We start from the raw sequence: 72,089 nt of genomic DNA, 5'->3' as shown, positions 1-72,089 counted from the left end.
GGATTCAAGTCACTAATAACACTCAGCGTAGCCACATGTCAGGGCAGATTCTGTCCAGGTAACATCACAAACTTCTGTCCAGGCCTGTCTTCAGCCTCTGCTTTCCATTACTTAATTGTGTTCATTCAATCAGCAGACAGTATGAAATATAGGCAATGAGTAGGAACCTGGGGAAGATGATGAAGACTGTAAGAACAAAGAATCTTTCAGGGCAAGGGACAGAGAACACCTCAGATTGTTGATAAGATGGAGGAAGTTGGAGAGGAGAATGAAGGGCCGATTTCAGAGCTAGCATCTGGCCATTTAGGATGATGGCAGCTGCTCCAGACCTGGCTGCAGACCTAGGGGAGATATTTCCACACGCAATAAATTAATGTGGTCTCTGTACTCAATGAACTTTTACAACCTTAAAGCCTCAGCCTGTGATACTATACCAAGTACAAAGTCATAGCTTAGACATTCAAGAGATATTAATTTAGGGAGGGTGTGTGAGACTTGTAGGACATGTGTTCTATCAGACATATTTTGACACTTAGCATAATTACTAGGGCTCAAGCCAGGACTCACTTATATGCATGCAGACTGTTCTCTTAGGTATATTGCAATTATGAGATCATATAACCTCATACCTGGGGTTCCACTTTCTTGGTGAGTACTTCTCCACTTATTAAAAATAAAGATAGCTTAGAAGACTAATCTTTGTATTAGAACTGTTCTATCAATTCCCACTTTGACCAATTGTGCTAGGTAACTTCCTGCCACTACTAAATATGCCCAACTATATAGTATCCCCTTCTGCCATACCAGAGGCACTACAGGAAGTGTAAAGGCAGATAATATAGAGAAGCATATTTACAGCTCATGATTCTTTGCTAATTTTCCTTTCAGTTGATATATCCATAGGTTGAGTGGGGTGTTAAAATCCCCCTTTATAATTGTGGTACTGTTAATTTCCCCTTTCCTTCTTGCTTGCATTTCCCTTGCATCTTGATGTGCTCCAAAATGGCAGAATGGACTAGTTATACCTAATTATTATATATAGACATTACACTCATTAGTAATGGAATAGCCTTTTCTCCAGTGCACAAGGAATATCCTCCAGAATAGATCTAATCCTGTCCCATAAACCTACTTTAATAAATTAAAAAAAAAGAAAGAATTTCAAGCATCTTTTCCAATCAAAATTAAGTAAGATTAGGTGTCAACTGCAGAGGAAAACAAAAACAAAAACAAAAATCCAACATATGTAGGCTAAATCACAGACATCTGAATAACCAACAGATCATAAACGAAATCAAAATGGAAATCAAATTTAAATACAAACAAATGAAAATGAAAACATGGCATCCAAAGCTTTGGATTAAGTAACAAGCAGTGTTAAGAAGGAGAGGTAAAGCATATAAGCCTGGCTCAAGGAAGAAGAGGAACATCAAAGAAATAGCCTACCTTTACATTTAAAGCAAACACCAAAAGAAGAACCCCAAGGTTAGGAGAATGAAAAGAATAATAAAAATTGGAGCAGAAATAAGTGAAAAGAAACAAAGGTGGCTATTGCAAAGTTCAATAAAGGGAAAACTTGATTCTTAAAATCATAAATTAAACAAAAAGCATTACCCAGAGTAATCAAGGGGAAAAATAAAGAGGGGGGGGATGGAGAAGAATCAAAATAATAAAATTAGAAATGAAAATGGAGAAATCACAGGGGACAACAAAAAAAACAAATAAGATCATAAGAGATTACTGTGAGCAAATAGGTCACTAAAATGGATAACATTGAAGAAATTGGATAAATCTTAGAAAAGAATAACAGTCCACAACTGAGTGAGAAAGAAGTAAGAAATCTTAACAGATGCATGAGAATCATGAAAATTACAGCTCAAATCAAAAATCTTTCAACAATAAAAAAACCACAACCAGATGGTTTCACAGATGAATCCTGCAATTTTTTTTTCTTTTCTTTCTTTCTTTCTTTCTTTTTTTTTTTTTTTTAAGAATTTACCAAGGAAAGTTTTATGGAAGAACAAACAGTTAACCAACTCAAACTCTTCGAGAAAATTGCAGAGGATGGTAATCTCCCCAGTTCATTGTATGAGGCCACCATCACCCTAATACTGAAACCAGACAAAGATTCAATAAAGAAAGAAAACCATAGGCCAATATCAGTAAACATATTTATAAACATAGATATAGAAAATTTCCTGCAACTTCTAGCAAACAGAATCCAACAACATATTGAAAAAGTCATACATCATTACGTTATAAGCACATTGGCTTCATCCCATGATTGCAAAGATTCTTTAATATTTGCAAATCAATTAATCAATATGATACACCATATTAAACTGAAAGAATAAAAACCATATGGCCACCTCAATAGATGCAGAGAAAGTCTTTGACAAAATTTAACACTCACTTATGATAATTCTCCAGAAAGCAGTTATAAAAGGAGAATATTTCAACACAATAAAAGCCATATATGAGAAAACAAGGGCAAACAGTATCTTCAATGGTGAAAAATTGAAAGCATTTTCTCTAAAATCAGGAACAAAACAAGGGTGCCGACTATGACCACAGCCATTCAACATTGATGTGGAAGTCCTATCCAAAACCGTCAGAGAACAAAACGAAATAAAAAGGGATAGAGGTTGGTTAAGGAAAAAAAAAAAAGGGGGGGGGGGAGGGGGGAATCCTCCTGTTTGCACAATACATGATCCTCTACATAGGAAGCCATAAATACACCATGAGAATATTACTAGTGCTAATTGATTAATATGATAATGTTGTGGGTTATAATGTATTGCACAGAATCCCCTTGCATTACTGTACATGAACAATGAGAAAAGAGAAAGATAAATTAAGGAAACAACAATGAAAAGAATAGCATACTTCGGGGTATATTTACATAAAGAAGCAAGAAGACTTACATGTGTATATATATATACACATGTAAGAAAATATATATATAAAACAATGATGACAGAAAGAAAGAAGAGGCAAATAAATGGAGAATTATACCAGGTTGTTGGACTTGAAGAAATAATATAGTGAAAATGAGTATGCAAATCGAAACAAACTACAGGTTCAATGCAACCCTTATCAAGTTACCAATGGTTTATTCACAGAACTAGAATAAATACTTCCACAGTATGTATACTTTCACAGTAGGCATAGAAACACAAGGAAACTTCTAATCACAAAATCAATCTTGAGAAAGAAGAATGGAAACTGAAGAATCCACCTGCCTGATTTCAGAATATACAAAGACAGTAAGACATTAGCACAAGGACAGAAATCTAAATAAACGGAAGCTTTGGAGTTTCAGCTTTAGCATCAGTCCTTCCAATGAACACCCAGGACTGATCTTCTTTAGAATGGACTGGTTGGATCCCCTTGCAGTCCAACGAACTCTCAAGAGTCTTCTCCAACACCACAGTTCAGAAACATTAACTCCTTGGTGCTCAGGTTTCTTCACAGTCAAAATCTCACATCCATACATGACCACTGGGAAAACCAGTGGTGTGACTAGATGGTCCTTTGTTGGCAGTTATGTCTGTGCTTTTGAATATACTACTTTTCTTCCAAGAAGTAAACGTCTTTTATTTTCATGGCTGCAATCACCATATTCAGTGATTTTGAAGCCCCCCAAAATAAAGTCTGATTTGTTTCCACTGTTTCTCCTTCTATTTGCCATGAAGCGATGCTCCTGGAGGCCATGACCTTAGTTTTGTAAATGCTGGACTTTAAGCCAAAATTTTCACTCTCCTCATCACTTTACTCAAGAAGCTCTTAAGTTTTTCTTCACTTCCTGCCATATGGGTGATGTCATCTTCATATCTGAGGCTATTGATATTCCTTCCAGCAATCTTGTTTCCAGCTTGTGTTTCTTCCAGCCTAGCATTTCTCAAGATGCACTGTGTGTTTAAGTTAAATAAGCAGGGTGACAATATACAGCCTTGATATACTCCTTTTCCTAATTGGAACCAAACTGCTGTTCCATGTCCAGCTCTAACTGTTACTTCCTGATCTACATACAAGGTTCCCAGGATTCAGGTCAGGTTGTCTGGTATTCTCATTTCTTTCAGAATTTTCTGCAGTTTATGGTGATCCACACAGTCAAAAGCTTTGGCATAGTCAATAAAGCAGAAATATTTTTTCTGGAATTCGCTTGCTTTTTCATTGATAACAGCAGATGTTGGTAACTTGATCTCTGCTTTGTCTGTCTTTTCTAAAATCACTTTGAACATCTGGAAGTTCATGGTTCACACATTGTTCAACCCTGGCTTGGAGAATTTTGAGCATTATTTACAAGCATGTGAGGTGAGTTCAGTTGTGTGGTAGTTTGAACATTCTTTGGCATTGCCTTTCTTTGGGATTGGAATGAAACCTGACTGTTTCCTGTCCTGTAACCACCGCTGAGTTTACCAATTTTCTGCCATATTGAGAGCAACACTTTCACACCATCATGTTTTAGGATTTCGAATGGATCAACTGGAATTCCAGCACCTCCACTGGCATTGTTCATAGTGATGTTTCCTAAGGCCCACTTGACTTCCTATTCTGGATGTCTGACTCTAGGTGAGGCAAAGTGATAACACCATTGTGATTATCTAGGTCCTGAAGATGTTTTTGTATAGTTTTTCTTCATATTCTTGCCACCTCTTCTTAATATCTTCTGCTTCTGTTAGGTCCATAAAATTTCTGTTCGTTATTGAGCTCATCTTGACATGAAATATTCCCTTGGTATCTCTAAATTTTGAAGAGACTCTAGTCTTTCCCATTCTATCATTCTCCTCCATTTCTTTGCATTGATTGGTGAGGAAGATTTTCTTAACTCTCCTTGATATTCTCTGGAACTCTGCATTGAAATGGATAAATCTTTCCTTTTCTCCTTTGCTTTTGTCTTGTCTTCTTTTCACAGTTCATTGTAAGGCCTTCTCAGACATCTGTTTTGCTTTTTTTTGTTGTTGTTGTTAGTTTTCTTTTTCTTGAGGATGGTCTTGATTCCTGTTCCCTGTACAATGTCACAAACCTCCGTCCATAGTTCATATGTCATGTATAACTTGTTAAATGCCAGGCTTGAAGAAACACAAGCATGAATCAAGATTGAAGGGAGCAATATCAACAGTGTCAGATACTTTGATGAAATCACTCACGGCAAAAAGTAAAAAAAAGATGTAAAGAACCTCTTGATAAAAATGAAAGAGAAGTGTGAAAACTGTAGGTTAAAATTCAACATTCAGAAAAGATCATGACATCCAGCCCCACCACTGCTTAGCAAATGGATGGAGAAACAATGGAAAAATCAAAACACTTTATTTTGGGGGGCTCCAACAAAATAGCAGATTGTGACTACAGCCATGAAATTAAAAGGCACTTACTGCTTGGAAGGAATGTTATGACCAACCTAGATAGCATATTCAAAAGCAGAGACATTGGTTTGCCAGCAAAAGTCCACCTGGCCAAAGCTATGGTTTTCCCAGAGGTCATGTACACATGTGATATTTGGACTGTAAAGACAGCTGAGTATGCAAGAATTGACGCTTTTAAAATGTGGTGTTAGTGAAGACTTTTGAGAGTCTTTTGGACTGCAAGGACGCTAAAGGAAATCAGTCCTGAATATACGTTGGAAGCACTGATCCTAAAGCTGAAACTCCAATAATTGGGACCCTGATCTGAAGAATGGATTCATTGAACAAGACCCTGATGATGGGAATCATTGAAGCCAACAAGAGAAGAAGATGATTGAGGATGAGATGGTTAGATGGCATCACCAGCTCGATCGACATGAGTTTGTGGAGGTTTGGGTAATTGGTGATGGACAGGGAGCATGACATGCTGCAGAACATGAGGTCGCAAAAGTTAAACACGACTGAGAGACTGAACTGAATTGAACTCAAATGTAGAAGTACGTACATTTTTACATGCAAATAGAGTGATTCTTGTTTGCCTCCATGATCTATTACATTTTTTTCTTTCACTTTATGAAAATCTGGAAGCTGTTTTTCTTATGTGAAATTCGGACTCCTCTATACCTCATATATGAATCTAGGCCATGGTTGTCTACCAGTAATGTGAAGTTCTGGATATTTCATATAGGACAATCTTGGCACTGCTTTTTGAAGATATAGAAAACCTGTATGAAAACGGAATTATCTCTATTCCACAAATTAAAACCTGGGCACCCCTGTTTCTTAATGAAGTAAGGAGTTTGCTGTATTTCTAATAATATATACCGAAACAAAGATTGATTCCATGAAGTGGGGAGTGGTTTGTTTTTACTGTATCAAGACCTAGGTGCTAAGTCTCCATCATGGAATTTGGACTTTTCTATACTTCATATTTCAGTTCAGATTGGACATTATTCCATAAGAAAATGGATATCTCTATGTTTCATATGAAGCACTGGTTCTTCAGCTACAGAAAGATCTATGTTCCCTTTTTGCTTATGTTTTCATTTGCCTTGACCATTTGTGTGTCTAACCACATGAGCTTATTGCACACGTTTGTGTGTATTTCTGAGTGGTTGTATGTTCAACCACAGCTGGCAGAGATGAATGTTACAGACTATGAGATATGGAACAAGCAGAAGTCTCACCAGGCATCCACAGAGTATGGGAGACTGATCCATGCATCTCTGAGGTGGTCCTGTTCAAGACAGGAATGAGGAGAGGATGGCCAGTGACAACTCAGGACAGAGTGTTCACAAACTTGGATTTACATCAAGAAACATAAAGAAGCTCACAGTTTCTACTGTGTTGGTGTGTGTGTGTGTGTGTGTTTATCAGGAAGAGAATGTAGAAGGCCTGAGGACTCGTCCAGTGTAAATCCAGTGGGGTGGGGTTTTGAAGCATATCCTGTGGACCCCTCAGTCTATGAGAATTGGGCTGGCCTGTGGAAATGGTGGATATGGCTATAACTGTATCCAAGTCTGTGCAGAGGTGAATGTCCTTCAGAAAAGTGTAGAGACTGGAAGGAGGAGGAATGGAAAGATAAACTAGTGCACTGGAGAAGTTTTCCATATTAGAGGAAGGCTCTGGGATAGTGCTGCCTCGGGTCAACCCATCAGGAAGCACACTCTATCATCATGTGAAATAAATGACATGATAAGGTAGGGTCCTTCATTGTGAAAGCGCAGGCATCCTAGAAGAGAAGAGGTGACCTTGGTTGTGTCCATGGGCTTCCACCCTACCTGACAGTGCAGAAAGGTGAAGAAAGTGCAGAGGTGGGATGTAGTTATTTCCCCCTTTGTTGGTTTGTGCCTATGAGGAAGTGAAGATGGCAAAGTAGAAGGGTGTGAACTCATCTTTTCCTGTAATAGCTCCAAAATTACAGCTTGTTGCTAAATTATCATTGACAGGAGAATATTGGGTCCCACAAAAAAAAAAAAAAAAATGTCCAAACAAAGGTAAAGTCCCAACAAGACTGCAGCAGGGGTGAATTTGCATTTAGAATCAATACCTACCAGCCACACTGAGTGTTCAATAAAATATTTTGTGCACCTATACTCAGGGACTGCCCCTAAACAGAGTCAGAACTGTTTTTGAGTGATTGAGGGTCTCCTGCAGAGGCATGGGTCAGCAATGGTCTGACAAGGAAGAGATATCTGGCTGCTACAGCCCTTGTTCATGCAGTTTGTGACATAAGCCCTCTCAGAGAAGGTAACCTTTCAACTGACCAAAAAGTGGCCTAGTGCACAATCCACTAATTGCAGGATAATTTTTCTAAAGAAATTCTTGTATAGGTAAGGAAGTTTTAGAACAACTACAGCTTTTTCAACGTGGGATTGGGCAAAGGGACTGAGAACCCACAGGACTGAGAACCCACAGGAAATTTGACATTGGAGGCCAGCTGGATTTGATTATAGAGTTTCCACAGAACTGAAGCAGACTATTGGAAGGCACAAACAAAGCCTTGTGTTCAAAAGAAGCCAAAAGTAAGAGTAGTGTTCCCACAAGAAACTGAGCCAGTGTTGCTTGTGAGTGTCCAGGAGTGTCCGGTAGAGACATGGTCCGAGAATGGGAAGCATCAGGGTGATGGGCACTGAATACAAGAGTGCTTGCTCAAGTCCTTTTGAAGAAGGTCCCAATTACTTTCATTACCCATACCATAGTTAGGCCTCAGTTCAAACGACAGGGCTTGAATGCAGCCACACCCATCAAGAGTAAATTGGATTAAAGATTTACTGAATATGGCCCCATATATCAGAATAGGACTCAGATTCAGGAAGACTCTACACATGGACATCACCAGATGGTCAAGACTAAAATCAGATTGATTATATCCTTTGCAGCTAAAGAGGTAGAAGCTCTATACAGTCAACAAAACAAGACCAGGAGCTGACCGTGGCTCAGATCATGATCACCTTATTACGAAATTCAGACTCAAATTGAAGAAAGGAGGGAAAACTGCTAGATCATTCAAGTATGACCTGAATCAAATCCGTTATGACCATACAGTGGAAGTGAGAAATAGATTTATGGTCCTAGATTTGACAGATAGCATGCCTGATGAACTATGGAATGAGGTTCCTAACATTGTACAGGAGACAGGGCTCAAGATCATCCCCATAGAAAAGAAATGCAAAAAAGCAAAATGGCTTTCTGGGGAGGCCTTACAAATATCTGTGAAAAGAAGAGAGGTGAAAAGGAAAGGAAAAAGGAAAGATATAAACATCTGAATGCACAGATTCAGACAATAGCAAGAAGGGGAAAGAAAGCCTTCCTCTGTGATGAATGCAAAGAAATAGAGGAAGACAACAGAATGGGAAAGAGTAGAGATATCTTCAAGAAAATCAGAGATACCAAGGGAATATTTCATGCCACGATGGGCTTAAAGGATAGAAATGGTGTGGACCTAACAGAAGCAGAAGATATTGAGGAGGTGGCAAGAATACACAGAAGAACTGCACAAAAAAGATCATCAGGACCCAGATAAGCATGATGGTGTGATCACTCATCTAGAGCCAGACATCCTGGAACGTGTATTCAAGTGGGCTTTGGAAAGGGTCACTATGAACAAAGCCAGTGGAGGTGATGAAATTCCAGGTGAGCTGTTTCAAATCCAGAAAGATGATGCTGTGAAGGTGCTGCACTCAATATGACAGCAAATTTGGAAAACTCAGCAGTGGCCACAGGACTGGAAAAGATCAGTTTTCATTCCAATTCCAAAGAAAGGCAATGCCAAAGAATGCTCAAACTACCTCACAAATGCACTCATCTCACATGCTAGTAAAGTAATGCTCAAAATTCTCCAAGCCAGGCTTCAGCAATACGTGAACTGTGATCTTCCTGATGTTCATGTTAGTTTTAGAAAAGGCAGAGGAACCAGAGATCAAATTGCCAACATCCGCTGTATCATGGAAAAAGCAAGAGAGTTCCAGAATAAACATCTATTGATGCTTTATTGACTATGCCAAAGCCTTTCACTGTCTGGATCACAATAAACTGTGGAAAATTCTGAAAGAGATGGGAATAGCAGAGCACCTGACCTGCCTCCTGAGAAATCTATATGCAGGTCAGGAAGCAACAGATAGAACTGGACATGGAACAACAGACTGGTTGCAAATAGGAAAAGAAGTATGTCAAGGCTGTATATTGTCACCCTACTTATTTAACTTCTATGCAGAGTACATCATGAGAAAAGCTGAGCTGGAAGAAATACAACCTGGAATCAAGATTGCCGGGAGAAATATCAATAATCTCGTTTATGCAGATGACACCACCCTTATGCAGAAAGTGAAGAGGACCTAAAAAGCCTCTTGATGAAAATGAAAGTGGAGAGTGAAAAAGTTGGCCTAAAGGTCAATATTCAGAAAACGAAGACCATGGCATCCGGTCCTATCACTTCATGGGAAATAGATGGGGAAACAGTGGAAACAGTGTCATACTTCATTTTTCTGGGCTCCAAAATCATTGCAATGTTGACTGCAGCCATGAAATTAAAAGACACTTACTCCTTAGAAGAAAAGTTGTGACCAACCTAGATAGTATATTCAAAAGCAGAGACATTGCTTTGCCGACTAAGGTCCGTCTTGTCAAGGCTTTGGTTTTTCCTATGGTCATGTATAAATTGAGAGTTGGACTGTGAAGAAGGCCAAGTGCCAAAGAGTTGATGCTTTTGAAATGTGGTGTTGGAGAAGACTCTTGAGAGTCCCTTGGACTGCAAGGAGATCCAAAGAGTCCATTCTGAAGGAGATCAGTCCTGGGATTTCTTTGGAAGGAATGATGCTGAAGCTGAAACTCCTGTACTTTGGCCACTTCATGCAAAGAGTTGACTCATTAGAAAAGATCCTGATGCTGGGAGGGATTGGGGGCAGGAGAAGGAGACGACCGAGGATGAGATGGCTGGATGGCATCACTGACTCGATGGACATGAGTCTGAGTGATCACGAGTTGGTGATGGACAGGGAGGCCTGGCATGCTGCGATTCATGGGGTCGCAGAGTCGGGCACAATTGAGCTACTGAATTGAGCTGAACTGAACTGTCTATCCCATCAGGAAGTTTCCATAAGCCTCTTTTCCTTATCTGTTAGATAGCAGACCAAATGAAAACCACAATCACAGAAAACAAACCAAACTGATCAAATGATCACAGCCTTGTCTATCTCAATGAAACTATGAGACATGCCATGCAGGGCCATGCAGGATGGGTTGGAAATGGTGGAGAATTCTAACAGAATGTGGTGCATCGGAGAAGGGAAATGGAAAACCTCTTTATTATTCTTGCTAACTTCGTGAACAATGTGAAAAACCAAAAAAATAGGACACTGAAAGGTGAACTATCCAAGTCTGTTGACAGCCTATATTCTTCTGGAAATCACTATAAAGGAAAAGATGGAGCCAAAGGGAAAACAACACCTAATTGTGGATATATCTATGGATACACCTAAAATTTGATGCTGTAAAGAACGATATTTCATTTGAACCTAGAATGTTTGGTTCATGAATGAAAGTAAATTGGAAGTAGTCAAACAGAAGATGACAAGTTTGAACATCAGACTTTCAGGAATCAGTGAATTCAGATTCACTGGAATGGTCGAATTTAATTCAGAAGACCATTCAATGCACAATGAAACAGACAGACATTGAGATAAAGCCTCATGTTCCTCTTAATTATTTCAGAATAGAAAATGTGACTATGAAAGTGAACATGTAAATTTAATATTGAAATAAGAGAAATGTAGGATTAAGTTGGCAACAGCAACATAAATTTTAGTCTACATTATCCTGAATGATCTGATTCCTGCTTGATAGATCAGTTGTAAGTAGTAATTATATGAAAGTAATTAAATGTATTTATATAAAATATGGCTGATGAGTTGACCTTGGAAGAGAGATAGCAGATGCATTAGTGACTGTTTACACTGGGAACCATGCCTCCCACTTGCGGTGTAGGGAAAATATCCTCATGGGCTGACATATCGCTGTATCTAACTGTAAGGTACAAGGCTGATCATCAGTCAAAATTAGGTATCTGCAAAGGAGATGCGACATGGTACTGAGAAGTAGAAATAGTCTTAGTAACAAAATCCTCCCTGTGGTCGTTTGCTTGATTGCAGCTGCTCTGTGAATGATGATGTAAAAAGATCAACAGATTTTAAATATAAGCTTGATCTATCACACTTTGCTCTTTCAGTCTGACTGACATTGATGATGAAGAAAAAAATCACTTTGATTTGGGACACTTGTATTAGCAACTATGTGGCTGGAAGGAAGCTTTCATATGAAAGACACATTTAACATTGTAGAGGCTGAAAATACACACTCTCCTCTAGTTGCAGGAAGAATCTAGGAGAGATGATCAGTCACATTACTCCTTCCTGTAGCATGTGTCATCTTGTAATCACAAACTAGTGAAGGTACTGGAGAGACAATTTTAGTGCCAACTCTTCTATTCATTCTTATTAAAAGTTGGGGATAGCACCACTTAACATTTGAATTATGATAGAACTTCAACTAAAACCAAAGAAGAAAATTATTAGTGACTTTTCAAACCAAGGTAAAATAGAGAAACAAAGCCAGACTCGAAATAGTGATCCTTTTAAAACATACAAAGATAATAACTTCAAATAATACAACCCACTAATAGACTTAAATACTTACCTATTTAAATTTATTTCACTCCTCATGTAACAATATATTGTATATGTACACTAAATACCCCTTTAAGTGGCTTCAGGATTTCTCTCTGGTTCCAAGTTGGTAGCGAAACTTAAAACTTAAATTTATTATGCTTAAAATGTCTTAGTATACAGCCGTTCTCAACTTGAAAAGAATAGAAAAATATATCAGCAGCATATTATCTCAATTTTAAAGTCAGTTTTAGTTATCTGTGTTAACACAGTCAAATGGTCACTATATTTAAAAAAATATGTATTTCTTATAATAATGGAAATTTATGGAATGCCTTACTCAAAACAGAAACAGTGTTTTCTCCTGCCAGACGGTCAGCTAGTGAAGCAATCTTTGAAAAAGGTGTTGCATTTTAAAGGTGATTGGAGTGTTGGAACCCTGGTGGTGTCAGTGTTGCGGAGGAGCCAGCAATCACACGCAGAAAAGTTAAGGCCAACAGGATCATCTTCTAGCTTGTGGTTGCAGAAGCATGGTTGGTAGTTCCGGTTAGTCTTTTTCTATTACCTGATTTTAGGTCTTAACATGTGGCAAGAAGGGAAAATTCAATATTGTCCCCTCCTCACTGTGTGACTGAGCCCTAAGGTCCAGCTTCTTTGTCACTTTGGGATTTTTCAAAGACTTTCGTTTCTACAAACTTTGTCATCACAGATGCATCATTCAATCTCCACAGAGTAAAGAGCAGTTCCCTCCCAGGTTGGCTTTCTAACCCCATGTTTCATCTTCCAGGCCCTATGCAAACTAATTCACCTGCACTGCACTTTGGGGGATGCAGGACCACACCACAGATTCTCTGTTTGATTTTCACTCTAGACAAACTAGATGTTCGTAGCTTCTTCACCTTGCTTCCTTTCAGTCAAAAGTAATCTAAGTTTAGTGAGGTGACTTACCTGAATTCTCAATGTATTCCCAGCTTCCCCATCTCCCACCCCAGGACACAGGCTTGGTTCTCCTCCTCTCGTCCTCCTTCTCCCATCTTCCCTCCATTCTTCCCAATTATGTCTATTTTTCATATAGTCTTCTCTGTTGAGCAAGGTCTTCTGCTAATATTCATCTTATGCTCTGGAGGAATGTTGTCTTATAGAAGGATTATTTGTGATGCCTCCACGAGAGAGTTGCAGTCAACATGCTCTTTTATTTTCTGCCAAATCGGAAGTTCTGATTTTCTTTCTAGGCAAACTAAGTAATTCCTTTAGACATGGTGAAACAACAAATATTACTTGACATGAATTAATCTGTTTGATGGAAGGTTACATATGTACTCACACAATTGGTACATCATTGACTTGAACATGCGAATAAACACACTTAATTTTCCTGAAATTTCTGCTAATGAGGAATTGTCATCAGCTTGAAGAAACATATTTTTTTTTGCAGATAAGAGATGGCACAGGAATTGGGCTCAAAATCAGTTCCTGAAAATATCTAGCTATTTATCAAATTGTCCTGACATTTTCCCAGAGCACAGATTCCTTATTTCTGTTCTGGAACCTTAACTGTTTTAAGAGGGTGTCAAAGGTCAGAGACTGGCATGGGTATAATTTAATTCTTGTACAAGAAGATGGCAATTGCCCAGGGATGCAACACTATGTAGATGATAACTTGAAAAGGAGAGACTGAGGAAAAAAAAAATACAAAAAATATTTTAAAAAGTACAGGCAGGTATAGTTAGCTGTACTCATGTAATCTTAATAGGTAAACCTTATTTGGAGTTTGGATAATAGAAAAAGCAAGGGTGTTTCACCATGTCATCTACATCTACTTAATTGGCTTACACCTTGTGTGAAAATGAGGTCATTCAGTCGTGTCTGACTCTTTGTGTCCCCCATGGACTGTAGCCTACCATTTCCTTCTCCTGGGCATCTTCCAGACCCAGTACCAAACTGGTCTGCACCATTGCAGGCAGATGCTTTATCACCTGAGCCAGCAGGGAAGCCCTTTTACTGTGAAGATAACAACAAATTGTGGAAAAGTCTTAAAGAGATCAGAATACTAGACCACCATACCTGTTTCCAGGGAAGCATGCAGGCAGATCAAGAAATCACATTTGGAATTGGAAAAGGAACAATGAACTGATACAAAATAGGCAAGGAAATCCATCAAGGTGATATATTGTCATCCAGCTTATTTGACTTCTATGCAGAGTACTTCATGGAAAGTAACTTGCTGAAAGAAATTGAAGTTGGAAACAAAATCACTTTGAGAAGTAAGAATAGCCTTAGGTATAAGATGACAACACACAAATGGCTGAAAAACACTAGGAACTAAAGAGTCTTCTGAAGAAGGTGAAAGGGGAAATTTAAAAAGCTAGGTTAAAACTCAATACAAAAACAAACAAACACGAAAAATAAGCTCATGGAATGTTGTCCCATCATTTTGAGATATTTCCATGGGATAGAGTTGAATTAGTGATAGGTTTCACTTTCATGACCGCTGGTATGACTATGTGATGTGACTGCAGCCATGAAAATAAAAGGCATATGCCCCTTGGGTGAAAAGCTGTGACCAACCTAGAAACCATATTACAAAGCTGAGAGATTATGGAACAAGACATGAATAGTCAAAGTTGATTTTCAAGGGTAACATATGGAGGAGTGAGCAGGAACACAAGAACTGACTGCCTAAATATGGACGCTTTACAACAGTAGGGCTAGAGAAGACGTGTGAGAGTTCCGTGGTGAGCATGCGGTTAAAACTTGTAAACCGTGAAGGGAATCATTTCTGACTATTCTCAGAAGGACTGATGCTGCACATGAAGAGCCAATATATCGGTCTCCTGAAGCCAAGAGCAAAATCGCTGGGAGGAAACTGATACCTGGAAAGATTGGGTGCAGAAGAAGGGAACGACACAGGGCGAGATGGCTGCAAAGCATCACTGACTCAAAGGTCTTGGGTTTGAATAAAACTCTTGGGATATTTGAAGGGCAAGTGAGCCCAGGGTTCTTGATGTATATGGACTCACAAGAGTCTGACAAGCCTGAGTGACTGAGCAACATCAAAAAATTAGAACTGGCATGATTGGGAGATGGTTCAGATTGTATGTTAAGTCTGTCACTGGAATTGGAATGGTAAGTGAGAATCAGGATAATTAAAAGGACACAGCTCTTGCCAGTTTCCTTGTTTTCTTCTCTCATATTGTACTTCCCACAATGTATTTTTAAGGCTTCCAAGAGAAGGAGAACACCTGTGGTGTCATATGATATTCTGAGATAGTAACCTTATCCCACCTGCCACTTGGATCTACAATCTTAGCCTCAGGCAGAAGCAGGCATTGTCTGTAAACATCTGCTAGAGCTGCCCATCTTCTGATGTGTTAACAGGCATGGTATGTGACCTTAAGAAAAAGGTGAGAGTTAAACAATCTTATAGCTTCTCAATTAACTTCTCTAATCATGGGAGAAGTGTCTTTGAGTTGTTTCCCCTAGTTCCCCTTAGGAATGCTTACAAGGGGTTCCATTACTGAGCATGGAAGTATGTAGGTGACTGGATCCATTTTGATTTTTCCGCTTGCCTTCTTTGTGAATAGGCCATTCCTCTTCTCTTAATGTCAGCTTTTGACTTCAGATACAGGTTGAGGATTGTGGAAATGTGTGAGTGTGTGTGAAAGTCCCATAAAACTGAGGACATGGAGTAGGCAGTTTTCCTCTTTGAATCAGATCTCAAGACTTTTGGCTTTATAGATGCACTATGAGTGCATCTCAAATATTCATAAAATTATTATATGATGACTGCCACACAGAGTTGAAGCCAGAAGTCCTGTATTGTCATCATCTTAGCAGTGTGGTGGGACTTGGACATTTAAGGTATTATGTAAGAAATATGTGGGCCATGTTATAACTTCCTTCTGTTTTAACTGTCCGTCTGATATTCTTGGGAAAGGGGAAAATAAGGTCTACTATGTGGGAACAGAATTACAGATTTCATCCTTAGGTTCTTTGATTCCTAAGAGTGTTCTTTGTTATTGGTGAGTGTGCAGCCTCCCATAGGAAGGTAGTATCCTATTATAGGAAGGCCTGGTTGAAACTCCAGGGATCTACTTAGCCTTTTCTGGTGCTGCCATATTAGCAGGTGGGTGTTTTATAATTGCCAGACAAAATAGACATCTAAGGTCCCACTCAATTTTTGCTGGGTGATAGAGAAAGTTCCATTGTTTGCAACAAAGTTAGGGTGGAGAAGCTTGGTTATTATCAAAATGCTTTCAATCTGTTCATCTCACCCAGTTGTTTTGCACTTAGAAAAATGAAAGCAGAAATTTGAATGGGCATTTCAATTTGTGCCTCTTTATAATTTTAAATTAGCCAATTCTTCAGCCAAAATCTCTAACATAATGGTCCAAAGGAGAACCTAGACATACACTCACAAACACATTCTTAATCTAATGCATGCACACACACAAGGACAGCCTCAGTCTTATATGCTCAAAACACAATTATGAAAGGAAAATAAAGCCCAAGGACTCAGAGAAGAACACTCATGAACTGCACAGAGTTCTCTGTTATTTGTTCTTAGTCTTAAGGTTGGAAGATATTGTGTAGATGAATGATTTCACTCTAGTGACCTTTTAAATCAGAATGTTTTAAAATATATAACTGTGTTCTGCATTGCATTGGATCTTAGAATAATTTGCATGTAAGACTATTCCATGTGGATCACAGTAAACGGTGGAGAATTCTGAAAGAGATGGGAATACCAGATCACCTGACCTGCCTCTTGAGAAATCTCTATGTAGGTCAGGAAGCAACAGTTAGAAATGGACATGGGAAAACAGACTGGTTTCAAATGGGAAAAGGAGTATGTCAGGTTGTATACTGTCACCCTGCTTATTTAACTTCTATGCAGAGTACACCATGACAAACGTTGGACTGGAAGAAACACAAGTGGGAATCAAGATTGCCAGGAGAAATATCAATAACGTCAGACATGCAGATGACACCACTCTTATGGTAGAAAATGAAGAGGAAATAAAAAGTCTCTTGATGAAAGTGAAGGAGGAGAGTGTAGCAGTGGGCTTAAAGCTCAACATTCAGAAAACAAAGATCATGGCATCTAGTCTCATCACTTCATGGGAAATAGATGGGGAAACAGTGTCAGACTTTATTTTTTTGGACTCCAAAATCCCTGCAGATGGTGACTACAGCCATGAAATTAAAAGACACTTAGTCCTTGGAAGAAAGGTTATGATCAACCGAGTTACATATTCAAAAGCAGAGATATTACTTTGCCGACCAAGGTCTGTCTAGTCAAGGCTCTGGTTTTTCCTGTGGTCATGTATGGATGTGAGAGTTGGACTGTGAAAAAGGCTGAGTGCTGAAGAATCGATGCTTTTGAACTGTGGTTTTGGAGAAGACTCTTGAGTGTCCCTTGGACTGAAAGGAGATCCAACCAGTCCAACCGGAAAGAGATCAACCTTGGGATTTCTTTGGAAGGAATGATGCAGGAGCTGAAACTCCAGTACTTTGGCCACCTCATGCGAAGAGTTGACTCATTGGAAAAGACTTTGATGCTGGGAGGGATGAGGGCAAGGGGAGAAGGGGACGACCGAGGATGAGATGGCTGGATGGCATCATGGACTCGATGGACATGAGTCTGAGTGAACTCCGGAAGTTAGTGATGGACAGGAAGGCCTGGTGTGCTGCGATTCATGGGGTCTCAAATAGTCGGACACGACTGAGCGACTGAACTGAACTGACACTGTATTAATATTTGTTCATTTCCTCTTTCTTCTTGTGAAATTAGATTTTTTTTTTTTTCAGCTTTTGAAGAAGGCATTAACTTCTTCCCAGATCTGCATAGCTTTTTTGTGTGTACTTTAAGTATATATGGGCTCTTCTTCTGCTCTCTCTGATGACTTTCTACATTGTGTTTTCGTTTTGGATCACCTCAGAATATGTTCTCACTTCCCTGTGAGTTATTCTTTGCCTCATTGAGCCCTAGAGAAAGCGCTGTTTAATTTTCCACACATTTTGTTCAATTCAGTTGCTCAGTCTTGTCTGACTCTTTGGGACCCCATGAATTGCCGCACGCGAGGCCTCTCTGTCCATCACCAACTCCCGGAGATCACTCAAACTCACGTCCACAGGTCAGTGATGCCATCCAGACAACTCATCTTCTGTTGTCCCATTTTCCTCCTGCCCCCAATCCCTCCCAGCATCAGAGTCTTTTCCAATGAGTCAACTTTTCACATGAGGTGGCCATAGTACTGGAGTGTCAGCTTTAGCATCACTCCTTCCAAAGAACACCCAGGACTGATCTCCTTAGAATGGACTGGTTGGGTTTCCTTGCAGTGTATGGAACTCTCAAGGGTCTTCTCCAATACCACAGTTCAAAAGCATCAATTATTCAGCGCTCAGCTTTCTTCACAGTCAAACTCCCACATCCGCACATGACTACTTGAAAAACCATAGCCTTGACTAAACTGTCCTTTGTTGGCAAAGTAATGAGTCTGCTTTTGAATATGCTATCTAGGTTGGTCATAACGTTTCTTCCAAGAGGTAAGCGTGTTTTAATTTCATGACTGCAAACACCATCTGCAGTGATTTTGGAGACCCCCCCCCCCCCCCCCACGCCTCCAACAACAACAACAAAAATAAAATCTGACAAAGCTTCCACTGTTTTCCCTTCTATTTCCCATGGATGAAGTAATGGGAAAAGATGCCATGATCTAAGTTTTCTGAATGTTGCCCTTTAAGCCAACTTTTCAGGTATGACCTAAATCCAATCCTTTATGATTATACAGTGGAAGTAAGAAATGGACTTAAGGGACCAGATCTGATAAATAGAGTGAATGATGAACTGTGGACGGAGGTTTGTGACATTGTACATTAGACAGGGATCAAGACCATCCACATGGAAAAGAAATGCAAAATAGAAAAATAGTTGACTAGGGAGGCCTTAGAAATAGCTGTAAAAGAAGACAAGTGAAAAGGAAAGGAGAAAAGAGATGACACAAGTATCTGAATGCAGTGTTCCAAAGGTTAGCAAGAAGAAATAAGAAAGACTTCCTCCTAGATCAACGCAAAGAAATAGAGGGAAGAAAAGAATGGGAAAGAACAGAGATCCTCTCAAGAAAATTAGAGTTACTGAGGGAACACACTATGCACAGATGGGCTCAATAAATGACAGAAGTGTTACGACCTAAGAGACACAGGAGACATTAAGAAGAGGTGGCAATAATACACAGTAGAACTGTGCAGAAAAGATCTTCACAACCAAGATATTCACAATGGACTGATCGCTTACCTATAGCCAGACATCCTGGAACGTGAAGTCAAGTGGGCCTTAGAAAGCATCACTACGGACAAAGCTAGTGGAGTTTATGGAATTCTAGTTGAGCTATTTCAAATCCATAAAGATGATGCTGTGAACGTGCTGCACTCAATATGCCAGCAAATTGGAAAACATAGCAGTGGCCCTGGGACTGGAAAAGGTCAGTTTTCATTCCAATCCCAAAGAAACACAATGCCAAAGAATGATCAAACTACCACACAGTTACACGCATCTCACATTCTAGTAAAGTAATGCTCAAAGTTCTTCAAGCCAGGCTTCAGCAATACATGAACCATGAGCTTCCAGATGTTCAAACTGGTTTTAGAAAAGGCAGACGAACCAGAGATCCAAATGCCAACAATCTTGGATCATTGAAAAAGCAAGAAGGTTCCAGGAAAACAAACAAAAACAAAAAACAAAAAACACCTATTTCTGCATTATTGACTCTGTCAAAACCTTTAAATATGTGGATCACTATAAACTGTAGAAGACTCTGAAAGAGATGGAAATACCAGACCACCTGACCTGCCTCTGGAGAAACCTATATGCAGGTCAGCAAGCAACAATTAGAGCTGGACATGGAAAAAGAGCTCTTTCCAAATAGAAAGATGAGGACCTCAAGGCTGTATATTGTCACCCTGCTTATGTGACTTGTATGCAGAGTACATTATGAGAAACTCTGGTCTGGAAAAAGCACAAGCTGGAGTCCATATTGCCAGGCGAAATATCAATCACTTCAGATATGCAGATGACACCACCCTTATGGCAGAAAATGAAGAGGAACTGTAAAGCCTCTTGATGAAAGTGAAAGAAGAAAGTGAAAAACTGGGCTTAAAGCTTAATCTTCTGTAACAAAGATCATGACATCTTGTCCCATCACTTCACAGGAAATAGATGGGGAAATAGTCAAACCAGTGTCAGGCTTTAATTTTTGGGCTCCAAATTCACTGCAGATGGTGACTGCAGCCATGAAATTAAAAGATGTTTACTCCATGGAGGGTAAGTTATGCCCAACTTAGATAACATATTAAAAAGCAGAGACATTATTTTGCAAACAAAAGTCCATATAGTCAAGGCTTTAGTTTTTCCAGTGGTCAGGTATAGATGTGAGTTGGACTGTGAGAAAAGCTGAGCACCAAAGAATTGATTCTTTTGAACTGTGGTGTTGGAGAAGACTCTTGAGCATCTTTTGGACTGCAAGCAGATCCCACCAGTCCATCCTTAAGGAGATCAGTCCTGGGTGTTCTTTGGAAGGAATGATGCTAAAGCTGAAACTCTAGTACTTTGGCCACCTCATGTGAAGTGCTGTCTCATAAAAATCTCTGATGATGGAGGGATTTGGATCAGGAGGAGCAGGGAATGACAGAGGATGAGAAGGCTGGATGGCATCATCGTCTCGATGAACATATGTTTGGGTGAACTCCGGGAGTTGGTGATGGACAGGGAGGTCTGGTGTTGTGCAGATTCATAGGACCGCAAAGTGCTGGACACGACACTGACTGAAGTGAAGTGAGTAAGTGAACTGTTTTTTTGCTGAGCATGTCATTGGTAATATATAAAAGGAACAAGTTGTACACTAATACACTTTACTATATACTATATATATATATGTATATATATGTGTGTGTGTGTGTATATTATACACACACTTGTAATATATATATATACACAAATGTTTGTAATATATATATATATATATATATATATATACATGGGTGTGTATATATATATATAACAAGTATATATATATTCTTGTATCATATATATATATGCTTGTACTATATATATATACACACACACACTTATACTATATATATATAATATTTTATATATACTTTATATATATATATACATACTTGTACTATATATATATATATATACACACACACAGTTGTACTATATATATATAGATATATAGATAATATATACTTGTACTATATATGTATATATATATATATATACACATGTATATACACACACATATATATATATATATATGAACCCGTTCAAGTGACATATCATATGGTAAATCACTGCACTCCTGTCTGACACACTGTATCACAAAGACTGTCACCATCGTGTATTCTCAATACATGGGATTCTCAAGGTGAAAAAATTGGAATGGGTTGCCATCCTTATTTCCAGGAGGTCTTCTCAACCCATGAATCGAACCTACATATCTATGATCTCTGCATTAGAAGCCAGGTTCCTTAGTACTAGTACTACCTGGGAAACCATTAGTTTATATATAGCTACACATATACATGCATATGTATATGTCAAAAGTTTAGGCATATAATTTTGCTGTCTAGAGGCTGCAGTATATATTTTGCAGGATGTATATAACTGAAGGTATGTACTTTTGTAGGATCTGATGATTTGCTTAAAGTGCTTTCACTTACATTCACCGCAGAGAATTATATAATTTCCTTTGTGGCTTACCCTTTGAAATATTGGTTCTTTAGGAATGTCTTGTTTAATTTTTCACACATTGACCTATTTGCAAACACATATCTCATTTTAAAATTTGAGCTTCACATCTTGGTTTTCAGAGAACGTACTTGGTATGATTTAAAATACTAAGACTTGTGTTATGCCTTAATGTAAAGAGTATTTTTGAGAACATTCCAGATAAAATTTCAGTAGAATTGAAATATAAGTGTGTGTGTGTATACATGTGAGTAGAGATAAATATATACACACTATATGTATATATGCCTATTTGAACATATCAGTTAGGTATACAATTGTAAATAGACATATATACATATATTTTACCCTTCCTTGTTTCGGGTCATTTACTTCAGATTTATAGTTTGCCATCAGTCTCCTGTCTCTTTGGGATTTGTACTAAACCTGTATTAGGTATTTTCACATTACTTTATGTCCTCTGACTCTGATGCTGGGAGGGATTGGGGCAGGAGGAGAAAGGGATGACAGATGAGATGGCTGAATGACAGCACTGACTCGATGTATGTGAGTCAGAGTGAATTCCTGGAGTTGGTGATGGACAGGGAGGCCTGGCGTGCTGCGAATCATGGGGTTGCAGAGTCAGACACGACTGAGCAACTGAACTGAACTGAACAGATGTCCTTTTGAGATGGAAGCCCACAGTCAACTTTTTTGAGAGTGTAAGAATCTTTCTTGAGATAGTAAGTTTTTCTGAGGTTGTAGAGAATAGAGCACACTGTGAAGCAAGAAATTTGCCAGCCTTATCATTAAACATAGGGTGCTGCAGTCATCAAGGCATAAGCCATTGCATCCACCCATAAATGTGAAACCTGGGGGTACTCTTGATGAAATCAAGTTGCCCACTATCAAGTCCTTAGTTACTGCATCTGCCACCTGAAGAAAGACTAGATACTAGCCCTAGTTAAGGTGCTTATTAAAGGAATTATTTCAAGGAGCTAAGATTCTTGCATCTTCCAACAGGGAGAAAATATCTGAATCCATTCACTTTTAGTGAGCAGTTTTTCTTTCGTTAACCATAATATTCGGACATTCTCCATACCTGATCATTGTACCAAAACATCTGTAAAACCTGGATTTGCTATCCTTCTTCAGAGCAGTCTTTTAGCGATATGAGAAGCTGCTCCTCATGATTAAGTTCTTATTAGAATGAAAGACCTGATGAATAAAACATAATTCTCCACTTTTGGACTATGCATTTTTCCCAGTCAGCAGCACCATTCTAGAACTGCAATATAAAGGATTCTTGTGCACCACCTCAGTGTTAACCTATTTTTACTAATTCCTGCTTAGCATAGTACTGAAAGTCAAAGGTCAGCTATTATTAAAACTTGAAGGGATTCATGGTTTCATAAATTGGTGACATCAGTTTATGAAAACATACAACAATATATGTTGACTTTACTTTTAGAAATACGTTCTTTACTTTTAGAAAAAATGACAAATTAATGAAGTGAAGGGACACCAATGTAGAGTCTGAATTTATTCCGGCTAAAATAGCTCTGCAGTTAAGTTTGCTGGGTTTTTTTTTTTTTTTTTGCCTTTGCTTTGTCTACATGTTCCAAAGCCATCCTGGGTACACATTTTACTTGACACACATTGTGATGCTTTACTTATCACTAGCACCAATTAGCCAAGGACTGATTTTCTTTCTTTACAATGTTGTGTTAGTGTCTGCTTCCCAGAAAAATAAATCAGTTATTACTAAATATATAGCTGAGCCTCTCATTTGAGCAGTCCTTCCATCTCCCTCTTGAGCCTCCTCTCCTACTCCAAAACCAACGCCATTAGAGCACTCCACAGCAATAGCTCTCTACTACTTACTTGGTATGTTACATATGTCCTTCCTGCACTGTGTCCACAAGTCTGTTTTCTATGAGTCCATCCCTTCCTACACTCAAAATGGGTTATTTAGCACCTGATTTCTGGATTCCACTTGAATGCATTAATATGCACACATAAATATTTATTTTTTTATTTTGTTGCCACAAACCTCAATCAAATGTGTGTGGAATTTCTATGACCAGGGATCAAACCTGGGACTCATGCATAGGGATCATGGTGTCTTAGCCACTGGACTAACAGGGTAGTATTTTTATTTTTTTCCTACTGATGGTCATTTGGAGTGGTAAGAGGTGATATGTTGTTGTAGTTTTGATCCGTGTTCCTTTGATAAGTTGAGGTAGTTTTTGCTATGTTCAGTTTTTGGAGAATTTCTATCACAAACACTTGTTGAATTATATCAAAATTTTTTCACCAAGTACTGAGGTGATCCTATAGTTTTAATCCTTCACTATACATTGATGTGCAGCTACTGAAGAATGTTTCCATATCTGGAATAAACCCCACACTAAATAATGGTGTTCAATCCTTTTAAGGTATTGGTGGATTTTTTTTGCTCATATTTTGCTAAGGATGTTTGCCTCTGTTCATCTATGTGATATTGGTCTGTAACTTTCTTTTCCTGTGTTATCCTGGTGTTGGTATCAGTGTGATGGTGACCTTGTAGAATAAGTTTTGGGTTTTCCTTCCACTCTAGAATTTTGGAAGAGTTTCAGAAGTGCATGTGCTAGCAGTTCTCTGACTGGCTCATAAACTTTCCACGTGAAGCCATCTGGCTTTAAGTTTGTCAACTAGAATTTTTTCATTACAATTTCAATATTAGTGCTTATAATTGCTCTGTTCATATTTTATGTTTCTTCTTAGTTGAATTTCTGAGCGTTTGTCTATGGATCAGATTCTAAATTTTATTAACATAGTTATTTGCTGTTGGCTCTTATGATTCTTCATTATTTATGTGGTATCAGTTACAATCTCATCTTTCATCATGTCACACTTAAATTGATTTGATTGCCCTTTTTTTTCTTGATAAGTCTGGACATTGATTTATCTTTTTTGTTTCTCCTCTCTATGAGACCCCTTTTAGTTATACTGATTTTGGCTTTTTTGATTTTTTTCCCCATCATTTCCTTTCTTTCATTTCTGCTCTACTTTTTATCATTTCTTCCTCTTCTATTTATTTTGGGGAATTTTGCCTGCTTTTTCTTCCTTCCTTAAATGCTTTAGATTAAAGCTTATGTTGATTGCTTGAGATGTGTACTATTTATCAACTTCACTCTTCTACTGCTCTAGTATGCGCCATAACTTTCGGATAATCATGTTTTTAATATCATTTATTTTTTTATTCATATAAAACAGTTTGTTTTTTTGCTTTTTTTCGTTTTATTTATTATTTTTTAAATTTTTATTTTTACTTTATTTTACTTTACAATACTGTATTGGTTTTGCCATCATTTATTTCTAAGATTTTTCGTTCATTATCTCTCAGATTTCATGAATGATCTCATGGCCATGTAGAGTTATATTTATTAGTCTATATGGACTCATGTTTTTCAAATCCTCTCCCACAAAATATGGTATATAAATCATAGCATTGTGGTTATATAGATATGATTGATGCAATTACCACCATCTTATGTTTACCAAAGCTTGATTTGAGATCCACTTTGTGATATATCCTGAAGATATTTTATGTTCACTTTAGGAAAAAATGTATATTCTGCTGTGTTTCAGTGAAATGTCCAATAAGTATCAGTTAAGTTTGTCAGGTCTCTTGTGCCTTTGAACACTTATGTTTCATTTTAAACTACATTTCTAAATTGGAGGATAATTTCTTTCCAATGTTGTGTTGGCTTCTGCAGTACAACAGAGTGTATTAGCACATAGGAGACCAAAGTCCTTTTCTGTATTATTCATTGTTTGTTGTTACTTTTTCAGTTTTCTAGGCCCTTCAGAAATGGTTCTCATCTTTTCTGCATTCCATTTCTAGAATGTTTTATCACCTTTACTACCACAACATCCAAGCCACTTTCAGGGAGCCTGCCCATTTTTTCTTTCATTATGTTTTGAGTTTTTTACCACATTCTTTAGCCCACAACATATTTCTCTGTCTTCACATTTCCCTACTTACCATGTTAATGGTTATTTCTTCACAAACTACTGCATTATATTTATTATGCATCATCTTCACTCCAAGTTGATAAAGCTGATTGAGTGGCTAGTGTTGGCTTTGGAGCTGGAGAGACTGACAACAATGTTCTTGAGTCTGCAGCTGAGTCTTCCCTCTCTAATGGTGGGACCATATCTGTTCATGTCATTCCTATGTGTCTATGGGATTAGCCTGACATTAGGCAGTCTATCTGCTGATGAGTGGCTGTGTTTTTCTGTCTTGCTTGTTGTGTGGTGTGACACATCAGCCGTGGGTTGTGTTGGCAGTTGGGTGCAGTGCATCAGAGATTAAGAAAGAGGCCTTCATGGATACTGTCACCAGGTGATATTCATGGTAGACAGGAATTCCCAGGTGTCCCATGATTCTGGTCTAAGTGTGAAAGGTTGTAGTGGAATGAAAATACACCCAGATTCTTGGCCTCTGGAGGAGAGGAATTCAATCTGGGACAAGAGACAAGGCTAGATCTCTCAGAGCTTTGTATAATAAAGTTTTATTAAAAAATAAAGAGATAGAGAAAACTTCTGACATAGGCATCAGAAGGGTGCAGAAAGAATACCCCCCTGCTAGTCTTCAGCTGGATGTTATATACTCACTAGCAGTCTGTTAATGAAAGAAAGGAATGTTTTAAAACTCAGAGTGGTACCAGGACCCCTCACCCATAAGAAATATTCTGGGATAATTTTGGCATCAGACAACTCATCCCGGGCCATACAATTATTCACTTGAATCTTGTAGAAGGACATATTATCATACTTTTTTTTTTTTTTTTTCTTTACATAGATTAGGGAACAAATATCTGAATATAACATACTGGTTTGTCAAGTAGGTTCTGAGGCATTAGGTGGCAGTGACTTGATGACAGAGTTTGGGGTAAAACACAGTACAATAGCATAGTTTAAGACAAACATTTCCATAAGAAAAATGCATTGGTTATCTCAAGGTTTGGGAATAGTTAACTTCAGATGAAACCAAGTGTCATTATTACAACACAATATTTCAAGAGAAACCACCTTTAAAATTTGTATAGAGAAGGGAAAAAAGCACAAATATTGCTAGTTTGTTTCCTCCTGCCACTTAAGAGAGGTAAAAATGTCTGACACTTTCAGGCTGTTTCCTTCATTTGGAGATGCCTGGCCTTCCTGCCTGCTACCCTCTCAGGTGCTGACACCCGAAAAGATCAGGCCCAACTTATGTCCAGAAAACTACAATGCCATAGTAAATACTGAGGAGATTAAAAAAGTGACATAGATACATGACAAATAGATAAATAAATAGACGGCACCACAAGCAATAAACATTACAGAGAAGACAAGAGATTCATAAAGAGAACCATTCAAGTAAATCTCAATCAAGTAAAAAACAACAACAGAGTCCCAACTGAAGAATAAAGAAAGCAAATCTGACAAGAAGATCAGAACAGCCCCTACAGAATAGCAGGAAATCACAGTTAATATAGAATACATACTTGTGTTAAAAAATGAAGTGATGCAACAGCAACAAAAGGCACAGAAAATAGGAAAGCAAAATAAAGGTAGAAATAGCAATACAAAAAGAAAAACATGGTTAAAATAATCTTCAAAGATCAAATCAATGTGTAGTAACAAAGAAGCCTACAACTGAGAAAAATGACACGCAAAAAAAACCACAACAATTGAACGCATCAAAATAATAGCACATATTTTCTAGGGCTGCATCTGAACGTGTCCTAGTCCTCAACATGGACCAGAGTGCTGGAGTCCAACTCCAGCATCCAGGGATTCATCCTGAAGAGGTGAAAGGTGTTGGCAAATGAGATAGCCCCTCAGTTATTTATGGGCTGCCTGTTTATCCAAGTTTAAGATTATCTTTTATACTTTTACAGAACGATTAGGACAGAGGTTTGCCATTTTTAGTTTCCCCTCTCCCAGATTTATAATCTCGATAAATCATTCAGTGCAATCGTTCAGTCGTGTCCGACTCTGCTACCGCATGGATCGCAGCATTCCAGGCCTCCCTGTCCATCACCAACTCCTGAAGTGCATTCAGATTCACATTCATCCAGCCAGTGATGACATCCAGACAGTTCATCCTCGGTCGTCCCCTCCTCCTCCTGCCCCCAATCCCTCCCAGCATCGGGGTTTTTTCCAATGAGTCAACTCTTCACATGAGGTGGCCAAAGTACAGGAGTTTGAGCTTCAGCATCATTCCTTCCAAAGAAATCTCAGGGCTGATCTCTTTCAGAATGGACTGGTTGGATTTCCTTGCAGTCCGAGGGACCCTCCAGAGTCTTCTCCACCACCACAATTCAAGAGCATAATTCCTTGGTGCTCACCCTTCTTTACAGTCCAACTCTCACATCCATACATGACCACTGGAAAAACCATAGCCTTTACTAGATGACCTTAGTCAGCAAAGTAACGTCTCTGCTTTTGAATATGCTGTCTAGGTTGGTCATAACTTTTCTTCCATGGAGTAAGTGTCTTCTAATTTCATGGCTGCAGTCACCATCTGCAGTGATTTTGGAGCCCCAAAAAATAAAATCTGACACTGTCTCCACTGTTTCCTCCTCTATTTCCCATGAAGTGATGGGACTGGATGCCATGATTTTTATTTTCTGAATATTAAGCTTTAAGCCAACTTTTTCACTCTCCTCTTTCACTTTCATCAAGAGGCTTTTTAGTTCCTCTTCACTTTCTGCCATAAGGGTGGTGTCATCTGCATATCTGAGGTTATTGATATTTCTCCCAGCAGTCTTGATTCTAGCTTGTGTTTCTTCCAATCCAGCATTTCTCATGATGTACTATGCATAGAAGTTAAATAAGCAGGGTGAAAAAATACAGCCTTGACGTACTTCTTTTCCTATTTGGAACCAGTCTGTTGTTCCATGTCCAGTTCTAACTGTTGCTTCCTGACCTGCATACAGATTTCTCAAGAGACAGATCAGGTGTTCTACTATTCCCATCTCTTTCAGAATTTCCCACAGTTTATTGTGATCCACACAAAGGCTTTGGCATACTCAATAAATCAGAGATAAATATTTTTCTGGAACTCTCTTGCTTTTCCCATGATCCAGTGGATGTTGGCAATTTGATCTCTGGTTCCTCTGCCTTTTCTAAAACTAGAATGAACATCAAAAAATTCACGGTTCACGTATTGCTGAAGCCTGGCTTGGAGAATTTTGAGCATTACTTTACTAGCATGTGAGTTGAGTGCAATTGTGCGGCAGTTTGAGCATTCTTTGGCATTGCTTTTCTTTGGAATTGGAATGAAAACTGATCTTTTCCAGTCCTGTGGCCACTGCTGAGTTTTCCAAATTTGCTGACATATTGAGTGTGGCACTCTTACAGCATCATCTTTCAGGACCTGAAACAGCTCAACTGGAATGCCATCACCTCCACTAGCTTTGTTGATAGTGATGCTTTCTAAGGCCCACTTGACTTCACATTACAGGATGTCTGGCTCTAGATGAGTAATCACACCATCGTGATTATCCAGGTCGTGAAGATCTTTTTTGTATAGTTCTTCTGTGTATTCTTGCCACCACTTTTTAATATCTTCTGCTTCTGTTAGATCCATACAATTTCTGTCCTTTATCGAGCCCATCTTTGCATGAAATGTTCCCTTGGTATCTCTAGTTTTCTTGAAGAAATCTCTAGTCTTTCCCATTCTGTTCTTTTCCTTTATTTCTTTTCATTGATTGCTGAAGAAAGCTTTCTAATCTCTTCTTACTCTTCTTTGGCACTCTGCATTCAGATGCTTATATCTTTTCTTTTCTCCTTTGTTTTTCACCTCTCTTCTTTCCACCGCTATTTGTAAGGCCTCCCCAGACAGCCATTTTGCTTTTTTGCATTTCTTTCTCATGGGGTCTTGATCTTGTCTCCTCTACAATGTCACAAACCTCATTCCATAGTTCATCAGGTACTCTATCTATCAGATCCTGGCCCTTAAATCTATTTCTCACTTCCACTGTATAATCATAAGGAATTTGATTAGGTCATACATGAATGGTCTAGCAGCTTTCCCTACTTTCTTCAGTTTAAATCTGAATTTGGTAATAAGGAGTTCATGATCTGAGCCACAGTCAGCTCCTGGTCTTGTTTTTGATGACTGCATAGAGCTTCTCCATCTTTGGCTCTAGAGAATATAATCAATCTGATTTCGGTGTTGACCATCTGGTGATGTCCATGTGTAGAGTCTTGTCTTGTGTTGTTGCAAGAGGGTGTTTGCTATGATCAGTGCATTTTCTTGGCAAAACTCTATTAGTCTTTGCCCTGCTTCATTCTGCATTCCAAGGCCATGTGGTCACCAAAGGAGTCTGCCCTTAGACACTTGTGGCACACTGGGATCTGCTGTGATGATCACAGGAGGTGGTATAGCTTTGAAATGTTGGAACCATGGTGGCGCCATTTTGAATAGGAAGCAGAAGCCATAGGCAGAAAAGATTTGGCCTTAATGGGATCCTCTTCTAGCCTGTGTTTTCAGGAGCATGAGTGGTACTTCTGCTGGTCTTTCTCTATTGCCTTGTAGTAGGTGTTAACAGGTGGGAAGGTGAGGATATACCAAGATATCTCTACCTCCTGTATGGGACAATGCAGTAAGGTCCTCCCTCTTTGGCAGTTTGGGAATTCTCAAAAGACATTCCCTGCAACACAACTACTCATACGTGGACCATCAGGCCATCTCCACACAGTCAACAGCAGTCCTCTCCCAGAATGGCTCTGTAAATCCCACCTTCCAGCTTCTGGACCCCATACACACTGGCTGAACTGCATTGCAGTTTGAGCCATACAGGGCCATGACACACATTGTCTGTGTGGCTCTCGCTCTATCCAAATTATATTTCATCATCTGTTTTATCTTGTTTCCTTTCAGTCCAAGGTAATTTACCCTTTAGTGATGGAGCTTGCCTCATTCTGGAAATCTCTTCCCTGCTTCTCCATCTCCCACCACAAGGCACAGGTTTTGTCTTGCTTTTTCTTATCCTCCTTCTCCCTTCTTAGTTCCTTTCTACACAGGTATATCTGGAACCCACATGGGACACTCAGACGACCAAGGTCTTCTGCTAGTATTTATCTGATGCTGTGGGAGAACTATTGTGCATACAGTAGTATTATTTGTGGTCCATTCATTGAGAGAGTTGCATTTCACATCTGCCTACAATTCTGCCTTCTTGGAACTTCTCAGTTTTTCCTAGCAATCTCTCTTATTCTTCTTTCCTTGACAGTAAAACAGGAAACATTAGTTGCCATGAATTAATCTGTTTGATGGGACGTTGCTTACATGCACACATAACTGGTTCTACTTTAACTACCAACATGCAATCAAGAATATTGTGTTGTTGTTGTTTTTCTTTCCCCCTTGGAAATTTCTATTAATGAGTAATTGTCATCTGTATTAAGAAATGCAGAACTTTCCAGATAGAATATAATAGCATAATTGGGCTCAAAATGTCAACACTTGAATATATCTAGCTAGTTTTTGACGTTCCTGACCTTTTCCCAGAGCACAGATCACTGATTTCGGATCTTGACTGCCATGGGCATAATTTAATTCATGTAGAATAAGATGGCAAGTTCATGGGAAATTACCAGTTGGTACTTGACTACTTGAAAAAGAGAGAAAACGGCAACAGCAACAATGACCAAAAAATAAATAACAAAGTCAACAAACACAGGAATGTGTAGTTAATTATTTAATCATAAGAGGTACACATGAGTTGATGTTTGTATCATAGGATAATCAGGGAGATAGTATACGATCATCTATATCTGCTTAGCTGTCTCTGCTAATGACTTGGACACTGCAAATCACACACAAGTCAATAATAATAATAATAATAATTTTGTAACATTTTTAGAGATAAAAATGAGAGAATACCTAACATGTCTCCTGGGAAACGTGTATGGAAGTGAAGGTGCAGCAGTAAGAATTGGACACGGGGCAATGAATTGATTCAAAACTGGGAAAGGAAGAAGTCAAAGCTTTGTATTGTTACCCTGCTTATTTAACTTCTATGCAGAGAATACGATGGAAAAATAAAAATCTAGATGAAGCTCAAGTTAGAAACAAAATTTATGTGGGAGATATGAATAGCCTTAGTAATCCCAATGACAACACCGTAATGACAGAAGAAAAATAGTAAGTAAGGCGCCTCTTGATGAAAGTATTATCTGTTTCAAGTATACACATCTGAAAAGAGAGTCCTACATAAAAGATGAAATTCTGTTTCACGTGTGAAACTCTAGATGCAGATTTCAGGATGTGAAACATAAAATTCTCTATTATTCACATATACAAATCTGGAGAAAGTATTTCCAACTTAAAATACAGAATTCTCTGTACATCATATGTGAAAGTATGGACACAAAATATTCTGCAGAAAATGTGGAAATTTTTGCATTAGAGTTATGAAAATCTGGAAGCAGATTCTTTGACAGGAGATTAAAAAAAAATTATCTATGTCACATATCCCAACATGGTCACATGAAATATGGAATTTTTTTATTTGTAATTTGAAAATATTTGTGAAGTCTTTCCTTCATGAAATACTGAATACTGTCTAACATTTGAAAAACCTGTGTTAATTTTCCTACAAAAAATATAGAATTTGCCCACAGATTTCATGCATGAGCTCTGATATTCTCTACATTTCCATCAAACAAGTTTGAATTACAGTCTTCAGATATGAGATTTGAAATTCTGTCTCTTTCACATCTGACAATCTGGGGAGAAATGTTCTCATATGAAGTATGAATTCTCCAATTTTCACTTGTGAAACACTTCCCATATTCATACACAAGAAAGATAATTTTATGTGATTCAGAAATTAAGGCCTGAGCTAAATGGTAAACATCAAACAGCTATATTTCATGTATTTCCCAAATAACATATAGAATTTTCTGTATTTCTTTGATGAAAATATGGGTGAAGATTTCACTAGAGGAAATAGGGAATTAATATATTTTATGTATTTAAAGCCCAAACCCTTATGATTATATGGTGAAAGTGATAAATAGATACAGGGGATTCTATCTGATTAATGAGCACCTGAAGACCTATGGATGGAGCTTTGTGATATTGTATAGGAAGCAGTGATCAAGAAAATCCGCATGGAAAAGAAATGCAAAATGGAAAAGCGGCTGTGACAACCGGTGCACTCAGCGTGGCCAAGAGGAGCTACCCCAAGTCCGAGGTCAGGGGCAGTGGCCAAGAGTGCCAGGCTGGGACTGCGCAGGAATAGCCGAGAGGAGCCACCCTGGTCCAAGGTCAGGGTCGGGAGCTGGGAGGAGCCCCCCTATGCCTGAGCCCAGGGTCAGGGGTGGGAGGAGCCACCCCACTCCCGAGGCCAAGGGCAGCAGCTGGGAGGAGACACCCCATGGCCGAGGCCAGGGGCAGTGGCCAGGAAGGGCAACCCATATCCAAGGAGCAGTGGCTGCTCTGGCGCAGGTGGGCCTAGAGGAGTTATACCACGTGGAAGGTCATGAAGGGTGGTGGTGATGAGATACCCTTCATCCAAGGTAAGGAGCAATGGCTGTGCTTTGCTGGAACAGCCATGAAGAGATACCCCATGCCCAAGGTAAGAGAAACCCAAGTAGGATGGTAGGTGTTGCAAGAGGGCATCAGAGGGCAGACACTGAAACCATACTCACAGAAAACTAGTCAATCTAATCACACTAGGACCACAGCATTGTCTAACTCAATGAAACCAAGCCATGCCCACAGGGCAACCCAAGACAGGAGGGTCATGGTGGAGAGGTCTGACAAAATGTGGTCCACTTGAAAAAGGAATGGCAAACCACTTCAGTATTCTTGCCTTGAGAACCCCAGGAACAGTATGAAAAGGCAAAATAATAGGATACTGAATGAGGAACTCCCCAGGTTAGTAGGTGTCCAATACGCTACTGGAGATCAGTGGAGAAATAACCCCAAAAAGAATGAAGGGATGGAGCCAAAGCAAAAACAATACCCAGCTGTGGATGTGACTGGTGATAGAAACATGGTCCAGTGCTGTACAGAGCAATATTGCATAGGAACCTCGAATATCAGGTCCATGAAACAAGGCAAATTGGAAGTGGTCAAACAAGAGATGGCAAGGGTGAACATCTACATTCAAGGAATCAGCGAAGCAAAATGGACTGGAATGGGTGAGTTTAACTCAGATGACCATTATATCTACAACTGTTGGCAGGAATCCCTCAGAAGAAATGGAGTAGCCATCATGGTCAACAGAAGAGTCCAAAATGCAGTATTTGGATGCAATCTCAAAAACTACAGAATGATCTCTGTTCGTTTCCAAGGCAAACCACTCAATATCAACCTAGTCCAAGTCTATGCCCCAACCAGTAATGCTGAAGAAACTGAAGTTGAACGGTTCTATGAAGACCTACAGGACCTTGTAGAACTAACACCCAAGAAATATGTCCTTTTCATTATAGGAGACTGGAATGCAAAAGTAGGAAGTCAACAAACACCTAGGTTAACAGGCTAATTTGGCCTTGGAATGCAGAATGAAGCAGGGCAAAGACTAATAGAGTTTTGCCAAGAAAATGCACTGGACATAGCAAACACCCTCTTCCAACAACACAAGACAAGACTCTACACATGGACATCACCAGATGGTCAACACCGAAATCAGATTGATTACATTCTTTGTTGTCAAAGATGGAGAACCTCTATACAGTCAGAAAAACAAGACCAGGAGCTGACTGTGGCTCAGATCATGAAGTGCTTATAACCAAATTCAGCCTTAAATTGAAGAAAGTAGGGAAAACCGCTAGACCATTCAGGTATGACCTAAATCAAATCCCTTATGATTATACAGTAGAAGTGAGAAATAGATTTGAGGGCCTATATCTGATAGATAGACTGCCTGATGAACTATGGAATGGGGTTTGTGACATTGTACAGGAGACAGGGATCAAGACCATCCCCATGGAAAAGAAATGCAAAAAAGCAAAATGGCTGTCTGGCGAGGCCTTTCAAATAGCTGTGAAAAGAAGAGAGGCAAAAAGAAAAGGAGAAAAGGAAAGATATAAGCATCTGAATGCAGAGTTCCAAAGAATAGCAAGGAGAGATAAGAAAGCCTTCTTCAGTGATCAGTGCGAAGAAATAAAGGAAAAGAACAGAATGGGAAAGACTAGACATCTCTTCAAGAAAACTAGAGATACCAAGGGAACATTTCATGCAAAGATGGGATCGATAAAGGACAGAAATAGTCTGGACTTAACAAAGCAGAAGATATTAAGAAGATGTTGCAAGAATACACAGAAGAACTGTACAAAAAAAGACCTTAATGACCCGGATAATCACGATGGTGTGATTACTCATCTAGAGCCAGACATCCTGTCATGTGAAGTCAAGTGGGCCTTAGAAAGCATCAATAAGAACAAAGCTAGTGGAGGTGATAGAATTCCAGTGGAGCTATTTCTAGTCCTGAAAGATGATGCTGTGAAAGTACTGTGCTCAATATGCCAGCAAATTTGGAAAACTCAGCAGTGGCCACAGGACTGGAAAGGTCAATTTTCACTCCAATCCCAAAGAAAGGCAAGGCCAAAAAATGTTCATTCTACCGCACAATTGCACTCATCTCACATGATAGTAAAGTAATGCTCAAAATTCTCCAAGCCAGGCTTCAGCAATACGTGAACTATGAACTTCCTGATGTTCAAGCTGGTTTTAGAAAAGTCAGAGGAACCAGAGATCAAATTGCCAACATCCGCTGGATCATGGGAAAAGCAAGAGAGTTCCAGAAAAACATGTCTTGCTGCTTTATTGACTATGCCAAAGCCTTTGACTGTGTGGATCACAATAAACTGTGGAAAATTCTGAGAGAGATGGGAATAGCAGACAATCTGACCTGCTTCTTGAGAAATCTGTATGCAGGTCAGGAAGCAACAGTTAGAACTGGACATGGAACAACAGACTGGTTGCAAATAGGAAAAGAAGTGCCCTCTCTATTTTCATTTCTAATTTTATTAATTTGATTTTTCTCTCCTTGTTTCTTGATGAGTCTAGCTAATGGTCTGTCAATTTTATTTATCCTTTCAAAGAACCAGCTTTTGGCTTTGTTGATTTTTGCTATGGTTTCTTTTGTTTCTTTAGCATTTATTTCTGCCCTAATTTTTAAGATTTCTTTCCTTCTACTAACTCTTGGGATCCCCATTTCTTCCTTTTCTAGTTGCATTAGGTGTAGATTTAGGTTATTTATTTGACTTTTTTCTTGTTTCTTCTGTTATGCCTGTATTGCTATGAACTTTCCTTTGAGCATTGCTTTTATAGTGTCCCACAGGTTTGGGGTTGTTGTGTTTTCATTTTCATTAGTTTCTATGCATATTTTGGTTTTTTTTTTTTCATTTCTTCTGCGATTTGTTGGTTATTCAGAATTGTGTTGTTCAGCCTCCATATGTTGGAATTTTAAATGGTTTTTCTTCTGTAATTGAGATCTAATCTTAATGCATTATGGTCAGAAGAGATGCTTGAAAGGATTTTGATTTTTTTGAATTTATCAAGGTTAGATTTATGGCCCAGGATGTGATCTATCCTGGAGAAGGTTCCATGAGCACTTGAGAAAAAGGTGAAATTCATTGTTTTGGGGTGAAATGATAGATATGAATTTGATCTAACTGGTCTAATGTATCATTTAAAGTTTTCATTTGTTTGTTAATTTTCTGTTTAGTTGATCTGTCCATACGTGTGAGTGGAGTATTAAGTCTCCTGCTATTATTGTGTAATTGTTAATTTCCCCTTTCACACTTGTTAGCATTTGTCTTACATATTGTGGAGCTCCTATATTGGATGCACATATAATTATAATTGCTATATCTTCTTCTTGGATTGGTCCTTTGATCATTATGTACTGGCCTTCTTTCTCTATTTTCACAGCCTTTGTTTTAGTCTATTTTATCGGAAAATGGAGAGATCACAACAGAAAACACAGAAATACAGGGGATTATAAGAGACTACTATCAGCAATTATATGCCAATAAAATGGACAAAGTGGAAGAAATGGACAAATTTTTAGAAATGTACAACTTTCCAAAACTGAACCAGGAAGAAATAGAAAATCTTAACAGCACCCCCAGAAGTCTTAGCAAGCAGGATACAGCATGCTTGGGGCTAGTACATGGTGATGACCCAGAGAGATGTCATGAGGAGGGAGGTGGGAGAGGGGTTCATGTTTGGGAACGCATATACACCCGTGCTGGATTCATGTCAATGTATGGCAAAACCTATACAGTATTGTAAAGTAAAATAAAGTACAAAGAAAAAAAAAAAAAAAGAAAAAAGAAAAAGATGATGTTAATTAAAAAAAAAAAAAAAAGAAAGAAAGAAAGAAGAAAATCTTAACAGACCCATCACAAGCACGAACATTGAAACTGTAATCAGAAATCTTCCAGCAACAAAAGCCCAGGTCCAGACGGCTTCACAGCTGTATTCTACCAAAAATTTCGACAAAAGCTAACACATATCCTACTCAAACTCTTCCAGAAAATTTCAGAAGAAGGTAAACTTCCAAACTCATTCTATGAGGCCACCATCACACTAATATCATATCCTGACAAAGATACTACAAAAAAAGAAAACTACAGGCCAATATCACTGATGAATATAGATGAAAAAATCCTCAACAAAATTCTAGCAATCAGAATCCAGCAACACATTTAAAAGATCATATACCATGACCAAGTGGGCTTTATCCGAGGGATTCAGGGATTCTTCAATATCCACAAATCAATCAATGTAATTCACCACATTAACAGATTGAAAAATAAAAGCCATATGATTATCTCAATAGATGCAGAGAAGGCCTTTGAAAACAATTCATCATCCATTTATGATAAAAACTCTCCAGAAACCAGGAATAGAAGGATCATACCTCAATATAATAAAAACTATATATGACAAACCCACAGCAAACATTATCCTCATTTGTGAAAATTGAAAGCATTTCCCCTAAAGTCAGGAACAAGACAAGGGTGTCCACTTTCACCACTACTATTCAACATAGTTCTGGCCACAGCAATCAGAGCAGAAAAAGAAATGAAAGGAATCCAAATAGGAAAAGAAGAAATAAAACTCTCACTGTTTGCAGACAACATGATCCTCTACATAGAAAACCCTAAAGACTCCACCAGAAAATTACTAGAGCTAATCAATGAATATGGTAAGGTTGCAGGATATAAAATTAACACACAGAAGTCTCTTGCATTCCTATACACTAATAATGAGAAAGTAGAAAAGAAATTAAGAAAACAATCCCATTCACCATTGCAACAAAAAGAATAAAATACTTAGGAATATATCTACCTAAAGAAACTAAAGACCTATATATAGAAAACTATAAAACACTGATGAAAGAAATCAAAGAGGACACTAATAGATGGAGAAATATACCATGTTCATGGATCGGAAGAATCAATATAGTGAACACGAGTACACTACCCAAGGCAATTTACAAATTCAATGCAATCCCTATCAAGCTACCAGTGATATTTTTCACAGAACTAGAACAACTAATTTCAAGATTTGTATGGAAATACAAAAAACCTCGAATAGCCAAAGCAATCTTGACAAAGAATGGAACTGGAGGAATCAACTTGCCTGACTTCAGGCTCTACTACAAAGCCACAGTCATCAAGACAGTATGGTACTGGCACAAAGACAGAAATATAGATCAATGGAACAAAATAGAAAGCCCAGAGATAAATCCACACACATATGGTCACCTTATCTTTGACAAAGGAGGCAATAATATACAGTGGAGTAAAGACGATCTCTTTAACAAGTGGTGCTGGAAAAACTGGTCAACCACTTGTAAAAGAAAGAAACTAGATCACTTACTAACACCACACACAAAAACAAACTCAAAATGGATTAAAGATCTAAACATAAGACCAGAAACTATAAAACTCCTTGAGGAGAACATAGGCAAAACACTCTCCGACATAAATCACAGCAGGATCCTCTAAGATCCACCTCCCAGAATTCTGGAAATAAAAGCAAAAATAAACAAATGGGATCTAATTAAAATTAAAAGCTTCTGCACAACAAAGGAAAATATAAGCAAGGTGAAACGACAGACTTCTGAATGGGAAAAAAATAATAGCAAACAAAGGAACAGACAAACAACAAATCTCAAAAATATACAAGAAACTTATGCAGCTCAATTCCAGTAAAATAAACGACCCAATCAAAAGATGGGACAAAGAACTAAATAGACATTTCTCCAAAGAAGACTTACGGATGGCTAACAAACACATGAAAAGATGCTCAACATCACTCATTATTAGAGAAATGCAAATCAAAACCACAATGAGGTACCACTTCACACAGTTCATAATGTCTGCGATCCAAAAATCTGCAAGCAATAAATGCTGGAGAGGGTGTGGAGAAAAGGGAACCCTCCTACACTGTTGGTGGGAATGTAAACTAGTACAGCCACTATGGAGAACATTGTGGAGATTCCTTAAAAAATGGCAAATAGAACTGCCTTATGACCCAGCAATCCCACTGCTGGGCATACATACCAAGGAAACCAGAATTGAAAGAGACACATGTACCCCAATGTTCATCGAAGCACTGTTTATAATAGCCAGGACATGGAAACAACATAGATGTCCATCAGCAGATGAATGGATAAGAAAACAGTGGTACATATACACAATGGAGTATCACTCAGCCATTAAAAACAAGACATTTGAATCAGTTCTGATAAGTTGGATGAAATGAGCCGATTATACAGAGTAAAATAAGCCAGAAAGAAAAACACCAATACAGTATTCTAACACAGATATATGGAAATTAGAAAGATGGCAATGATGACCCTGTATGCAAGACAGCAAAAAAGACACAGATGCGTATAGTGGACTTTTGGACTCAGAGGGAGAGGGAGAGGGTGGGATGATTTGGGAGAATGGCATTGAAACATGTATACTATCTTGTAAGAATCGAATCTCCAGTCTATGTCTGATGCAGGATACAGCATGCTTGGGGCTGGTGCACAGGGATGACCCAGAGAGATATTATGGGGAGGGAGGTGGGGGGGGGGGTCATGTTTGGGAATGCATGTACTCCCGTGGTCGATTCATGTCAATGTATGGCAAAACAAATACAGTATTATAAAGTAAAACAAAGTAAAAATTAAAAATTAAAAAAAAAAAACTAAAAAATAAAAAAAAAAAGAAGGAAAGAAGTGCTTCAAGGCTGTATATTTTCACCCTGCTTATTTAACCTCTATGCAGAGTACATCACAAGAAACGCTGTACTGAAGAAACACAGGCTGGAATCAAGCATGATGGGAGAAATATCAATAAACTCAGATATGCAGATGACTCCACCCTTATGGCAGAAAGTGAAAAGGAACTAAAAAGCCTCTTGATAAGTGAAAGAGGATACTGAAAAAGTTGGCTTAAAGCTCAACTTTCAGAAAACGAAGATCATGGCATCCGGTCCCATCACTTCATGTGAAATAAATGGAGAAATAGTGGAAACAGTGTCAGACTTTATTTTTGGCGACTCCAAAATCACTGCAGATGGTGATTGCCAGCCATGAAATTAAAAGACACTTACTCCTTGGAAGAAAAGTTATGACCAATCTAGATATTATATTCAAAAGCAGAGACATTACTTTGCTGACTAGGGTCCGTCTAGTCAAGGCTATGGTTTTTCCTGAGGTCATGTGTGTATGTGAGAGTTGGACTGTGAAGAAGGCTGAGTGCCGAAGAATTATGCTTTTGAACTGTCGTGTTGGAGAAGACTCCTGAAATTTCCTTGGATTGAAAAAAGATACAACCAGTCCATTCTGAAGGAAATCAGCCCTGGAATTTCTTTGGACAGAATGATGCTCAAGCTGAAGCTCCAGTACTTTGGCCACCTCACGCGAAGAGTTGACTCATTGGAAAATACTGTGATGCTGGGAGGGATTGTGGGCAAGAGCAGAAGGGAACGACAGAGGATGAGATGGCTGGATGGCATCACTGACTAGACGGACGTTAGTCTCAGTGAACTCCAGGAGTTGGTGATGGACAAGGAGGCTTGGCGTGCTGCAATTCAGTGGTCGCAAAGCATCAGACATGACTGAGCGACTGAACTGAACTGAACTGAAAGTTACCTGGCCTCAAAAAGAGCTGAGAAGAGTAGTGAAGCAAAAGGAAAAGAGAAAAAGGAAAATGATACACATTTGGATGCAGAGTCCTAAGGAATAGTAAAAAAGAGATAACACCTTCCACAGTTATCAAAGCCAATAAATAAAGGAAATAAATAGAATTGTATCCTAAATGATCTCATCGAGAAAATCAGAGATTCCAAAGAAAAATTTCATACACAGGTGCTCACAATAAAGGACAGAAATGGTACAGACATAACAGAAGTAGAAGCTATTAAGAGGAGCTGGAAAGAATAAACAGATGAACTATGCCCAAAGGATCTTCATGACCCAGTGAAGGACGATGGTATGATCATTCACCTAGGGCCAGATGTCCTGTAATACAAAGTCTAGGGGACTTAGAAAGCATACTTACAAACAAAGCTCATGGAGGTGATGGAATTCAGTTGGGATATTTCAAATTCTGAAAGAAGATGCTCCGAGTGTGCTGCCCTCCATATGCCAGCAAGTTTGGGAGACTCAGCTGTGGCCAGAGGACTGCAAATGGTCAGTTTTCATTCCAACCGCAAAGAAAGGCAATCCAAAGAATGTCCACACAACTGCTTAATTGCATACATCTCACACAGTCGCAAAGAAGGCAATGGCAAACCACTCCAGTACTCTTGCGTGGAAAATCCCATGGATGGAGTAGCCTGGTAGGCTTCAGTCCATGGGGTCGTGAAGAGTCAGACACGACTGAGCGACTTCACTTTTTCTTTTCACTTTCATGCATTGGAGAAGGAAATGGCAACCCACTCCAGTGTTCTTGCCTGGAGAATCCCAGGGACAGCAGAGCCTTGTGGGCTGCTGTCTACGGGGTCACATAGAGTCGGGCACGACAAAGGCGACTTAGTAGCAGCAACAATAGCATAGAGTCGCAAAGAACTGCTCAAAATTCCCCAGGTCAAGTGTCAACAGAATGTGAACCATGAGTTTCCAGATGTTCAAGCTGTATTTACAAAGGGCGGGGGAATCTGAGATTAAATTGTCAACACCTATTGTGTCCTCCAAAAAGCAAGAGAACTCCAGGAAAGCATCTACTCCTATTTGCCTATGCAAAAGACTTTGATTGGCACAACAAAATAACAAGAGAAAAATGACATGCAAACGTGAAATATTCTTCAAAATACGGGAATACATGCCGCCCGAGAAATTGTACATCCATGTAAATATAATAAATATTTATCAACTGGTAAAATTTTCTCAGTAAATAGCAAAGGTGAATTATGATAGTAGTGCAGGTTATAGAATGTTGTTGAGTAATGTGTAGAGCATTTGATTGGTTGTTTCGTTTCTTTTTTGATAATTCAGTAAGCACTTAAAATTTGTCATTGGCAAGCTCTATGTTTCAGCTGATGTGAAAGATACATTGAAGACCTGATATCTGTGTTCTCCTTCATGGAAGGGCAAACATAAGTTCCTTCCAACCCGAAGAAAGTGTTGAGACAAAGTTGTGAGAAGGGGCTTAGCATGATTGAAAATAATTTGCGTGATTGTAGCTTCAGAAGCACAGTACAAGAGAAAGATAATGAAATTACTAAGGAAAACAGATATCATATTGTTCAAGAACTTTTTAACCATGCTGATGTGCTGCAGTCACCACCAGAAATTTATTCTGTCTCTGTGGTGACAGATGAGCAATGTCTAAAAATGCATTTGGAATTATAGTGTGGAATCTTGGTGTCAGGAAATAAAGAGGATCCTTAAGGACAGCAGACCAAAACGACCCTATAGAATACCACTTGTAAAGTACATATCTTGTGCTGACCATGGGCCAGTCACTGGTTATGTCACGTTATCTTTGTTATCACAGTGATGGCATAATTGTGATCAAGATTTTGGACATGTACAATATCTATATTTTCAAGGACAGAATGACTTTCTATAATGAAAGCAATCGCTGTCTAACCTTTTAATACTCTACCAGTAACTAATAGAATATAATGTGTGAATGCACTAAAGTTCATACTGTGTATTTTCATTTTCCTAACTTTATTTGCATCTCTTCCTTCACCCATACCATCCTAATTTAGGCACCCCTTCATTTCATCAGGGATGATTTCAGAAATCACTTTACATCCATTACCTCTTTTCCCTTTGTTCTCATTTTGTTGCTTATGAATATTACATCAGGTGTCATTTACCTAGGATGCATAAGGGATGTTTTCTTGAACTGACGAGTTTATAAAACCATGCAGTAAAATAGCCAACCATTGAACTAAAGCCTCATTTTACTCTTCCTTGTTTGAAAATAAAAAAGGAAACTATGAAGATGAACATGGAAGTTTATTGTTCAAATACAAGAATTGTAGATCTCTGTTGACATCTCCGAACATAAATTTCAATCTCCTTTAGGCTCCATAATCTGACACGTATTTGATAGGTCAGTTTTAATTAGGATGGTTTTCACATAATGATGATTATTGATGAGTTTACTCGAAAGAGAGGAGGCAGATGTATAAGCAATTGTTGGCACTGAGAACCATGAGTTGCCTCTCTCTTGCAGGTTAAGAAAAGGACTGTCATGGGCTGACATATCGCTATGCCTGTCTGGAAATTTCGAAGGTTCCACCATCAGTCCAGAATAACTGCTCTGTAATGGAGATTCGATGTGGATCCGAGAAGGAGATGTAGTTGTAGTAGCAAAGTCCTCAACGTGGCCGTTTCCTTGAGTATAGCTGCTCTGTGAGTGCCAATTAAAAATGCTCAACGTTTTTAAAACTTCAGGTTGATCTACCACAATCTGGTCTGTGTGTCTAACTGATATTGCTGACGGGGTAGGTAAGTCACATGGAGACAGGGCACTTGTATTAGCGACTATCTGGCTGGTATGAGGCTTTTGTATGAAAGGCACACTTAAACTTGTGGAGGCTGGACATGCAGTCTCTCCACTCATTTCTGGAAGAAATTCAGAGTTATGATCATCTTTTTTGACACTTGCTTTAGCATGCTTCTTGTTACCTTGAACTAATGAAGATATTGGAGACACATTGTTAATTCCAACTCTTCTTTGCATTCTTACTAAAAGTTGGGGATGGCCTCTTTTGAAATTTGGATTATAGTAGGTCTGTAACTAAAATCAAAGAATTAAATTATTTATTTTTTTAATAAACCAAGGTAAAACTGACAAACAAAGCTAAGTATAAAAACGTATTCCTTTAATGGAACCAATTAAATAACATCAAATCAAATACCTCTGTTGGTAGTTTTAACAGGTAACATGTTAGAAAGAATATGCTCAACTAAAAGTATGTTGTATATATACAGTAAATACCACTTCAAGTAGCATCAGAACTTATGTCTGGTTTCAAGTTGCTAGGAAAGTTTGTTAACATCCAATATTTTAACCTCTAGCTGTTTTCAACTTCAAAAAAATAAAACTATTTCAACAACTTGTTATTTCAAGTTTAAATTCTGTTTTAGCTACATATATGAACATGCTTTCTAGGTCACATGGTTTAATCTGACATATTGGCAATAAGTGAAAATTTTGGAATACCTTAGTCAAAAGAGAGATGTTGTTTTCTTCTTCCAGAAAGACAGGTAGTGAAGCCGATCTTTGAACAGTTTGTCGGTTTTTATGAAATCCATAAAGGTTAAGCTGTCGAATTAAACTCTTCATACTCTTGGTTTCAAATATTCTGAAAGGATCCTTTCTTTCCAAGACTTCTTTCTTAAAGAGTTCTTCATTGATCACTATGCATGTGCCTGTGTCATCCCACCAAATAGATTCAAACTGATCACTTTCAACTATATTCCAAAGTTTTTGTGGAAATGTGAGTGAAAGAAAACCATTCCCATCATCTGTTTCAGAGACAGAATATGTGTAGTGTGGCCTTTTGATCACAAGATCCTCAGACAAAGCCTGAAAAGCATATTCTTCAATCATAGATCTCAAAACTGAGTCCCCAGTTGTATAATCATACAAAGAAGATCTAATGGAGGTTTCTGAACCAGTGGATTCATCTTTAGGAGGCCCATCTTGAATTTCTGAAGAAATATGTGCCATCTCAGAGAAACCTTTCTTCAGATAATTTTCTCATTTGTCTGGTTTTACACACTGCAACTTCAAATGATGTTTGCCTGGCCTGCAGAGAGAAACTCTCTCGACCATCACAGAGGTCCTCCCAGTCAAAAAGCTGTGACATCACAAAGTCACTGGTCTCCTAGCAATCGAAGGTTAGTTGTGACATCACAAAGTCACTGGTCTCCTAGCAGTTGAAGGGTAATGTTCAACCAGTGTTTACTTCAGCATCAACTTAAAATACAGACTGCTGAGAGAAATAGTAACCAAAAGCATAAAGCATGCAAAATCTCATTACTAAAGATTTGTTGTTGTTGTTGTTGTTGTTGTTGCTGCTGTGTTTGGGATGGCCTTTCTCTTTCTGGCAGTTTGTGGTTCCTCTTTATTGTGGAGGTTCCTCCCTGTGGGTGGGGTTGGATGAGTGGCTTGTCAAGGTTCCTGGTTAGGGAAGTTCGCGTCACTGTTCTGGTGAGTGGAGCTGCATCTCTTCTCTCGAGTGCAATGAAGTGTCCAGTATTGAGTTTTGAGATGTCTATGGGTTTACTGTTTGGACAGCCTCTATATTGAAGCTCCAGTCTATATTCCTGTGTTGCTGGAGAATTTGCGTGGTATGTCTTGCTCTGGAACTTATTGGCTCTTGGGTGGTGCTTGGTTTCAATGTAGGTATGGAGGTTTTTGGATGATTTCTTTAAAAAAAAAATTATTTATTTTAATTGGAGGACAATTACTTTACATTATTGTATTTGTTTTGCCATACATTAACATATATCCGCCACAGGTATACATGTGTTCCCTTTCCTGAACCCCTTCCATTCTCCCGACCTGTGCCATCCCTCTGGGTCATCCCAGTGCACCAGCCCCAAGCATCCAGTATCATGCATTGAACCTGGACTGGCGACTCATTTCATATATGATATTATACATGTTTCAATGCCATGCTCCCAAGTCATCCCACCCTCTCACTCTCCCACAGAGTCCAAAAGAATGTTCTGGACACCTGTGTCTCTTTTGCTGTCTCGCATACAGGGTTATCGAAAAGTCACATCAATAAATCTTTATTTCTTAAATACAAGTGATTTATCATCCTTCTATACACACATTCTTAATATTCAGTAGTGTTACCCTCGCAGACTTGGTCTACTTGCTTCTGTGCAAAAAAAATTATGAACTGACTCGGTTTCAGTGAGGGAAAAACAAACAAACAAACAAACAAACGTGCTTATTGTAGTACCAAGCAAGGTGTTTTAGCAGCTGGTGCTTCAAAGATTCAAATCTCCAAATACTTTCAGGGGAAATATTTTAATGACTGAGCGAGGGTGGAACATGGGGTCTGTGACCAATATTGGGACATTCTACTAATGGCCTATTACTGAGGTTATTGGGAGTCCACATCATCGACCATCTAGTTCCAACTATGTACTTAAATTTCAGCCTGGTTTGGGCTTTAGCATCTCTGAAACTGTTCACAGGCTATTGGTCAGAGTGTTATCAATGACCCTTGCTGCTGCTGCTGCTGCTGCTGCTGCTGCTGCTGCTAGTTCCCTTCAGTCGTGTCCGACTCTGTGCGACCCCAGAGATGGCAGGCCACCAGGCTCCCCCATTCCTGGGATTCTCCAGGCAAGAACACTGGAGTGGGTTGCCATTTCCTTCTCCATGATGGCCCTTGAGGAGGGACTAAAGACCCTTGAATTTGCTTAATGTCTAAATCATAATTATTCTCTATTGCTTGATTATTTTCCTTAGTTTCTGTCTTTTCTAGCTTCTCTGATTAAAATTACTTTTGAACATGAGGAAGTCAAAAATCTCCTACCTCTCTCTCTCGATTTCCATGCTTTTCAATCTTAAGAAGGGACTGCTTAGTACAAGAAAGGAAAAACAGTCTTGGACTTAGAGCTCGATCATAAATGTGAAAAAAAAATCTCAGTGCAGGTTCAGTTTCTTTTTCAGGTTTCCCAGCTCTTGGAGTGATTGAGTCAGCCACAACTTTGGCTCTTTCCTGTTGAGATGGAACATGGAGTTGGAAATAATTCTAAAATCTAAGCTTGGTATCAATAGTTTATGTTATGAAAACATATCTCTCTATTTTATATATGAGATATCTGTATTTTGTCATTAAACTGGACAAACATTTGAAAATTGGTATATATTTATTAAAAGGAGAGAGGTGACTTCTTCATATTTCTTCATATTCCTCATATTTTGCATGCAACCAAGAAAACATATTTTGAAGTATTTCAACATACATAATATTCGATAATCGACTAGATTTTGAATCGTTCTACATTTTTTTTCCATTTCTATTATACCTAACATGAATTAAAAGCCATTGCATTTTTTTTTCATACATACACTATGCATAGACAGGTGTATATATGTATTTATGTCAAAATATACTTTTAGGCAACTTTATTTAGATTACCAAACTCATTGCTAGCTCACAAGATCTTAAATAAACTGTTTGGTAAGCCCTAAATTACTTAATATCTTTCTGGCTGAAACATACAGATCTTGTTGCTGAAAAGCTCTCCTTTAATCTAGCTCATTTTTCACTATTCTTTCTGTAATAAGAGTTAGGGCTCATACTTATGAGGGCACCTTGAACCCAGAAAATTGCAACTCGAATTGACTTAGAGATATTGTTCAAAAAATGCTGTTGTTTTCTTCACATTGGACAGAATTTTATTTTATTTGTTTTAAATATGTTTGTTTTAATAGTAGTCTAACTGCTTTACAATATTGTATTGGATCAGCCACGGGTGTGCACGTGTTCCCTATCCTGAAAACCCCTGCTACCTCCCTCCTCAAACCATTCCTCATGGTTATCCCAGTGCACCAGCCCCGAGAATCCTGTATCACGCATCAAACTGGTCTGGTGATTCGTTTGACAAATAATATTATACATGTTTCAATGTCATTATCCCGGATCATCCCACCCTCGACCTCTCTCACAGAGTCCAAAAGACTGATTTATACAGCTGTGTCTATTTTGCTGTCTCACGTACCATCTTTCTAAATTTCACATATATGCACTAGTTTACTCTACTGGTATTTTTCTTTCTGGATAACTTCACTATGTATAATAGGCTTCAGTTTCATCCACCTCATTAGAACTGATTGAAATGTTTCTTTTTAGTGGCTGAGTAATACTCCATTGTGTATATGTACCACTGCTTTCTTATCCATTAGTCTGCTGATGGACATCCATCATGCATCCATGTCCTGGCTATTAGAAATAGTGCTGTGATGAACATTGGGGTTCACTTGTCTCTTTCAATTCTGGTTTCCTTGGTGTATATGCCCAGCAATGGGATTGCTGGGTCGTATGACAGTTCTAATTACAGTTTTGTTAGTGTGTTTGTGTTTGGTTGCTTTTTAAGGAATCTCCACAGTGTTCTCCATAGTGGCTGTACTAGTTTGCAATCCCACTAACAGTATAAGAGGGTTCCCTTTTCTCCACACCCTCCCCAGCAGTAATTGCTTGTAGACTTTTGGATAGCAGTCATTCTGACTGGCATGAAATGGTACCTCATTATAGTTTTGATTTGCATTTTTCTGATAATGAGTGATGTTGAGCATCTTTTCATATGTTTGTTAGCATTCCATATGTCATCTTTGGAGAAATGTTTGTTTAGTCCATTCACCTATTTTATCATGGGGTCGTTTATTTTCCTGGAATTGAGGTTCAGGAGTTGCTTGTATATTTTTGAGATTAATTCTTTGTTAGTTGCTTCAGTTCAGTTCAGTGCAGTTCAGTCATGTGTGACTTTTTGAGACCCCATAAACTGCAGGACACCAGGACTCCCTGTACATCACTGACTCCCGGAGTTCACGCAAACTCATCTCTATCGAGTCAGTGATGCCATCCAGCCATCTCATCCTCTGTCGTCCCCTTCTCCTGCCTCCAATCCCTCCAAGCTTCAGAGTATTTCCAATGAGCCAACTCTTCACATGAGGCGGCCAAAGTACTGGGGTTTCAGCTTTAGCATCATTCCTTCCAAAGAACACACAGGAATGATCTTCTTTAGAATGGCCTGGTTGCACCTCATTGCAGTCCAAGGGACTCTCAAGAGTCTTCTCCAACACTACAGTTCAAAAGCGTCAATTCTTCAGTGCTCACCTTTCTTCACTGTCCAACTCTCATATCCATACATGACTATTGGAAAAACCATAGTCTTGATGGAACTTTGTTGGCAAAATAATGTCTCTGCTTTTCAATATGCTATCTAGGATGGTCATAACTTTCCTTTCATAGGGTAAGGGCCTTTTAATTTCATGGCTGCAATCAATATCTGCAGTGATTTTGGAGCCACCCAAAAATAAAATCTGACACTGTTTTCACTGTTTCCCCATCTATTTCCCATGAAGTCATGCGACCAGATGCCATGATCTTAGTTTTCTGAAATTTGAGCTTTCAGCCAACATTTTCACTCTCCTCTTTCAGTTTCATCAAGAAGCTTTTTAGTTTCTTATCACTTTCTGCCATAAGAGTGGTGTCATCTGCATATTTGAGGTGATTGATATTTCTCCTGGCAGTCCTCATTCCAGCTTGTGCTTCCTCCAGCCCAGCGTTTCTCATCATGTACTCTGCATATAAATTAAACAAGCAGAGTCACAATCTATAGCCTTGATGGGCTCGTTTTCCTATTTGGAACCAGTCTGTAGTTCCATGTCCTGTTCTAACTGTTGTTTCTTGACCTGCATATAGGTTTCTCAAGAGTCAGGTCAGGTGGTCTGGTATTCCCATCTCTTTCAGAATTTTCCACAGTTTATTGTGATCCACACAGTCAAAGACTTTGACATAGTCAATAAAGCAGAAATAGATGTTATTCTGGAACTCTCTTGCTTTGTCAATGATCCAGCTGATGTTGGCATTTTGATCTCTTGTTCCTCTGCCTTTTGTAAAACCTGCTCGAACATCTGAAAGTTCATGCTTCATGTATTACTGAAGCCTGGCTTGGAGAATTTTGAACATTACTTTACTAGCGTGTGAGATGGATGAAACTGTGCAGTGATTTGAGCATTTTTTGGCACTGCCTTTCTTTGGGATTGGAATGAGAACTGACCTTTTCCAGTCCTTTAGCCACGGCTGAGTTTTCCAAATTTTCTGGCATATTGCATGAAGTACTTTCACAGCATCATTAAAAGGGGGCAAAATCCCTAAACAGACATTTCTTTAAAGAAGACATACAGATGGCTAACAAACACAGGAAATATGCTTAAAATCATTCATTATTAGAGAAACAAAAATTTAAAATTAATGTGTAGTCATATCACACTGTTCAGAGTGGCCATCACCAGAAATTCTACAAGCACGAAATTCTGGAGACAGTGTGGAGAAAAGTTACTCCTAATACACTGTTAGTGGTACTACAATCTGGTACAACCTGTATGCAGAACAGATTGGAGATTCCTTGAGAAACTTGGACTAGATCTGTCATATGACCGAACAACCCCACTTCTTGGCATATACCCAGAGGGAATTACAATGAAGAGACACATGTACCCCAGTGTTTACTTCAATTCTCTTTACAAAAGTTATGACATGGAAGTAATCTAGATGCACATCAGCCAATGAAAATATAAGGAAGTTTTGCTATATATCCAAATGGAATATTACTTAGCTAGAGAAAAAATATATATTTGTGTCACTTTTAATGAGGCAGTTCAACCTGCAGCCTATTATTCAGAGTAAAAAAAAAAAAAAAAAAAAAGAGAGAGAGGCAAATATTGTTTATTAATGCATATAAATGGGGTTTAGGAAGACAGTAACAATGATCCTGCATGAAGGCTAGTAAAAAAAGATCCACATATAAAGAACATACTCTTAGACACAATGGGAGAGTTCAAGGATGGGATGATTTGAGAAAATAGCATTGAAACAGGTACATTACCACATATAAAAGAGATGACCAGTGCAAGTTCAATGCATGAAAGATGCATCCCATTCTTGTGCTGTGGAAGAACCCATAAGCATGGGGTAACAAGGGAGGTTTGAGTTGTGTTCAGGATAGCGGGGCACATCAATCCATGTGCCTGATTCATGTTGATGTATATGGCAAAAACCACCACAGGAATACACATTAATTCTTTTCCAATTAAAATAAATCATTTTTAAAAGAAATATGAAGAAATAAAAAAAAATGCATTCAGAAATAGCAGGGACATGCTCCAGAATACAACCTCAACAGTTGTTTCATATCTATTCAAGAAAGTGGGCTTAGGAGGGGCAGAACATGTGTGCTGGTATAAAAGCTGAAACTCAAAGGAAATAAGCCTGAGATTGCAACTATGTAGTTGCAGCATGACCTCAGTATCATAGTCTAAGTAGTGGAAGATGCATGTGGCAGAATGAAAGCTTAATAGATAGTCATGACTACTCTGGAGCATAGACACAATAGGAGATAAATGCATGCACTTGAGCATCCTTTCAGGAGGGACGGTACATATGTTTCAGAATGAAGACAAATAGGACAAATAGATGCAGCAAAAATGCTCTAAAATGGTGGACAAATACGTGTAAGAAGGAAGGTTCAGAGTGGAAGCTCAGTATTTGCTATATACTTAGACTTAAATTGAAGACAGTAGGGAAGACCGCTAGATGATTCAGCTATGATCTAAATCAGATCCCTTATGATGGTACAGTGGACATGAGAAAATATTTAAGGGATTAGGCATAATAGAGTGTTTGAAGATCTTCATATGGAGGTTCATGAAATTGTACAGGAGGCAGTGATCAAGACCATCCCCAAGAAAATGAATGCAAAAAGGCAAAATGGTTGTCTGAGGAGGCCTTACAAATAATTAAGAAAAGAAGAGAAGCAAAAGGCAAAGGAGAAAAGGGAAGATATACCCATATGAAAACAGTGTACCAAAGAATAGCAAAGAGTGATAAAAAAGCCTTCCTCGGTGATGAGTGCAAAAAATAGAGGAAAACAATAGAATGGGAAAGACTAGATATCTCTTGAAGAAAATTAGAAATACTAAGGGAATATTTCATGCAAAGGTGGACAAAATAAAGGACAGAAATTGTATGGACTGAACAGAAGCAAAAGATATTAAGAAGAGGTAGCAAAAATCTACACAGAAAAGATTGAAGAACTATACAGAAAAGATCTTCATGATCCAGATAATCATGATGATGTAATCACTCACCAGGAGCCAAACATCCTGGAATGTAAAGCCAAGTAGGTAGTAGGAAGCATAGAAACAAAGGTAGTGGACATATGAAACTCCAGTTGAGTGATTTCAAATCCTAACAGATAGTGCTGTCAAAGTGCTGAACTCAATATGCAAGCAAATTTGGAAAACTCAGCAGTGGCTACAAGACTGGAAAAGATCAGATGTTTAGGGCTTGTTCTCTGTAGCGGTGAAATATGTTCCACACAGAGTTAGACAGGACTGAAGCAATCCTGTGCAAATATTTGCAAGTTTTTTTTTGTTTTTGTTTTTTTTAACCTGTGGCAGCTTTTTTCCAATGAGAGTTAACTGTGAAGGTAGAGCAGCTGCTTGGCCTTGAGGGACCCATGTGGTGTCAAGTGGTCAGGGTGGAGGGACACAGACTGACTACACCACAGGAGTTATGGCCCTATCAGAGTCTTATTTTTTTTTTATGTTTTAGCTCTTGTATCTGGCGATAAGAAGGCCTCTTTGGCCAGTGTTCTCCCTTGTTCCATCTACTTAGCCATTCAGAAGGCTTCCTTGCCTGGGATCTTTCTCCGTTGTTCACTGTGTCAGCACATAGAGAGACCTCCCTGGCTGGGGTCCTACCCTGTAAATCAGTGCATCTGACACTTAAAGGAGCATCCTGAGTGGGTTTCTACTCTAGTATGGTGCATCAGGCACTTAAAGGATCACCCTGGGTGGTGTCCTGCTCTGCATTTCAGTGTGTTCAGCATTTGATGGCTCAGCCTCATTATTTTAGGAACTGCTGATGCTAGCATGTGGGGAGAGAGAGGCTATGGTGATTGCTCCACCCCCTACATGTGACTCGGTGATATTGCCTTGCTTTCATGGCTGCCTGGTTTTCCTGCACAGGTATACCCTACCACAGTCTTCTCCTTCACACCCCCTCTCTCCATCTCTCCCCAGTAAACAGCAGCGCTCGCCTATGAATTACCCCAGAATCCCTAAGCTCCAGCTTCCAGCCACTGTGCCTTTCAGGGGACACATGTCCTTGTATGGGGTATGTAAGGATGCAGCAAGAACTCTGTGATTCTCATTGCATCTAGGTTTACACAGATCAGCTGTTTTACTCTTCACTTTAAATGTTTATTCTATGATTCAGACGATTAACACAATGTGGGATAGGACCTCTGCTTCAGTTTCTTCACCCAATTAGGGAAGATTCAGTTGTACCAAACTCCTGTTTTTTTCCCCAGTTCTTTCATCCTACTGAGTTTTGCGTGGTTCTATATATTCTTTTCCACTTGTCAGGTACTCCTGTCTACTTTCCAGTAATGTTCTGATTACTCTTCTGTGTCTGAATGTGTATGCCTGATGTATGCATGGAGAGATGTACTCCACATCCACTTATAGCTCCACCATTTTGTTCTCTCATCTCACAAGAGTTTTAGAGCACAGAATCTGCAGTGGTAGTAGGTGTGCTATAAAATGTGAGTTCAGATATACTCTTGAGGGCAAGCTCAGTGATTTTACCACAGCTGATCTAAAGCATGGATTTAGTGTTGACCAGGCACATGCTTCAAATCTTAAGAAAATTACTTATGGTGTGCCAATACTAGAGCACAAGGTCAGTGGTTGTGTAACATTTCCTTTAAAATACAAGTTCAGTTGTGGAAAGAGGTATGCTCTGCAATGCAACTGAGCAGTTTTAGACATCTTGTGGTAGAGTACATGCTCAATCGTGCCAGGAACTGTGTTCTAGTGTGCATTCAGCAGTGGCTGTATGCATGTTGCCGGTGCCAATGGGATGGCTTCAGACAGCCTGCTCTAAAGTGCAAGCACACTAGTGGCAGAACATGTGCTCCGGATTGCAAGCTAAGGTGTTTCAGTACTTCCAGGCTAGAGCTGAGACACAGTAGTGATGCATGCAGGCTCCAAAGTGCCATCCTACTATTTGTGTCACACCCACTCTAGAGCACAGTCTAAGTAGTGGTGGGGAGAATCCACAAAAGCACCATCTCAGGAGATGAACACGTGTTCTCTAAAGCCAGGATTCAGTATTTGAAGCATGCCTGCTCTAGATCATGGGTCTGTATTAACAGGGGTATGCCTAAAGTGTGTTTCACTGTTGAGAGGCATGCTGAAGAGTTAAGTTCAGCAGATGCAGCATGCCTGCTCTACATGTGCTTCAGAGTGTTGTCTCAGGAGTTGCAATGCCCTTGCTCAAGAGTGCTGACTTAGTAATTGAGGGACATGTTCTCTTGAAAGCTGGGTTTTTATTTTTGGTTGCATATCCAGAGAAAAAATTCAGAAAATATGATACACCTGCTCTGCCACACAAGCTCAGTAGTGGGAAGACAAGCCCTCAGCAGTGCAAGCGCAAGGAGTGTGGCATATGTGTATTGTGATGTGTGATCAATTAAAGCAGGAAATATGAAGTATACACCAGGTCTGCAGTGGTTGCACATCATCCATAGATATACAGATACACTACTCACAGCTTGCACAGTCCAGAGTGCTGGGTGACTAGCAGCATAATGGCTGGTATAAAATGCCACTGGAGTAATTGTTGCACACACCTTCTCGAGCAATCCCTCAAGGAAGTGACTTTATTCTTCAGAATTCAAGGTCACTAGTGATCACACAGTTGATCTAGAATGATGGTTCACTCGTGGGTAGGATATGTGTTTTACAATGCAGCCTCCTGGAGTACGTCCTCCAGAGTGCAACCTCAGTAGTTGGGACACCTGCTCTAGAGTGCAGGAAGAAGAGTGGGGAAAATATGCAACAGAGGGCAAGCCAAGTCATTGGCAATTTTCAGCTGTAGAGTGTAGGCTTACAGGTTTAAGCACACAGGCCATGGATCAAGATTACTAGTAGTGGAACTCATGCTCTATAAGGCAGGCTCAGCAATGGTAAAACAGTGTACCAGGGTACAAAATCAGTAGATGAAACATGAGTGTTTTGGGGCCTGGGCTTACAAGTGGCAAGACACATGCTTCCGAGTGTGAAATTAGTAATGGCCACACACATGCTTAAGACCACATACTCACTAGCTGTTCCATGCCTGCTTAGTGTAAGGACTCAGAAGTGACAAGTGTGCTGTAGTGCTAGGATTTATACTGCTGGGATGCATGATTCAGTGTGCAGTTGTGTAGCTCAGGCATTCTTACTCTACAGCACAGTCTCAGTAATGTCAGAACATTGGCTCTTGAAGGCACACTCAGTCATGATGGGATATATACTTCTGAGTAAACCTCAGTAGTGCAAAACCCATGATGAAATGTGGGCACTCTGAAGTCATGAGATCTGTACTCCCAGCTGCACGTTCTGTTACTGTGGCATGTGTGCAGCTAGAGCATGTTCTCAGCAGAGCCTGGATGTCTGCACTTCAGCTCATGCTCAATAGAGGTGTACCATGTCCTCCAGTGTTTAAACTCACTCTGTCTACAGGAGTGCTGGCTCAGTTGTGTCCAGAAGTAAATTTCAGAGTGCAAGTGCTTAGGCACACCTGAACTACAGTGCAGGCTGAGTAGTGGCCTGACTTAGCTATAAAGCAACAAGCTAATGATTGTGATATTTATGCTTTAGAATGAAAGTTCAGCCGGTGATGAACTCTTGTTCAGAAAGGCAATTTCAGTTGTGCAGGGATGCAGAGTCCTGAGTGTAATATACCAGAAGTGTATGTGTACTTACAACAGGCATGTTTTAGGGACAGCCTCAGTACTGGAAGGCCATATACTCAAGAACTCAGGTTCAGGAGTGATGGGATGCGTGCTCTGTTGTGCAGTCTCAGTGATAGCAACGCACTTGTTCCAAATCTTGTTAATAGTCTCAATAGTTGCAGAAAGGGTGGTCCAGATTGGAAACTAGTAGTTCCAGTGAGCGTTCTCTAGATGGCGGCTTCAGTATTGACAGGCACGTATTTCAGAGGGCAAGCTCAGTGTTGGTAGTGTGTGTGATTTGAAACCGGAGAATGAAATGGCAACCAACCCCAATATTCTTGCCTGGAGAATTCCATGGACAGAGGAGCCTGGTGGGCTGCTGCCCATAGGTTCACGTAGAGTTGGACAAGGCTAAAGAGACTCAGCATTCATAGGCAAAGGAAGTGGCAACCCACTCCAGTATTCTTGCCCAGAGAATCCCAAGGATAGGGGAGCCTGGTGGGCTGCTGTCTATGCGGTCACACAGAGTCGGACACGACTGAAGTGACTTAGCAGCAGCAGCAGTGGAGGTCTGAAATCAGGGGTCAGTAGTTGTGAAAAGCTTCTTGCATTTTCAGTTGTTATGGCATGCCAAGTCCAGAGCACAGGTGCACTTGATTGTGATACTTATGCTCTAGAGTTGCAATGTATGTTCCAGAGTGCAAGCTAATTAGTACACACTTTCTAATTCAATTCTTAGTAAAAGCAGAATGCAAACGCGTGATTTCAACCTCAGTAGTTGCTGCATGCATAATCAGAAGTCGTGGTGCATACACTCCACTAGTGCCAGATCATGAACTGCAGGATAATTGCCACCAAGTGGGGCACGACACTGTAAGAAGCATACTTCAGAGTGCAAAATAAGTAGCTGCTGGATGCATACTACAGAGGGTGAGCTCAGTAGCTTCACTGAGTGCATGCTTCACACTATGAGCTCAATAGTACTTGATAGTGTTATATTGACAGTATACATACTTTAGAGCACTTGCTAAAGTAGTGTTCTAAAGTAGTGGCAGAATGCATGCCTTTGAATATAAACTCGCAAGACTGGTCCTTGGAAAAGGCAATGGCACCCCACTCCACCTCTCTTGCCTGGAAAATCCCATGGACAGAGGAGCCTGGTTGGCCACAATCCACGCGGTCGCTAAGAGTCGGATACTACTGAGCGACTTCGTTTTCACTTTCCACTTTCATGCACTGAAGAAGGAAATGGCAACCCACTCCAGTGTTCTTGCCTGGAGTATCCCAGGGATGGGGGCCTCATGGACTGCCATCTATGGGGTCGCAGAGTTATACACGACAGCAGCTATCTGGTCCTAAGATGGGAGTGACATATGAGAAGGAGTTCAGTTTTTCCTCAGTAAATACCTCCAAGATTGTCAGGATATGGAGTAACTTTCACTAAACAAGTTCTATATGCTGGCAGAGGACACTAGATACCCAGAAAGGCCAATCAGTTTGCTCATAATGAGGCAGAAGAGATAAACAAGAAGAGGGAGACAAAAGTTTAGGGACAGAGACTGATTCTAGAAACAGACATGCAACAAAGGACTGGTTGTGAATTGTAACCCTGCTTGTTTAAATTAGATGCAGAGTACATAATGTGAAATGCCGGACTGGATGAAGCACAAGCCTGAATCAAGATTGCTGAGAGAAATGGTAATAACCTCAGATACACAGATGACAAAACCCATATAACAGAAAGTGAAGAGGTACTAAAAGAGCCTCCTGATGAAAGGGTAACAGGAGAGTGAAAATGCTGGCTTAAAACTCAACATTGAAAAACAAAGATCATGGCATATGGTCCCATGATTTCCTGGCAAGCAGATGGGGAAACAATGGAAACTGTGAGTGATTATTTTCTTGTGTCTAAAATCACTGTAGATGGTGGCTGCAGCATAAAATTAAAGGATACTTGTTTCTTGGAAGAAATGCTATGACCAACATATTTAAAAGCTGAAACATTACTTTTCCAGCAAAAGTCTTTCTAGTCCAGGCTATAATTTTTCCAGTAGTCATGTATAGATGTGAGAGTTGGACTATTCAGAAAGCTGAGCCCTGAAACCTTGATGATTTTGAAGTGTGGTGTTGGAGAAGACTCTTGCATGTCCCTTGGATAGCAAGGGAATGAAATCGGTCAGTAAGAAATTCAGTTCTGAACATTCATTGGAAGGACTGATGCTAGAGCTGAAGCTACAATACTTTGGCTACCTGACACAATAAACTGACTCTTGCCAGTGACCCCAGTGTTGGGAAAGATTGAAGGCAGGAGGAGAAGCAGATGACAGAAGATGAGATTGAGTCCATCACCAACTCAATGGAGATGAGTTCGAGCAAGCTATGGAAGTTGGTGATGGACAGAGGAGCCTGGTGTGCCCCAGGCCTTGGGGTTACAAATAGTTGGACACAACTGAGCCACTGAACTGAACTTGTGTTGGGGTTAGAGAGTCAAATCATAGGCAGATTGATAAGAAGTCTGGGTTCCCTAAAGTGAAGAAAGGTGTCTGGATTCTTGAGGAGATGGGGTTCTGGAATTCTCAAGGAGGAGAAAAGGGCAAAGATGTTTGTCTACTTGTTTGTTTGTTTTTCTCTATATTCCTTAGTCTTAGTAACAGAAAGTGTTTTTTTTTTTTTTTCTTTAAACCTGTAACTGATTCTTACACAGCAAACAACTCAGTTTAAACTTTGTAATTGCGATTACATAGCTACAATATATCATGCTTGAGGACAGTTTCTCCTTCATGAAAAACTTCTGACTAATCCTAATATTTCAGAAGGTGTACTATGGGAGTGGGTCTGGTAGGGTCTTTCTATCGTTAAATTCTAATCATGTCATCGTAAAATATAATTTATGGGAGTAGGTCTGGTAAAATTTTCACAATCTTGAGCCATTATTTTGATTTATTATAATAACTAAATTAAAATGCATGTAACTCCCTTGCTGACACTAGCAAAGGGGGCATTCTCTGGCCCCCTTCTGAGGTCCATGTCACAAGCTTTCTCTGTCTCTTTTCTTACTTTAATAAATCTCTGCTATGCAAGAGCTCTTGAGTGATCGAGCCTGGTCCCCAGTCCTGAAGATAAAACTTCTTCTTCAGAGATCATGAATCCAGAACTATTCATCTTAAGCTATTACAGAAGGATAAGTTTCTATACCACAGGAAACCCTCTCAGAGGTTGATATAGTGGGCCACTTTGGAATCTTACAGAATAGTATAAACACCCACTCCCCACCTCCAAACAAAAATCATCTCAGAATTCAAGCAAAAAACGCAATTATTGGTGGGGAATTACCTCACAGTCTCGTGTCCACCCACAATGAGTGGGGGCTATGTACAGAGGCGCCCTTTGCATCTTCAGTCTTTAGAATAAAGATGGGGTTTGGATGCTCTGAGGACACTCTGAGAGGACCAATGTGATATAGCAGCCTGAACCACAGAATGCCAGAGAGACAGAAATAAAAAATATAAAGAAAAAGGAAAAGCCTTCCCATGGGGAGGCTCTAAGACCATGCTGTGACACCTGACCTGCTCACACAACAGACTGTACCCTAGTATTTACCAAAGGAGAGCAAGCCAGCTTCCATTAGGGCCCTCCCAGGAGTCAAAGATTCAGAATGTTGACAACCAGAGTCAGAAGACCATAAGCTTTTAGGCCCAGGAGACTGCATCTCCTGCCAAGATGTGAGCAGACTCTATCTGTGAGCAGACTCTATCTGTGAGCAGCCTTTAACCATGTCTTCCTGGGATCTGGGACAGTTTATAGCTGCCAAGAGTGTCACAACCTGAGATCAGCTCCTCTGAGGAGATGCACAGCAAACCATAGACTGTATTCTTGTAGAGTATCTGAGATACTGACCAGATTGAACCTGAGCAGTGCACAAAAAGATGGCCCACCTGGGATATGACACCACAGTGATCCCAAGAGCCTGAGTGGCTCTCTGGAAGAGTGTACTTTGGAACATCGTGGAACCTGAGCATCTTGGACCTGGGAAGTGCATGAGAAAAACAGCCCACCTGGGACTATGCTCTAGCAGAACACCAGGCCACTTGGCCCTAGGAAGAGCAGGAGATGTATGGCTCAACTGGGACTGGGCTTTCAGAGAATACTCAGGAATCTGAGCTGCTTAGGCCTGGGAAGTGCAGGAGACAAAGAACACACCTGGGACTGTGTCCTGACAGACAACTGGGGAGTCTGGACTGGTTGGGCCTGGGAAGAGCAGGACATGCATGGCTCACCTGGGACTGGGCCTTCATAGAACACCCGGGAATCTGAGTAGCTTGGGCCTGGGGAGTGCATGAGATACTTGGCCCACCTGTGACTGTGCCCTCATGGAGCATCCAGGAGCTTGAGTGGTTGGATCTGAGAAGTGCACATCACCTTGGACTTTGGCAGACCCTGTGCTTTCCATTCACTACAAGGACTCCCCACAAACCCCAGAGGTATTTGTTTGCAGTGTTCCTGCCTCTCCACAGCACAACAGAGAAAGTGACCCTGATAAGAGTCTGCTGTCACCTCTTCCTATCAGAGCGTAGATAAGACATTGAAGAGATTTGCAAGCAGAGGAGGCCAGCTTAAGTAAAGATAATGCAGGAGAACCACTCCAGAAGTGGCAGGTGCAATAGATTAAAGTCAAGCAGTAAAATTGCATTTAAGGACAATTTCAGAGTTTAAGGAAAAGTGCAAGCTAGAACAAGGGATTACCTGACACTGAAGTGACCCCACAATATTTTTTTTTTTCTAATTTTTGTGTTTGAATATGTTTTGGTTTATTTCATATTGTACATTTGGGAGTCCAAATTCTAGTCTAAGTTTTTAATTTTTGCTTTCTGATATTTGTTATTAGTATGTAGAATTACGAGTCTATTTTTTCATATGCATTTTCAATCAGGAATTTGATTACAGGCCTGATTGCCCCCGTTCCTTTTGACTTTCTTTTCACCTCCTCATCATCTCTATCTAGCTCTCCTCTCTTCTTTTCTATATAGAATGCTGTGAATTTCTTTGTTCAGGATGTGGAGTTATTTCACCACTAACATGGGTTTTTCTTTTCTGTGAATTGTTGAAAGAGTAGTCTTGAGGTTCCTGAATGAGGGGGACCAAAAACGAGAGGCAGTAGTTCAGCTCCAGAACTTTGGATCATCATACAACCCCTGGCCCCAGGGACTAGGGATAAACAAGATCCCATTCAAAAAGATACATGCCTACACTGAAAGCAAGCTCCATCCAAGAACAGAAAGCTCCATTGCAAGACGACCCATGCTAATCTTCCAGCCAAACAAGAACACACTCAAGAAAATTAAGACAGCCTTTTCAGTTCAGTTACTCAGTTGTGCCTGACTGTTTGCAATCCCATGGACTGCAGCACACCAGGCCTCCCTGTCAATCACCAACTCCCAAAATTTACTCAATTCATGACCACTGAGTCAGTGATGCTGTCCAAACATCTCATCCTGTGGCATGCCTTTCTCCTCTGGACCTCAATCTTTTTCAGCATCAGGGTGTTTTCAAATGAGTCAGCTCTTTGCATTAGGTGGCCAAAGTACTGGAGTTTCAGCTTCATCATCAGTCTTTACAATAAATATTCCGGACTGATCTCTTTCAGGATGGAATTGTTGGCTCTCCTTGCAGTACAAAGAACTCTCAAGAAACTTCTCCAACACTACAGTTCAAAGTCATCAATTATTCGATGTTCAACTTTCCTTATAGCCCAATTCTCACATCCATAAGTGACTACTAGAAAAACCATAGCTTTGACTAGACAGACCTTTGTAGGAAAAGTAATGCCTCTTCTTTTTAATATGCTGTCTAGCTCGGTCATAACTTTCCTTCCAAGGAGTAAGCATCTTTGAATTTCATGGCTGCAATCACCATCTGCAGTGATTCTGAAGCCCCTCAAAAGAAAGTCAAACACTAATTGCCCATCTATTTGCCATAACGTGATGGGATCATATGCCATGATCTTAGTTTTCAGAACATTGAACTTTAAGCCAACTTTTTCACTTGCCTCTTTCAATTTCATTAATGGCTCTTTAGTTCTTCCCTTTCTGCCATAAGGGTCGTGTCAACTGCATATCTGAGGTTATTTCTCCTGGCAAACTTGATTCCAGCGTTTGCTTCACCCTACACAGCGTTTCTTAAGATGTACCCTGCATAGAAGTTAAATAAGCGGAGTTACAATATACAGACTGGAGGTACTCCATTTCCTATGTGGAAACAGTTTTTCCATGTCTCGTTCAAACTGATGCTTTCTGACCTGCAAAGAGGCTTCTGGAGAGGCAGGTCAGCTGCTCTGGTATTCCCATCCCTTTCAGAATTTCCCAGCGTTTATTGTAATACACACAGTCAAAGTCTTTGGAATAGTCAATAAGGCAGAAGTAGATCTTTTTCTGGAACTCTCTTGCTTTACTGAGGATCCAGCAGATGTTGGCCATTTGATCTCTGGTTCCTCTGACATTTTGAAAACCAGCTTGAACACCTGGAAGTTTATGGTTCATGTATTGCTGAAGCATGTCTTGGAGAATTTTTAGCATTACTTTACTAGCCTGTGAGATAAGTGCAATTGAGCTGTAGTTTGAGGATTCTTTGGCATTGTCTTTCCTTGGGATTGGAATGAAAACTGACCTTTTCGAGTCCCGAGCCACTGCTGAGTTTTTTTTCAAAATTTCTGGCATATTGAGGGCAGCACTTCCATAGCATAATCTTTTAGGATTTGAAATAGCTCAACTGGAATTCTATCACTTCCACTAAATTTGTTCATAGTGATGCTTCTTAAGGCCCACTTGACTTCACATTCCAAGATGTCTGGGTCTAGGTGAGTGACCACATCATCATGATTATTTGGGCTGTGAAGATCTTTGATGTCCAGTTCTTCTGTGTATTCTTTGCCACCTCTTCTTAATATCTACTGCTTCTGTTAGGTCTATACCATTTCTGTCCTTTCTGTGCCCATCTTTGCATGAAATGTCCCCTTGGTATCCCACATTTTCTTGAAAGAAATCTCTAGTCTTACCCATTCTGTTGCTTTGCTCTATTTCTTTGCACTGATAACCGAGGAAGGCTTTCTTATCTCTCCTTGCTATTCTTTGGAACTCTATAATCAAATGGGCCTATGTTTCCTTCTCTCCTTTGCCTTTCACATCTCTTCACTTCACAGCTATTTGTAAAGCCTACTCAGGCAGTCATATTGCCTTTTTGCATTACTTTCTGTTGGGGATGGTCTTGATCCCTGTCTCCTGTACAATGTCATGAACCTCCATCCGTAGTTCACCAGGCACACTATCAGATCTAGTCCCTTAAATTTATTTCTCACTTACACTGCATGATCGTAAGGGATTTGATATAGGTCATTCCTGAATGGTCTGTCTAGTAGTTTCCCCTACTTTCTTCAATTTAAGTCTGAATTTGGAAATAATTATTTCATGATCTGAGCCACAGTCAGCTCCTGGTCTTGTTTTATGTTGTCTAGGAGGAGTAAGCATCGTTTAAGTTCATGGCTGTAGTCACTATCTGCAGTGATTTTGGAGCCCCACAAAATAAAGTATGACACCATTTCCACTGTTTCGCCATCTATTTGCCGTGAAGTGTTGGGACAGGATGCTGTCTCAGTTTTCCTAATGTAGAGCTTTAAGCCTTCTGCACCCTCCTCTTTCACTTTCACCAAGAGACTCTTCAATTCCTCTTCACTTTCTGCAATAAGGGTGGTGTCATCTGCATATCTGAAGTTATTGACATTTCTCCTGGCCATCTTGATTCCAGTGTGTGTTTCTTCCAGCCCAGCATTTCTCTGCATAGAACTTTAATAAGCAGGGTGACAATACACAGCCTTGACGTACTCCTTTTCCTATTTGGAACCAGTCTGTTATTCAATGTCCAGTTCTAACTGTTGCTTCCTGACCAGCACACAGGCTCCTCAAGAGGCAGGTCCAGTGGCCTGGTATTCCCATCTCTTTCAGAATTTTCCACAGTTTATTTTTATCCATACAGTCAAAGGCTTTATCATAATCAGTAAAAGAGAAGTAGATGTTTTTCTGGAACTTGCTTGTTTTTCTGAAGATCCAGCAGATGATGGAAATTTGATCTTTGGTTTCTCTGTATTTTCTAAAACAAACTTGAACATCTGGAAGTTCATGGTTCACATATTGCTGAAGCCTGGCTTGGAGATCTTTGAGCATTACTTTGCTAGCATGTGAGAGGAGTACAGTTGCATGGTAGTGTGAGCATTCTTTAGCATTGCCTTTCCTTGAGATTGGAATGAAAACTGACCAGTTCCCACTGAGTCACTGGTGAGATTTTCAAATTTCCTGGCATATTGAGTGCATCACTTTCACAGCACCATCTTTAAGGATTTGAAATAGCTCAACTGGAATCAAAACCATAATAGAGCCCCCTAATTCTCTAATGGACACTGCATTGCCTCTCAGAGAAAATGAGATCCACAGCAATTTTCTATAACAACAACAACAACAAAAGAAGTTCCCTCAACTAGAAAACCTTTACAAGCCACTGGTCCTACCACAGTCACTGGGAGGAGACTATCCAATTAATAGCAGTGATGACCCTCTACTTTGCAGAAAATTGACCCCAAGGACAGCCATCTAAACAACACGAAAAGGCAGAGACATATCCAACGGGTGAAGGAACACAATAAAAATCAACAAACCAATGAAAAAGGAGGAGGTAGGAAGTCTACAGGAAAAACAATTCAGCATGATAATAGTCAAAGTTTTGGAAACAAATGGGTCTACAGATAAATAGATTTTACTCATGAATTGAGAAGATGAAAGGGTTGTTTTAAATCGACCTAGAAGAAATAGTGCTTAGTCAATCAGTAAGGAACAATGAAATAACTGAGATATAATTCACTCCGGTAAATAGAAACAGTAGAGTAACTGGGGCAGAAGAAAGACTAAGTGAGCTGGAAGATAGAATGTTGGAAATAAATGAAGCAGAAAAAAAAAAAAAAAGAAAGAAATGAAGACAACCTTAGAGACCTCTGGGACAATGTTAAATGCCCCACATTTAAATCATAGGTTTCCCAGAGAAAGAAGATAAAAGGAAATTCCATGAGAAAATATTTGAGGAGGAAATAGTTAAAAAGTTTCCTGAAATGGGAAAGGGAATAGACACCTAAGATGAAAAATCCCAGTGTGTATCCCATAGGGATAATTCCAAGACAAAACATGTCAAAACACACATTGATCAAAATAAAAACAAATGACCAAATAAATATACACAATGAACAAATATTAAAGGCAACAAAGGAATAACAACAAATGACATAGAAGGGAACCCCCCATAAGGATAACAGCTGATCTTACAATAGAAACACTTCAGTTTAGAAGGGAATGGCAGGATAAACTTAAAGTGATGAAAGGCAAAAACCTAAAGCCAAGATTATTCTATCCAACAAGGATAGTGTTCTCATTCAAAAGAGAGAGAAAAAAAAAAAAAAATACAGACAAACAAAAGCAATTAGAATTCAGAACCACCAAACCAGCACTTCAGGAAATGCTGAAGGATCTTCTCTAGATAGGAAATAGAAAAGCTTATAAAAAGAAAGCCACAAAATATATCAAAAATTGTAACAAGATCATACTTATCAATAACTACCTTAAACAGAAATGGGCTAAATTCTCCAATAAAAAGACAAGACTGGGTGAATGCATACAAGAATATACTGTCTGCAAAAATAATAATAATAATAATAATAATAATAATAATAATAATAATAATAATAATAATAAATAAACAAACAAACAAAAAAACCCTCCTCATAACTAGGGACACATACAGACTGAAAATGACGGCCAGGAAAAAGCCATTTTGTGAAAATGGAGAGCAAAAGAAACTGGGAGGAGCAATACTCATATCAGATAAATGAGCGTTAATTAAAGACCACTATAGGAGACAAAGAAGGTTGCATTACATAACAATCAAGGTATCAATCCAAGAAGAAGCAATATGCACCCAATATAGGAGCACCTCAATACAAGAGGAAAATGCCTATAACTATTAGAGCAGAAATAGACACTAACCAATAGTATCATATGATTTTAATACTCGACTCATAACATGGGCAGATCATCCAAACAGAAACAAAATAAGGAAAACTCAAGTTTTAGAAGACAGGTTAGACCAGCTTGACCTAATTGATATCTGCAGCACATCCCACTGCAAAAGAACAGATTTGACCTTTTTCTCCTTTTCTTCATGTACAAATGGAACATTATGTGAGGCCAGATCACATCCAAGGCCACATCTGACCTTGGTGAACTTCAAGAAATTTTAATCCTTTCTAGCACATTTTCTGATCACAATGTTGTTAGATCGGATATCAACTGCAGGAAAGAAAAATAATAACTAGAGGAAACACAAATAATTTGGAGGCTAAGCAGCCCAAAATTCAACTTTGAATTCAACAAAATTCAGATTTTTTTAGGAAAAAAAAAAAAAAAAAACTATGCCAAAGTAATCGTATATGGAACATACCTCAACACAATAAAAGCCAAATAGGACAAAACCACAGCAAACATTATTGTCAATAATGAAAAATTTAAAACATTTCCGTTAAAATCAGCATTAACACAAGGGTGCCCACACTCATCACTACTAGTTCTGGGAATTCTAGCCACAGCTTTCAAAGAAGAAAAAGGTATAAAAAGAATCCTCATTGGAAAAGAATAGGTAAAAGTCGCTATTTGCACATGATATTATCCTTTACATAGAAAACCCAAGAGATACCACCAGAAAATTACTGGAGTTAGTCAATGAATAGAGTAAATGTTCAGGGTATGAAATTAATACAAAGAAACTCTTATACTCCCATATACTAACAATGAAAAATCAGAAAGAGAAATTAAGGAACAATCCTGTTCACCATGGCAATGAAAGCAATAAAAAACTAGAAATACATTTGTGTATATATTAAAAAAAAAAAAAAAAAAAAAAAAAAGGCTTCCCTGATAGCTCAATTGGTACGGAAGCTGCCTACAGTGCAGGAGACTCCTGTTCGATGCCTGGGTCAGGAAGACCCTATGAAGAAGAGATAAGCTACCCACTCTAGTATTCTTGGGCTTCCCTTGCAGCCCGGCTTGTGAAGAATACTCCTGCAATGTGTGAGACCTGTGTTTGATCCCTGGGTTGGGAAGATCCTCTGGAGAAGGGAAAGGCTACCCATTCCAGTATTCTGGCCGGAGAATTCCTAATTCCATACATTGTATAGTCCATTGGATTGCAAAGAGTCAGTCATGACTGAGCAACTTTCACTTTCCCAGAGAGATTAAAAAAAAAAAAAAAAAGTACTAATGAAATAAATTAAAACACATAGAGATGGAGAAACATGTCATGTTCTTTCAGTGGACGAATTGATATAGTTAATTGAATATGCCACCCAAAACATTCAATAAAATCAATACAATATCTCTCAAACTACCAACAATATTTTCCATAAAACTAGAAAAATTATTTTATGATTTCCTTATAAACACGCAAGACCTCGAAGAGTGAAAGCAATTTTGAGAAAGAAAAATGGAACCAGAGGAGTCAAACTTTTTGATTTCAGACTACACTACAAAGATATCAAGAGAGTGTGAACTTGCACAAACATAAAAATACAGACCAATGGAACAAAATATAAATCCAAAGATAAATTTATGCACCCATTACCTTTAACAATGGAAGCAAAAATATGCAACAGAAAAAGACATTTTCTTCAAAAAGTGTTATTGAGAAAACTGGACAGTTATGTGTAGAAACTAGAACACAATCTAACACCATGTTCAAAAATAAACTCAAAATGAATTACAGATGTAAATGTAAGACAGGAAAATATAAAGCTCTTAGAGTAAAACATAGGTATACCACCCCCAAAAAAGTCACAGAAAGATCCTCTATGACAAACTGCCTAGAATAAATGAAATAAATTTTTTTTAAAAAAGGAAGCTAATTAAGCTGTATAGCTTTTGTACAATGAAGGAAACTATAATTAAGATGAACATGTACCCTTCAGAACTGTGAGAAACTAATAGCAACTGAAAAACCAACAGCAAAAAGTTAATCTCCAAATATGCAAGCTGCTCATGCTTCTCAATGCTCAGCTACAAATACTATACAGAAAAACAAACCACGATCAAAACATAGGAAAAAGCCTTCTCCAAAGAAGATATACAGATTACTAAGAGACAAAGAAATGTTGCTTGGCATCACTCATTAAAAGATAAATGCAAATTAAAACCGCATTGAGGTATCATTTCACACTGGTCAGACTGGCCATCATTAAAATGTGCACAATATAATTTCTGGAGAGGATGTGGAGAAAAGGGAACCTTTTTACACTGTTGATGGGAATGCAGACTGGTACAACCATTATGGAGAACTTTGTGGAGAACCCTTAGAAAAACGGAAATAGAAATGCCTTATGACCCAGCAATCCCACTCTTGGGCATGAACTTCAAGGAAACTAGAATTTAAAGAAACACAGTACTCCAATATTTATTGAAGCACTCTTTACAATACCTAGGAGGTGGAAGTGACCAAGAGGTCCATCAGCAGATGAATGGTCAAGGAAGTTTTGCTACATATACACATGAAATATTACTCAGTTATAAAAATTCATGGATTTGAGTCACTTCTAATGAGTTGGAACCTCATCTCTAATGCGTTAAACCTATTAAACAGAGTGAAGTAACTAAGAAAGAGAAAGACAAAGCTGTATATTAACTCATATTTGTGGGGTTTAGAAAGATGGGCTATATGCAGGCCAGGAGAAGAGACAGAAATCTAAAGAACAGACTTATGGACTCAGTGGGAGAAGATGAAGGTTGGATGATTTGAGAAAAGAGCATTTAAATGTGTATGGTGCCATATGTAAAAAATAGATGCCTAGTGTGAGGTTTTATAACATGGGTGCTATAGAATAGCCATGTCACAACTTCTGAACTTGCAATCTAATGCATGCATCAGCCACCAAGGAGCCCGCATTCTAGTGCACATCATGCATGTCTGAGTTTGCAGCCTGGAGCCTTCATTTTACCCCTTCTGACCCCACGATCCAGAGTAGCATATCATAACTGCTGAATTTGCACTTTAGGGGAGGCATCACAGACTTATTAAGCCCGTATTCTGGTGCAAACATGCTGCATCTTGAACCTGAACTTTGGAGCAGGCGTCTTGCCACTCATAATACTGTTTATCATCATCTAGTGTTTCACTGTCATGACATGTTTCCATTGCTTCTTCATCTTCTCTAGTCATCACTCTGTGTCGTTTATCACCATCCAGTGTTTATTTCAGTCCTGTAACCTGTTTCGAGTGCTTTTCAACACACTCCAGTTCAAATATACCTAGTATTCAGTGCTGTGACTGGTTAAGTGTTTCTTCATTCTCCCCTGGTAAAACACACACAATAGTTTACCACTCATTGTTTCAGTTCTGTGACATGCTTCTATGCACTCCAGGTCTAATACACTCCATAGATTGTCATCATCCAATGATTCAACTGTGGAATATTCCACAAGTCTTCTTCATGCACCCAATGTCAAACATACCCAGTAGCTTATCACCATCCCGTGTTTCAGTGCAGTGACATGATTCAAGTGTTTCTTCATTTTCTCCAGGTAAAGCACACTCAATAGTTGTCACCAGTGTTTCACCTGTGACATGATTCTTCTTAATTTATTTAGTTGGCTGTGTTGGGTTTTAGTTGTGTCAAGTAAGATAGTCCTTGAGACAAGCCAACTCTAACCATGGCATGTAATCTCTGGAGTGTGAGAACTTCAGTATTCGCAGCTGTGCAGGTTTAGTTATTCTGTAGCATACAGGATGTTAGTTTCCAATCAGGGATTGAACCTTCATCCCCTACACTATGAGGTGGATGCTTAACCACTGGACCAGCAGGAAAGGCCTTGTGACATACTTAAAGTGCTTGCATTTACACCCCATATCAAAAAGATGCATTGTTTGATGGGAATATAACACCAACCAAGATTGCAAAGATCTGACATGCTTCAAGAACTTCTTCATCCATTCTGGCCAAATGCAACCAGGTCTTTATCACCATGCAGTGTCATTCCATGTGCGTCTTTACTGATAACTCATTGAACACATCCAATCAATTATCATCATCCACTGTTTCAGTGAAGTGACACCTCAAGTTATTATTCACGCACCCTGGGTCAAACACATCCAGTTGTGTATCTCCACCCAGTGTTTCACTGCTGTGACATGCTTTCAGTGTTTCTTCACCCACCCCTGGTCAAACATACTAAGTAGCTTATCATTATCCACACTTCAGAGAGGAGCTTCAGCCACATCTTTGTTCACCCCAGCTAAAATAAACTCAGCAGCTTATCACTTCCTGCTTTTCACTGCTGTCACAAGTTCAAGTACATCTTATCAAACACACCAATAGTTTATCACCATCCAGCACTTCCAAGCTGTGACACAAACTGCTGTATCATCCAGCCTGGAAAAATACATCCAGGACTTTGCTAAAGTCAGTGTTTCAGTGCTGTGACGTGATTCAAGTACCTATTCATCCACTCTCTGGAAAAACACACTCTGTAGTTTATTACCATGCAGTGCTCAGTGCCTTGACAGAGGACATGCTCCAAATGCTTCTTTGTCCACCTGGTGTCAAATACTCAATAGTTTTCCAACATCTATATTTCAGTACTGTGAATCACTGCATATGCTTCTTTGTCAATCCTGGCCCATCACTCCTTGGAGTTTACCAACCTTCAGTGTTTCAGTGCTGTGATATGCCTCATGTGCTTCATCTTCTCCTATAAAACATACTCATTAGTGTATCATCATCCAATATTCAGTACAGTGATATGCTTCAAGTGCTTAATAGTCCACATCAGTCGACATTCCCAGCATTTTATCATTAGCCAAGGTTTCAGGGCCGTAACTTGTGGCATATAGTAGGTGTTTGTTTGACCCGCAGAGGTGAAACTCAACAAGTATTTTATCCCCATTCATTCTATCAGTGCTGTGACATACTACAGTGCTTCCTTATCTACTCTGGGTTAATACACACATCCGTTCTTTCAGTACTGATTAATGCATAAGTGCTTCCTCAACTATCCTGTTTCAAATACCTACAGTAGTTTATCAACATCCAGTGTTTAAGCGGTGTGACACACTTTAGGTGCTTCTTTATTTACCTGATTGATGTTTTCCAGTCACACAGTCATGTCCAGCTCTTTGAAACCCCATGAAATATAGCACACCAGGCTTCCCTGTCCTTCACTATCTCCTGGAATTTGCTCAAATTCATGTCTATCGAGACAGTTATGTCAACAGTCAATCCTTTTATTCACTGTCACACCCATCCTCACCTGCTTACAATCTTACCCAGCATTAGGGTCTTTTCTAATGATTTAGCTCTTTGCATCAGGTGGCCAAAGTATTGCAACTTCAGCATCAGTCCTTCCAATGAGTAGTCAGTGTTGATTTCCTTTAGGACTGACTGGTTTGATCTCTTTGTAGTTCAAGGGACTCAAGAGTCTTCTCCAGCACCACAATTCTAAAATATCAATTAGTTGGCTTTCAACCTTCTTTAGGGTTCAGATCTCACATCCATGCACGACTACTAGGAAAAATCATACCTTGACTTTTGCCAGCAAAGGGATGTCTCTGGTTTCATATGCTCTCTAGGTTTGTCATAGCTTTTCCTCCAAGAAGCAAGTGTCTTTTAACTTCATGGTTGCATGATTTTGGAACTCATGAAAATAAAAATCTGTTGCAGTTTCCATTGGGTCCCGATTTGTTTGCTATCAAGAGATGGGAGTGGATGACATGATCTGAATGTATTGAATGTCGAGGTTTAAGTCAACTTGTTTAATCCCCGCTTTCATCCCAGCAAAGAGCTCCTCTAATTCCTCGTCTGTTTTCTGTCATCTGCATATCTTAGTTTATTGATATTTTTCCCAGCAATTTTGATTCCTCTTTGTGCTTCATCCAGTGACATTTTGCATGATGTACTTTGCAAGTAAGTTAAATAAGTGGGGTGACAACAAGAGAGCCTTGACATACTCTTTTGCCAATTTTGAACAAGTCCACTGTTCCTGGCTGTTTCTGTACTTGTTGACCTGCATACAGGTTTCCCAGGAGCCAGGTAAAGTGGTCTAGTATACCCATCTCTTTAAGAAGTTTCCACAGGTTCTGAGACCCACGCAGTGAAAGGCTTTAGCATAGTGGATGAAACAGAAGTAGATCATTTTCTGGAATTCCCTACTTTTTC

The 72,089-nt window shown here is 39.3% G+C and overlaps 1 protein-coding gene across 1 annotated transcript; it reads right to left on the bottom strand.

The window, feature by feature from the left end:
• Positions 1-43,334: 43,334 nt before the first annotated feature.
• Positions 43,335-45,002, bottom strand: LOC128071044 (heat shock transcription factor, Y-linked-like). Its single transcript, XM_052664033.1, has 2 exons — positions 44,493-45,002; positions 43,335-44,066 (listed from the first exon to the last, which is right to left on the bottom strand). The coding sequence occupies exons 1-2, from the start codon at positions 45,000-45,002 to the stop codon at positions 43,335-43,337; spliced, it is 1,242 nt and encodes a 413-aa protein (XP_052519993.1).
• Between the last annotated feature and the right edge of the window lie 27,087 nt (positions 45,003-72,089).

This window comes from Budorcas taxicolor, chromosome Y, assembly GCF_023091745.1.
Source record: "Budorcas taxicolor isolate Tak-1 chromosome Y, Takin1.1, whole genome shotgun sequence".
NCBI lineage: Eukaryota > Metazoa > Chordata > Mammalia > Artiodactyla > Bovidae > Budorcas > Budorcas taxicolor.
This window is presented reverse-complemented; position numbering and strand designations above follow the sequence as displayed.

What these genes read in the sequence shown, in the direction of transcription:
- LOC128071044 (XM_052664033.1), bottom strand. Translation starts at nt 45,002, where the DNA reads ATGGCACATATTTCTTCAGAAATTCAAGATGGGCCTCCTAAAGATGAA. An exon ending in ACATCTCTCTTTTGACTAAG is followed by an intron (nt 44,067 to 44,492) that starts GTATTCCAAAAT and finishes CTTTGATTTTAG; the next exon opens with TTACAGACCTACTATAATCC.